Raw genomic sequence first — 60,569 nt, 5'->3', positions numbered from 1 at the left:
AATTTCTTTTATAAAGGAAGCAAGCAATCCAATTACACAAGCAGAAACACACATAATTCTTATTACAAGTAACATAATTACTTCCTAAAAAAAAGAATATATTAGGTAAGAAAAATCATATTTTTTATTTTGATATTTTTATTTTCTGACACTACCATAGCAATGAATGATTTCTTAACTAAACAAGTTTACCATTTATTCTTCAAGAATGATTTCAACTTGAACGTTGAGTGGATAGGGTGTGAAATGCTAGACTATAAGATGGTAACCGATTTTCTCTCCATTTTCTTCCTAAAAACTAATGGATTTTTTTTTTCAAAAATTCAACTAAGAATGGAAGAGAGGAAGAAAGAAACAGTAAAGTTTTGGAAGAGGAGGAGATAAGTGATAGCTGAAACTTTTTCAAGAAAAAAGTACATTCATTCATTTTCTTTCAATCTTTTCTTTTTTTATTAAAACTCTTGCATCAAAGGTTTAATCAAAATCAAACACATTTAAATCGATATTGACCATCCATATAGAGTTATGGAAGGATCAAACATGCTCCATAATCATTAAAATTAAAATTAAAAGATAAATAATTTAATTTTTTAATTATCATTTAGAGTTCTTGATAAAATAAAACTCTTTATTGAATAATAACTTTTATTTTATTATTATCTATCTTTATTTTAAAAAAATTAATAATAAATAAAAGAGTGATAGTCAAATATGGAGTCTCCTTTTATCAACATGGATGTCTAGATTCATTTTGCAAGAATTCTCCTAGCATTATTTAATTTAAGACAACTCTTGTCTTTAATTAAGATAAAAATATTTTATCTAGTCTAAATTGAAACAAATATGTTTTCTTGTCTAGATTAAGACAAAAAATATTTTTCTTGTCTTAAATTAAGACAAACATATTTTCTTGTCTAAATTTAGACAAACATGTTAAAGTTATCATTTTTGTGCACAATTTAATTAATCAAATAAAATATGCATTCCAACTTAAACAAGTTGAATTCTATGAAGTTAAGTGGGGAATATATTTGGACATAGATATTTCAAGCTCCAATAAACTTAGAATTATTTTTCATGTCATTAAAAATAATTCAAGCTTATTAACTATGAAATCACTCTACCATTGATTCATGATTGCACTATTAGATTAACTATAATTACAACAAACAATTCAATACTTGATATTAATTATTTGTTGTCCAACAACAAACCTTATATTGTGAACCCTCATAATCATTCAATGATAAAAAGTGAAATTACCGTTTTACCTTTTATGTCAAATTTATCCCCTAGTCTCAAATTTCATTCAATTAGTGATTCAGTACTTTAGATCTAATCTTTTGAGTATTTAGATGTGATGAGTAACTAATTCATCAATCCATTGTGCTCAGATTAATCACCAATCTTTCTAAAATTACTAGAAGTAATGTTAATTCTAAGATTGAAAAATTAAAAAAAAAAACCTAATTGCTTCAACTAAGTCCTGATTACCATGTTTTTAACATTGAATAGGTTTTTTTTAAAAAAAATTTAAATTCTAACCATTTGAGATTTTAAAAAAAAGAGAATAAATTGAATTTAAAATAATTTAAGATTTTTTCCAACTTTCGACTCTTCGAATTTTAGATTAAAGTTTGGATTGAAGATTTCGAATTAATCAACCAAAACAGAGCAATTTAAAGCACAAAGAGAAACTTTGAATGCAATTGAAGCTTCGTTCCCTCTTCATCAATCCCTTATAAATTTTAGATACTTGTTTTTTTTTGTTATGAACAAAAAATAAACGGGATATACAATTGTATGGATGTGTTTTTAATTTTAAGAAAGATTAGCTTAAATTTGGATATCAATGTTATTTAAAATGAAATTCTCTTATTTTTAACAATATCTAAAATTTTCCCCCATTTTCCATCATTGGAGGAAAAATGCTTCTTACAAACAATTATAAACTTTATTAATTATCAGTATTACCCTTTCATAAAAAAATAAATCACAAATTTTCCTCTAACCTGAACAAGGGCAAACTGGTAAATTCAGTACAGCATCCCACGTATTAATCCTCCCAGTCACACCAATATTTCCTTGGCATCACATCAATCGAACAAAACCCCAACAAGTGACGAAGCAACATCTCCTCTCCCCTCGAAAACAAAAATTTTCCCGAGGAAATTCCCGTATTTTCTATCCAGACAAACACCCTCTCTTTGCAAAAACCCTAGATGTCAACGTCAAGCCAACCCCAGTTCCGTTACACCCAGACGCCATCGAAGGTCCTCCACCTCCGAAATCTCCCGTGGGAGTGTACGGAAGAGGAACTCGTCGAGCTTTGTAAACCCTTTGGGAAGATCGTTAACACTAAGTGCAATGTCGGCGCCAATCGAAACCAAGCTTTTGTTGAATTCGTAAGCTTCTGAATCCATCATTTTTTTATTTTTCATTTTGTTATAATTTATAGAATTCTTTCTGTTAGGTTAAGTTTTATTAAATCTGATTGTTTGCTAATTTTGTTATCTTTCAAGTGTAAATTTCGATGGGCTAATTGCAAATTGGAAATTTTTGAGTTCTGGGTAATGGTTTATTTTCTTTGTTTGGCATAGTGAAAACCTGATTTTATTTTGCTTTTTTTTCGGTCATATTTGAATGTAAATTTGATGGGTTAATTGTAAAATTGAAAATTTTTAATCTATTTTTTATTGGGGGGTGGGGGTGGGGAGTGATGGTTTTGTTTGGCTGTGTTTGGTTTAGGTTAATTAGTCATGTGCACATGGTAAAATTCTTATTGTTTTTCGCTCTTGTTTGAAAATTTTAATTTTGGTGGGTGAATTGACAATTGGAAAATTTTGATTTCTTTTGGGGTGGTTTTATTATGTTCGGTCAAGGGTAATTGGTATAGGCAGTATGGGCTTATAATAAAAATAGGAGTTTTTGGCTCCAATTCTTTATTTGTTAATGTAAATTTCGATGGGTTAATTTCAAAATTGAAATTTAGATACTTTTCTAAACTGTGATCTGTGGTGGTTTTCTGTTAATAAAAGGTGTTATTTTTATTTGCAGGCTGACTTAAACCAGGCCATTTCTATGGTTTCATACTATGCTTCATCATCAGAGCCAGCACAAGTTCGTGGAAAAACTGTGTATATTCAATATTCAAACAGACATGAAATTGTCAACAACAAGAGCCCTGGAGATACCCCAGGAAATGTTTTGCTGGTTACCATTGAGGGTGTGGAAGCTAATGACGTTACCATTGAGACCATTCACTTGGTAAGTCCTTACTGTTGGTAGTATGAATTGGTCTGATTAAATCCTATCAGTTGTTGCAGATTCTCTATTACATTGCTGCTATAAGAATGGGTACTCTAAGAATGTTAAAGACTTTTTAAGCTTAGGGGCTTTTGACATTTGTAGTAGGAGATTGAAGTCTTGGACGATTCTTGATAAGGAGTATATTTGTATGATTAAATGAAGATATCTTGTATGTCTACTTCTAAAAGGGGCGTATTTTTAGTTGTGTCAAAATTGTTGTAATTTTTGTTGTCAAGGAGCATATCCTTTTAGGAATGGCCAACTTTTATATAGAGAATTGAAGAAATGTTATCCGTTCAACAGATTGATGTAGTATAAATATTCTAAAACTCAAACACTCAAGAAATAATCTGAATTCTCAACCAAATTCTCAAATATCAATATCAAATACGCAAATATGTAGTTAATAAACATAAATCCAAGCCCATCTGAAACTAAAACAATTTAGGTATTTATAACTAAACCTAAAACCCTAACAAAACGCAAAATGCCAAATATAACCATAAAGCCCAAATACTTGAAAAAGAAGTAAAATTCTAGTTATTATAAAATTATCTAAATAATCTAAAATAGCCTAAATTTATGTAAAGATCACAATCTAAACCATATTTTTAGGGCTTTAGAGTTATATTTGGCATTTTGCGTGTCATATGGTTTTAGCTTTAGTTATAAATACCTACGTATTTTAGTTTCAAGTATGCTTGGATTTATGAGTTATTGATATTATTTGGATATGTTAGTATATGGTATGGCATTGATAGTCAAAATTTGGTTGAGATTTTAGATTATTTCTTGAGTGTCTTGAGCTTTAGGATATTTGTTCTACATCCTGGATTGATTGAGAATGTGGTCTAATTAGGTACAGATGCCTGAAGTTAAAGGTACCATATGGTGAAACTATTAGTTTTTTTTTTTTTTTTAATCTACTCTTGTGTCATATCTTGTATGACTGATGAGGGATATTTGATGTTCTTAAACCCTTGTTTTTAAGATAGTTTTCAATTAAAGGCCATTTCTTATAGATCTGAAATGAATTAAACTGTTATCTGTTCTTGTTCTTTTACATATATAGAGATAGCAGTGTTTTGATTGAAATCAGTTGAATCACAGATGGTGATGCCTCTTATTTAGATTCTTTTGTTGGAGACAGTTTGGAAATATTGTCATGTACGTCATACTCCTTTCTAAGGTCTATCTTGAGGCATGTGTGCACAGGTGTCATTCTGCACTTATTTCTCATCCATTTGGATTTGCTAACAAAGATTTTTCCTATTATACCAATGTTTGTGATGGTTCCCAATGTTTTTATTTATTTATTTTTATTTGTGATTTGTGATCATATCTGATTGAATTTTGTTTCAGGTATTTTCTGCATTTGGTTTTGTTCACAAAATTGCTACTTTCGAAAAGGCTGCAGGATTCCAGGTGAGATGTCAAAGTGGATTTGGATCTTTGGAGGTTGTGTCAATTATCATGCTTATTTTTATGATGAATGTTGGCAGGCTTTAATCCAATTCACTGATGCTGAAACTGCATCTTCAGCAAGGAATGCCTTGGATGGGAGAAGTATTCCAAGGTGTGTACTGCTCCCTTGCCTGCCTCCTTTTTCTCATTTCACACGTGCCCTTTCACATGCAAACTCTTCTTCTCATCTCTCTAGCATCAATTAATTCTCTTCTTCATATTGACTATATATATAGTTTGGGAACTGCTTAATGACGTGTTTGTCTTGTAATGTTTTTATGATTTTTTGAATTTAGGTACTTGCTTCCAGAACATGTTACTTCTTGTCACCTGCGAATCTCATATTCTGCACACACAGATCTGAATATCAAGTTTCAGTCTCATCGGAGCAGGTAAAAGTGGACCCAAAATACCAAATTATTTGCTATTTGAAGTGCATCAATGTTTGGTCATTTTCATTCCTTATATCTTAAATAATATTCCTGCTAAATATATATTTTAGCATCTGATATTTTGCTAATAATGTGTGTGCTTCTTGTCATCTAGGGTGTTAGTGAAGCCTGGTAGTGAGCACACAGATGTGTTGTCATGGCCGCTTAGTAATTTTCTTAATCTTTTGACCATAGTTTCATACAGTTGCGAAGTATAGTTGGAGTTGTTTATATGTTGATTGTGGAATTGCCACTTTGGTGGTACCACGAGTGAGAACCTCCCCCTTTTCTGCATTCAAATGAAACAACTCTTTCTTTCATACAAATAACTTTTTAGTAATTGACTGGAAAATCCTGTAACATGCTAGTAGTGTAATATTGATCTGATTTCAGGTTTGAATATTGCTTTTATGGATCCTTCTGCCAACCGTTTTGTGTTTGCAAATTATTTAATCTATTAGTTGAGAAATTACTCATTGTAGAATGTCAGTTGTTTCATAGTATTTTGAAGTCGGAATAATTGTCTCTTTTATGGGTTTGTTTATTTTATATAATGAGAGTGGGTGAGTATATTGCAAATTGGCATGAGAAGCTAGTTGATTGTGGGGGAAAGGGCAATGTTTACGTAAATTTAATTTTATTGATCTAATTCTCATTGTCATTATTTGCATTTGGATGGAACTTCATAAAATGTGATTGTAGTTACTTCTATTTGAACATTTATGGAATTGTTGCATGGAAGCATTGGCCAAATTCAAGACCTTAGCAATCAGAGAGTTGGTTGTAATTAAGCTAGAGTATTTGACTGACGTAGTTTTGAAAGTTTTTGAGATGCTCTTTTCTATAAATACTCTGAACCAACTGGATGCATATATGGCTTGATCTGCTATCACTGTGAAACTTGCTGTTGAACAGGATGGTTCTGGATTTGAACGCTTAATCTTGTATGTCATCTCTTATATTCATTTGTAGTAGCATTAATTTGTTACCGCTATATTTTATGTGTCCTGATTAAATGCAAATTTTTTTTCCAATATTGGGCTATAAATTTGTACTTTATGTTTTAATATTTATGTTAGACATTCTGATTTTGTTTGCACATTTATGTAGGGACTATACCAATCCATTCCTTCCTGTGAATCCTACTGCAATGGAGGGACTTATGCAGGTAGTCTTTTAATTTACAAACATTTGACCCATTTTTTAATGTTGAGTGTTAATGAATAAGCTGTAATTTGCAGCCTGTAGTTGGTCCAGATGGAAAAAAGCAAGAACCTCAGAGTAATGTGCTACTTGCTTCAATTGAAAATATGCAGTATGCTGTGACAGTTGATGTTCTTCACACGGTAGGACATTATTTTGCTACTTCATTGACATAAAAATACTGGTTCATTGCTTGAAACTTTCCTCATATTTTCTACTGGTTGCCTATTGTAGGTATTCTCTGCATTTGGCACGGTCCAAAAGATTGCAATATTTGAGAAGAATGGTGGAACACAGGCACTAATTCAGTATCCTGGTATGTATTCATCATATGAATTTTATATTATTTTTACGTCTTTGGTAATCCCTGCCTTCTTATATATTAATACGATATTTATGCTTCCATGCAAGGTGTGACTTGGAGAATTTAGTTCAAGTTCCCTTTTTTGGTCATTTCTTTCCCTGCTTCAAGAGCCTCACATCCATAGGTTACTTTGTAGAATGTCCATTTTCTGTTTTTGTTAATTTTATTTTGTTCTTAAGGTGAGCACCTAGGCACTAATGCAATGGTGCCAGACATAACAAGTGCACCTTGCTACCTCTTTGTGAAGGGACTTCGTTAAGATCAACATTTTGGGCACCTTGGCACTCTTTTTTAAAGATGAGATCCAATAGGCATACCTAACTGAAGTGTTCCTTTGTTTTGTTCAGTTCAATTTATTTACTTGTTTTTTTGTTTTGTGATCTGTTCTTTAATTTGAAGAATGATGAGAAGAATATATGTCATTCTGTAAGAATAAAAAATTTCCCACTCATACAGAAGCTGCTATTATGAGCCTGGTAAGTGGGACCATGAGCAAAAAGCAAATCAGATCTAATAAACTATGTACTTTTGTGTTTGATGCAAATATTTGTTCCTTTTTCTTGTTTTTCATTTGAAAGTGTGTCTGTGTCTATATTATATGTGTAATTATTGTATCTTTCTCTTGGTTTGGCTTTGTTTCCTTTTCTTGAGAAATTTGTTCCATTTCTTTGATTTTTCCCTACCTGCTCTTCCCCAAGATTTGAACTTGATAACCCCAAGTTGGAAGTCTCAAGGCCTATGCGTGTCCATTGGGGACTGTTGGACATCTATCTTACTACCTGCAACTTAATTTTTTTTGCAATATATGTTCTATTTTGATAGAGAGGCATTTTGATAGATTTTACTGATGTAGATGTTGTTACATTCAGATGTCACAACCGCGGCTGTCGCCAAAGAAGCCTTAGAGGGACACTGCATATATGATGGTGGCTATTGTAAGCTTCATCTATCATACTCTCGTCATACTGATCTCAATGTAAAGGTATAAATATGTGCTTTTGAGTTAATGTTCATGAGAAAAAAAGTGGAAAAAATAAATTAAAGACGTCGTTAGAAGATAAAGGGGATTCGTACTTGATCGAAAAAAGATTTGGTCCTTAAAATGTATGCTTCTTGACACTTTGATTACCACCCTTACCTGCTAAATTAGTTCTATTATTTGTCTTGGCAGGCATGCAGTGTGACTCTGATTATTTCTTTTGTTGCCTCAGGCTTACAGTGATAAAAGTAGAGATTACACAATCTCAGACCCAAGTTTGCTTGCAGCACAAGTTCCTGGTCTGCCTGCTGCTCCAAATGTTTGGCAGAATCCTCAGGCAGCTCCATTGTACCCTGGGACTGACTATGCAGCTTCAGCCGCAATGCAGGCTCAACCGCCTCCTGGACAAGTTCCAGCTTGGGATCCAAATTTACAGGCTAGACCACCTTATGGATCAGTTCCTGGGACTGTTCCCAGTCAATCATATCAATCATCCTCAGTACCTACATATGTGAATGCTGCAACACCTTCTGGTTCATCACCCCTTTCGCAACCTGGTGTGTCTTTGATGAGAATGCCACAGCCTGGGGTCAATGTTAGACCAGGTGGTGCACCAGTGCCGGGTCAGCCTCCTTATTATGGTCAATGACCCATGTCTTTTCCCTTTGGCGAATTCAAATGAGCCACCGGTCTTTCCATCATATATTTCGGTTCAAGATTTGCCGTTTGGATCTTTTGGCTCGCAGATCTATGAGCTTTTATAATTAAATTTATAATTAACTTTTTATTGGTCTGGAAGTGTTTTGGTTTTTTTTCTTTTTCCTTTTCTTTGGGAAACCATCTCCATCACTGACGTAAAATGGAGCTTGCATTCACAATTAATTGGTAAATGAATGTAAAAGACATGCTTTCATGCTATGTTGGCCTGTAGCAACTTTTTGCCTTTAGATGCCTCTCTAAATTGATGTTTTGCTGCTTTTGATTTTTAAATGATGCTATTTGGGTCCCTCCAAGTCCCGCCATTTTCATTTGCCCTTTTCCTGTGCATTGTCTTTTAAGTTCAAATCTTATGGCAACAATTCTTACCAGAACATTACATGTTTGGTGATCCAATCTAGCCGGGTAAGCCATTCTCCTCTTGATAGACGCACTTGCGTCATTGTCTGGTGATAACCCAAAACTTGCCCCAATCCATTTTGAGTGTCTCATTTCATCTGCACAATAAATAGTCAAAAAATGATAAAAGACATGGAAGGATAGTTTAAATGTCGATTGAAGGGCAAGAAACCCAATTGCCTTGTATAATCAGCCGCCATGGCTGCCTTTTGTCTGGTGTGGCACCACTGTCATCTTGATTCAAGCCCGTCACCAGTCTTACCGATCAGCGCTATGTCCGTCATCTACAACTTGACCTGTTGAATGGCTAGTCAATTTTGGCTTAGAAACGTTGGAATGCAGACAGAACAAAGAATTTGACTACATAGTTAACTATCCCTCTTAAGTTTTACCTTTCCAATGATAACTTTTCCATTGCACCTCCAAATTCAGGTTAGAGCTGCACCACAGTTTTCTCTAATGGTATTTTAAGAAAAACTTGAAATGGTCACTCACTAATCACTATATTCTGTTGGCCTACAACGCTCCACAATTAAAACCAAGTGGCTGTCTAGAGGTCAATTTCTCTGTAGCCATGTGATAAGATATCCATGTGTATGTGTCACGGGCCACATGTCACGGGCACAGCCCAGACCCGCAAGAGCCCAAGATGGTGCCAGCCCTCCAAGACCCATGTAGGGTGCCAACCACCAAGACCCATGTAGGGATTTCCTCCCAAATGGCTTCTAGAAACCTTAGTTCCCTCCCAAATGGTTTTGGAGGGAAATCTTGGAAGAAATCCTTTGGAGGGAAAATTTTGGAGGGAAATTTTGGAGGGAAATGGTGGGAACCTTGTGCTATAAATAACCCCATCCTCCTTGTATAATTCCAACACACTTGTATCTATTCATTCAATACAAGCTTAGTTTTTCTCTCTAACATTCTCTCCCATTTTTCCTCCTCGTTTATGCAAGCTTGCTTGCAGGCTTAAAGTCATTGTGTGGTGTTGAGTGCTTGTGGGCGATGCTGATGAACACTAAGGCTGACTTGGTTCTATGTCGAGAATAGGGTTGAGTTCAAGGCCACACGGAATGTGTAGTATCGCTCCGTGACATATGGCCACTGATTTACTGCCATATTGGCACAATCACTCCCACATATAGCTCCAGTACTTGATTGGGCTTACAAACATAAAAGGCTATATTCAGCTAGCATTTTCTTGTTAGGACTAGGGAGAATGTGATGCCAGACGGAAACCGACTGTCACTCACTATTTTGCCCCAGAAAATGTGGGCAAGAGGCAGCCTAGAAGCAACTTTTCTATTTTAAAAAAAAAGACCATCAAATTGACTCTCAGTTTAATTCAGGCACCGACATGTAAGTGCTAGTTAACATTAATCTTTTATGACTTCATGATGTCGGCACTTTTTTAAAACCCATATAGAAAAGATCATGTCTGCTTCGGGATCCATTTCTACTATCCCTCTATGCCTTGGTTTGATGCAATCGGGACATTAATGTTAGTCTCATCTCATGCTCCGGTTCTTCTTTATTATATTTTTAATTTGTTTAAGCCTGAGAGAGTTTGATCCCAACAATTGTGATAATGCGCTGCATTATATATGTCATAATATTGCGTTTTTCTCAATCTTTTTATACAAGAAATGGCAACTGTCTCTCAATCTTTTTTTGTACTGAGCTCAAGATTTTGCTCTACTACAAGGTTATTAGCTGCATTATGGGTCATTTAAATATTAGAAAACAAAAAAAAAAAGGACTGGAACCTACTCAACTCTGCATCATCTTAATTCGTTTGGGTAGTTCAGTACACAATGGACTCCCCTGTAGTCCATGTCAAATTCAGACTCACTTTCTCTTGCTTCAGTTTCTGCAGGAGACCGCTTTCCGTCTGTCAATTTAACGTGTTTGCCTCTTGGGTGATTGTCACTTTTATTGTGCAGTCCACCCCTGAGTTTTCCAGGAAGAAAAGTCGTTTTACTCACCCTGTTGAATTTGCTCCCTTCCGCATATCCTACATATCATTCCTGCAGAAATTGCTGCTTCTTTTGATGTTGGCTGGTGACCAGACCACATGCAAGAAACCAAAAGGGACATGACCTTAGTGTGAGATCCTGATGCCTGAGTATACATTTACCACACAGTGTTAGCTTCCTTTCTGTTTTTTGCTCTTCCCCTACTGATTACTAGCTCAACCATTTTAAGACAAAACCTGTATTTACCAGACAATCTGTTAGCTAGCTTCTTCACTCACGATCAAATACCAGCAGCATGCATTTAAACAAGGGAAACAAAATGTGTTATGAAAACAATCGAACTTTGATTTCACCGTGTGGCCTCCCAATCCATCATACATAACTGATGTCTGCTAGCTTGCTTAAGGTCAGCTTCAAAATGGCTTGAACAAATTATGCTGTCCAATCTAAACTGTTGATCTGCAAACATGTAATTCATATTGCACTCTACACAGACACTCAAATTGATGTTTAGTAGCTATTTATTGTTGATAGATAATTGAGGGGAAGAGGTGACCTCTGATTATCAACTCTTATCAAACATTTCGAGTATAGACTGGTCTAAACACTAAACACGCCGGTCTGCCATAACTGGTATGATGTACCCCTTGTGTCTAGCCTAAAGTCTTAAAGGATAGCGTCATCTTGAGTTTCCTTTGAGCATATGCTCTTGACATGGGTCCATGAAACACTGCAACGTGGATCTTAATGCTTCTAATGACATGTGAGATGATAACTGTGCAGACGATTTTGTCTTGGTTCAATAATGGTTGTTTAGGTATCTTCACCTAAAGTATGTCTTCATTTAAGCCATTCAAGAACTCGTAAACTTCAAAAATATATTAAAGAAAAAGAAAAAAAAGAGAGAAAGGACATACCCCTAATTTTTGTTCACGGTGACACAGATGGTTGTGGAGATGTCGTGCGTTAATTGTTAGCTTAGGTCGCTATCGATATGAACTCGAGTCATCATTTGCTTCCACATGCCTACCGAAAGAGAAATGAATGAGCACATGTATCTATGTGTACCATGTACTTAAAAGCCTCTATCAATGTCTATATCATGCCCCCCTTGTGCTGCATGCACCCCTGTTAATTGGTGATAAGGCACTATCATTGTCCATAACTGCTACTATTTTTCATTGCTCCAACCACAATGACAATTACATATATCACAAATTCAAGGTAAAGTCCATCTTAATTCCAACACAAAGCAAAAATTAAGAAGAAAACCTTTGTATAGTCTTCTTTTGTTCATAAGCCTATCTACATTTCCCTGCATGATAATGAAGGAAAAGAAAAAATAAAAGGCGTGGGGGGTGGTTCCAGATTTAACTGTTTCACTCACTATTTTCAACTTGTTATTGGGAATTTTAGTTCAATTACTGAGTTAAAGTGACGGTCCTTGTTCTGAATCAAAGCATTGAACCCACCTTGGGATATGCTAGGTTTTCAAATTGATACTGTCTCCTATGTCATAAAGTTCATTAATGCATAGTGACCTCTTCTCTGAATGATTGAATTCTTATGTTGGCATTTTACTATACATAGCACAAACTCTGTATTCAATTTTGTTTTAACTAAAGGGTATTTTCACTAGAGGCTGCTATCCTATCTTTGAAAGATGGTTCATTCATTTCTTGTAAGCTGTCTGTTTAGTCTCTTTCTGATATTAGTTTCTCAACAAGTATGCATTCTTATGATCATGCTTAGAAACTGCAGTTGGTTTACTTTTTCATTTTTTTTAAATAAAAGACTCATATGTTCAGATTTTTGTTAGATTAATATAAATAACAAAGGTGAACCATAATTAAAAGAGAAATAGGAAAAATAAGAAGTAGTCATTTGGTGCAAGTCATATGAGGCCCTAATTGAACAATAGTTGCCATTTCTGTGGGAACTTTACCACCTAAAAAGGTTAGTGCTTCATTCCTTCATTCAATCAAATCTAGCTCCCCATGCTAGTCTGGTCCAAGTGACGATGAAAATTTGAGTACATATTATCATACCATGCTTTTGGCATAAAATTAAGTTTCTATATCAGTATAAAGGTAAAGAAGAAGTTACCGGTTTATTCAAGGCAGAGAGGAGGGAAGAGATCTTGTCCCCATGCCCAAAGTTGCTCTATCTATAATGGATTGAAGCAAAATTCAACCGAAGCCAGGCTCTATTAATTAGGAAAGTGACAATGCTGCTGAACCAAAGCCTGAGTAGCTTGGCTATCCTTGGCAACCGAACCCTATGAATTATCTTTCTTGCTGGACTTCACTTGAAATTCTAGGCATAGTGATTGCTTAATAACAGTGACAAATGATAACGCAAATTCCCAGTTAGAAATTCTGCAGCTTTGGAAAGGTCCAGATGTAAATATATTTTGACCAACCCATCATATAAAGGTTAATCACAATTCCAATCCACAGGTTTTGATATTTATGAATCCTTTGTTTCTTCTGGATTTTTCATGTTTTTACTTTCTTCTCCTTTCAGTTCTTTACTATTATTTGATGCCTAGATATTTTAAAGCCGGCCCCACTTTCAGATTCTTCCTGCATACATTCACACAACCACAGGATCAAGTCAATCATAATGAATTATGCTACTTAATAAGCTCATGCAGCATTTGTTTCTATGATTTTGTAATTTTTTATATTCCATTAATCTCAATGAACCCATGACATAATCTTTATTTAATTATTTATCAATTTTTTCCACTTAAAGTATGCAAATCTTGTTTGCGATTGATAGGATTTAGACACTTAAAAAACCAGAACTTTATCGATGAAATATCGATAGGTTTTTTTTTTTGAATGGCAAGTGATCATATAACAAAGCCAATTAAGGCAATACAAAGAAGCTGCCAAGGACAGTTCAGAAGATTAATTTACAGAAAAGCCACAACAATAAAAAGGAAAAAAATCAACATAAACTCAGAAATTTACGAATTCAACAAAGTGAACTAATGGGATGAACAAAATAGAGACTAAACACCTTCATTTTTCAAAACAGGATTAGAACAAAGTTGAAAAACGATTAAACATGATAGTCCCAGCTTTTGCAAGCCCGTCAAGCAGAGTGTTTGCCTCTCTGTTAATGTGAGTGAAGGTAAGATCCTTGGAGCTTGTTTTGAACGCTTCAATACAGTTGGATAAAAGCTTCATACGCCACGAAACATAGTTATGGTCCGATGCCCAAGTGATGGCTTTCTTGGAGTCGCTTTCAACATAGAGAGTGCTGGAGGCCCAAGGTGAAGAAAAGAAGAAGGAGAGGCCCTCTTTGATAGCAAGAAACTCAACGTAGTTGGAGTCCTCGATGCCAATGGGAGTAGAGAAAACCCCTTTAATGAAACCTTCATGATCACTAATGGCACCCCTAATACTTGCAGGCCTTGGGTGAACACAGCTAAGCCCCCAAAGGCTACAATTGTGCATCCAGATGTTCCAAGCTACTGAACAAGTGAAGACGAGATGAGAAGAGGTCTCAGGTTTAGTATTGCAAAAGGTACACTAGGAAGCATTAATATCAAGCAAACCCCTTTTGAAGAGTTCATACTTGACAACGACTTTTCCAAGGAGGACTTGCCATGTGAAGACTTTAATTTTTTAGGGGGCATGTCCCTTCCAAAGCTACCTCCAATGAGGCTGGGGAGCCCAGATGTTCGACTGGCAATGGTTGACAAAAGATGAAGGTGTGTAAGTATCGCTAGTCAATTTTTTCCAAATGGCTTTGTCTAGGGCAGAATGGTGGGCTGGATTGATTTGATGACATCCAAGAAATTACTCCACTGACTAAGTTCCCAATTAAATGGGTTACGCCTTAGCTGAATGTTCCACCTCTAACAATTCCTTTCCCATAAATCGAAGTCAGCGACGACTCCTATTTTATTAATAGCAAGTGTGAAAATTCTTGAAAACCTTAGCGAAAAAGAATGGTCTTCAAGCCAAGGGTCAGTCCAGAAGTGAATGATTTTCCCACTGCTGAGCATGAAGCCAAGGTTAGAGATCACTTGGTCATGGAAGGCATCATCATTAGCAAGAGGGCGAGCTATGTTTCTCCATAAGGTTGATGATTTGCATGAAGGGGCAGTAGGGAAAAGAGCTTGCGAGTTGAGATTGTTCTTAACGGTAATGACATTTCTCCATAGGTTGTGGGGCTCATTAGCATATCGCCAAAACCATTTATTGAGTAATGTTCGATTTTTTAAACCCAAATCAATAATGACAAGGCCCCCACAACATTTGGGTCTAGTGACCAAAGGCCATTGGATGTAATGGATTTTCTTTTTATCTTCACATCCTGACCAAAGGAAGTCTCTTTGAATTTGTTTCAAGTTTGTTCTTTACACCAACAGGCATTTTGAGAATGGAAAAATAATAAAAGGGAAGGTTCTTGAGAACTGACTTGATAAGGGTGAGTCTACCACCCATTGAAAGATGACACCCCTTCCAAGAAGCCAAACGAGCATGAAATCGCTCAATAATGGGATTCCATAAGGATACTGAATTAGCTGCAGCACCGAGGGAAGTCCAAGGTAATTTGTTGGAAGTTTTATCAATTTTACATTCGAGGGAGGTGGCCCAATGTTGAAGGTCTTGTTGGGGTACATTGATGCCGATGAGACTACTCTTGGAGAAGTTGATTTGGATCCTTGAAATAGCTTGAAAACCCTTCAAGATTCTGCTCACATTTTTGAGAAAGTCAAGTCCCGGTTTGCAAAAGATAAGCATGTCATCGGCAGATTAGAGGTGAGTGATAGTAGGGATGCTGTCATGAATAAAAAGACCCTCTAAAAGGTTACAAGAAACTACTTTGACATACATGATGTTAAGTGATTCCACCACAATATTGAAAAGCATGGGGGAAAGGGGATAACCTTGTCTTAAGCCTTGTTGCATCTTAAATTGGGAAGTGGGAGAGCCATTGATGAGAACTGAAATAGAAGCAGTGGAGATGCAATAGTGGATCCAAGAACACCACCGATCACCAAAGCCCATGAGCTTCATAATATGAGGTAACAAGTCCTATTCGACGCAATCAAAAGCCTTATCAAAATCAACCTTGAAAAGAGTACCATTTTGCTTCCTTTTCTTGATTGAATCAAAGAGCTCATTAGCGATGAGCGAGCAATCCAGGATTTGTCTTCCTTTGATAAAAGTAAATTGTGAATTTCCTATGATAGATCCCATAATTGGTTTTAATCTGTTAGAGAAGACTTTAGCAAGAATTTTATAAGAACTGCTAACGAGGCTTATTGGTCGAAATTGGGATAAGTTGTTAGCTCCATGGCATTTTGGGACAAGGGTGATGAATGATGAGTTGATATTCCTATTGAAAACACCATTAGAATAGAAATGTTCAAAAAGTTGAGGATGCTACCTTTGATTGATGGCCATAATTTCTTATAAAAATCAATGTTGAAGCCATCGGGATCAGGTGCCTTATTTCCATCACAGTCTTGAATGGCATTCCAAACCTCCTCTTCTATGAAAAGAAGCTCTAAAGAAATCCTTTGAGAGTCATTGATTTGTTGAAAGGGGCAATCAAAGGTTTTGAGCTTAAGAGTAGTGCCTTTAGCATACAATTTCTTGAAATGCTGGATCACTTCTTTATGGATGTCTTTGGGGTTATCCAGATTAGTTTCGTTGGCTGAAATTTGACGAATAAGGGTTTTCCTTCTATGATTGGAGGCTGAAAGGTGAAAATATTTTTTATTTTAATCGCCAAGTAGAGTCCACTTAAGTTTGGATTTTTGGAACCACGCCCGTTCTTGTCTTTTGTATATTTCTCAGAGTTTGGTGTGGGATGTAGAAAGGGAGTTTTTTTCTTAGGTGGATAGAGTTCTAGTTTTTGTCACTTTTTCAATTTCATTAATTTTATTCTCTAGAAGGCTAATTTGATTAGTATCTTGCCTATGGTGATTTGATTGACACTTTTTGATGACGTTTTTTAGAGCTTTGTGCTGGTCAAAAAGCACTGGTCTAACATTGTCACTGTGGGCGATGCTAGACCAAGAACTATTAATGAAGGAAGTGAATTCTTTGTCTTCAAACCAGTAGGCAAATAATCTAAAAGGCTTGGGGCCCCAAGATTCCTTGTTAGTCTCAAGACTAATTGGGTTGTAATCAGAGAGGGATCTTAAAAGGCATTTTTGGATAATCGAGGGACAAAGAAGAAAAAGCTCACTACTCACCAAGAATCTATCCAGTCTATAGTTAATGAGGGGGTCTTTATTATCAAACCAAGTATAAAGTCCACCAACCATAGGAAAATCCATAAGAGACATGTTATTGATGAAAGAAACAAAGGTTTCCATGCCTTGAACATCCAGATTACCCCTTGACTTTTCATCTAAAGCTTTGAAGATTTTGAAATCACCAACAATACACTAAGGAGAAGAGGAGTTGTTTTTCAAGTTGATTAACTTAGCCCATAAGGCAGCACGCTAGACAGCATCGTTAGGCCCATAAAGATTAATTAAAGTGCAGTGAGTATTCAAAGGAAGGATTAAACCAGAGAGAATAATGTACCTTTGTGAGATCATGGAGTTGTTTGACCATAAGCAAATTAAACCCCTTACCGTTCTAATTAACGGTGACCAACTACTACTATAATTACTGATTTTTCAAAGAGAGTCAAGAAGTTTGCTATTCACATCTTGTTTCTTAGTCTCTTGAAGGAAGATAATTTCTGATTTGAGGCTTGAGACTACTATTGAACCGCTCTTTTTTTGACCGGATGGCCAAGCCCTCTGATGTTCCATGAAAGGATGCAAACCATGGGAAAAGGAATAAAAAGACACCATAGTTTGAAAGCCTCAATTTCACTGCCCCATAACACGGTTGGTCATTTTGGTGTCCTTGCCAATTTCTGTCAATTGTTTAATAGCCTCATCTTTATCTAATTCAAAACTAAGACCAATTTAAGAGCAAACCTACCACGTGTGGGCTACTTCGCTAACATCAGATAGTTCTTCAATATTCTTACCTTTGTCAGAGGTGGAGATTACTGAATCGATATTGAGGAGTTTTGCACATAAAGGATCATTGAACAAGTCTGTAAGGTCTTTCCTTTTGTGTTTTTTCTTGCCTTCTTTCCTCAATTTTGGTTGCCTTTTTGACTTTGATCTAACATATCTATCCATAGACGAAGGTTTCTTTAGCTTAGAGGGAAGGTGGAAGATGGCTCTTTTCTCCTTTAGCTTTTTTGTTTTAGTTTTGGACTTTACTGAAATTGGCTCTGTTCATGATGAATCGATAGGTGTTGATGGCTTTGACTGAGGAGATTGAGTGACTTTTCCTTTGGAGTGTGAAGCATGTTGGGTTTTAAGGCTGCAGGCTTTGGGAAGTTTTGAGATAAGGTTTTTTCAGATGACGAGCTAGATGAGGTGGGATTAGCTTTGTTTAGGGTTGAGCTTTGATGTACACATTTGGTGTTTGGGTGTGGGTAAGAGAGGAGGAATGACTTGGGCTGATATTTGTGTTTGCGTGGGCTGGGTTTAACAAGGTTGGGGTGTAGGTTTGTAGGGTGTTTTGTTTTTTTGGGCTTTTATGGGGTTGGGCTTGGGTTAGTGATGGGGGGGTTGAGTGGTGATTAGATAATTGAGGGCTTTTGCCTTCGGTTTAGTTGTGGGCAAGCTTACTGTTGGATGGGTAAATTTGTGTTGTAGATTGAGAGCTTTAATCTTTATTGGTTGGGGTGTTTGGTCTTCAAAAGTGAATGGGCAGTCTTTGTCAGGATCTTTTCTGGGTTCATTGCTCGATGCTAATTGCATGGGCTGTCCCATCTCTTAGATTGGTTAAGATATTTGGCGTGGCTATTTGGAGAAGGCACAGTGGTTGGCATTTGGTGGTGGCACCCCTTAGTTAGAGGGGAAGAGGCGGAGTAGAAAGGTTCCTTTTTGACAAGTTCTGTGAACAATGCCAGCTGGCACATTTTTTAGTTGATCAAACAGCTCGCAGAGTGAGGAATGAGAGCTTCCTTTTTGACAAAAAAGAAGAGCCTGGCCATGTCTAATCTTCTTCTTTCTGTGGTGTTGTCATCAGTTAAGATGAAAGACCCCCAAAATCTCCCCTATTTCTCTAAAAATGGCATCAGACCAGAGGTTGAGTGAAAGATTCTTGACTCTTAATCATATAAAACATTTGTCTTGAGGAAAGTGTTCCTCCTATGGAACCATTTTTTTAAACCATAAATCAAGCTAGACTTTACTAGTGCATGCCTCAAAATCCTTTGATGAAAAGAAAGTGACAAGCACTAAGTTTCCTCCTAAGGGCCTAACAACACACGAGTATCCCTTTGAGATGAAGATATCTTGGAGGATGCTATGATCCGCATAATGGATGAGGGTACCGACTACACTTCTCTTTAGCCCATTGGTATCATCTGGGGTAGCTTTAATGATGTAATGGTTTTGTTTTTGTTGGGTTGGTTTAGCGTGGGTTGTTGGCTATGGATTAGTATTACAGGCAAGAACTTCTTTATAGGTTCTGCCATCCCTAAGGGAATTGGGAAATCACTTTCTTGTTGGTCGACTTTGGGGCACTAAGAGTGGGTGTTGAGTTACTGATGGTTTGACTGGTAGCGACCTCTTGTGATCCCACCCATAAGTTGCTTTCTTGACGGAGATGGGATAGCCACCAAAAATGATACCATTTGCATGCTTGATGGCACTGTCCATTTCCCATTTGTCACGGTAGCGAACAAAAGCAAAAGTAGTTGGTAAATTTTCGTTTGATTGGAAAGAGATGAAGACATCTCTAACTTGGCCATAGCAAGAGAAAGCATCCCTTAGGCCAGCTTTAGAGATCTTGCGGCTAAGGTTAGCAATGAAAATGGTGAGCAGGTTGGATCCCTAATCTTGCTGTGGTGGGTTTTTTATTGAAGGCGAGTTGGATGGCTGTGTTTTAGAGGGATAGTTAAAGGTTATGAAGGGTGGGTGCGGTAGAGGCTGGGGGGCCCAATGGGTGGCGTAAAGGTAGGGTAAGGTGGTGCCACTTTTATGGTAGGCGACTGGGCGGTGGAACTTTGGTAGAGGTCCTAAAGGGAGCTGTATTTTTTTTGGTATTAATACCGATAGGTTATGTGCTAAGTATTATCGACAGAACATGATGGAAAACACTGATAGAATCTGTTCTGTCAACAATATAATAGTGTGCAATATTGTAAGATAACGTCAAGTTTACTGATGGGTAATTTCCATCGATAATAACATTATTGATAGATGTTACCAACCACATTACTGACGGATTATTTGGCCGGTGATGTGATTAAGTTTCTGATGGAATCAGTGACAAAAATTCTGTTAGTGAGACAATTGGAATGATTAATAAGTATACTGATGAAATCACCAACGAAATTTTTGTCGACATTTAATTTTTAATTATTGATGAAATTTTTCGTCGATAATATTACATTATCCCGAACCCTATTATTTCCCCCATTTATTCCTTCTCTCTTCTTCCTCAACTCTCTATCTTTTAGCCTCCCTTGCCTCTTGCCCCACCTTAACAACTTCCTCCTCACTGGACCCACGTTGATGGTCTACGTATCCCTACAGTGGTTGATTCCTCCTCCCCCCTTCAATCGATGCCTTTAGTTTCTTCTCTCCTTCAATTGTTGCTTCTCGTCCAACCCACTTCCCATTGAAGGTCATTGATCGACCTTCGATTTCAGCTACCCCAAGAGGTCAGTTTTCTATCGGTTTAACCTCTGCATTATTACTTGTTTTAGGTTTAAGCTTTCGGTTTAGGGATTAGGGTTTTATATTTTTTATGGCTGTGCGTATTTGGTTGTGTTATCACTGTCTTCTAATGAAAAATCAAAAACTAATTGTTAGGTGTTAGTTTTGTTGGGTTATTTGTGATGTTAATTGACCATTTTCTTTGCAAACAATGTGTTATTTATAATTTATGGAAAATGGAAATGATGTGCTATTTGTGAACAAGAAAAAAAAAGAAAACAAAAATATAGAATGAGTAAATTTGTATATTATTTGTTCAAGGAAATTAATATTGATTTTATGATTGCTCTATGTGGGAATAATTTGTTCAAGCAAGATGAAACTTGACGGCAATGCATTGCTTGAGAAAAATATGAAATAGATCACCTAGATTGTATAAGTAAAATTATTTAACTTAATTAAGGTTTAGGGTAATTAAGTAAATTATTAAATGAGTAAATTTAATAAAATTTAAAATTAATTAAACTAATTAAGGTTGGATTAAGATAATTAAAGAATTTAACTAATCAAATGAAAAAAAGTTTTAATAAGTTATTTAGTAAAGAATTAAATTAGTAATATTAGCTAATTGAAAAAATATTTAAATTAATTAAGGCTTTAATGAGTGAATTAAATAATTTAGTTAATTAAGTAATGGAATATGTTATATAACTAAATAAGAAATTAATTGAATGAGTAATATTATATAATATTTTATTTATTTAAATTAGGGTTTAGGGTTTATAATATTTTGTTTATTTAAATTAGGGTTTAGGGTTTATAATATTTTATTTATTTAAATTAGGGTTTAGGGTTTATAATATTTTATTTACTTAAATTAGCGTTTAGGGTTTATAATATTTTATTTATTTAAATTAGGGTTTAGGGTTTAGGGAATTAGTTAAATAATTTAAGTGAATAAAAATAATAATGTATTAGTAATTAATCAATAAATTAAATTAGTAAATTTAGAAAAATTTAAAATTATTTAACTTAATTAAGGTTTAGGGTAATTAAGTAATTAATTAAATGATTAAATTTAATAAAATTTAAAATTAGTTAAATTAATTTAGGTTGTGTCAGGGTAATTAAAGAATTTAACTAATCAAATAAAAAATGTTTTAATTAGTTATTTAGAAATGAATTAAATCAGTAATATTAGTTAATTTTAAAAAATATTTAAATTAATTAAAGGTTTAATGAGTGAATTAAATAATTTAGTTAATTAAGTAATGGTACGTGTTATATAAGTAAATAAGAAATTAATAAATGAGTAACATTATACACTATTTTGTTTATTTAAATTAGGGTTTAGGGTTTAGGGAATTAATTAAATAATTTAAGTAAATAAAAATAATCATGTATTAGCAATTAATAATAAATTAAATTAGTAAATTTAGAAAAAATTAAAATTACCTAACTTAATTAAGGTTTAGGGTAATTAAACAAATAATTAAATGAGTAAATATAATAAATTTTAAAATTAGTTATATTAATTAAGGTTATGTTAGGGTAATTAAAGAATTTAACTAATCAAATGAAAAAATTTTGTAATTAGTTATTTACAAATGAATTAAATTAGTAATATAAGTTAATTTAAAAATATTTAAATTAATTAAGTTTTAGATTAAATTAATTAAATATTTTTAAATAATTTAAATTAAGTAAAATTTTAATAAAGTAATATGTTGGTAAACCCTAAAATTTTTATAATTCTAGTATTTAAGTTGGATTTTATTTTCGATTGATGTTTGTGTTAATATCTAGTAACGAATGACATTATATGCTTGTTATAATATTTTTTCTCACAATAGAACAAAATAGGAGTTTGATGTATTATTGAGTGGATTGAAGTGGATTTTAAGACAGAATTTGTGAATAACATAGATATTGAATTTATTTCATTTGTGTTCAATCAACCAAGATATGTGATTGAGAATAACATCGAATGTCCTTACTTTTCGTTGTACGAATAGTAAGTTTTTGGTTGCTGAAAAGGTTTGAGAACACTTATTTCATAAAAAAGTTAATTGGTGTGAACGCAATATGGGATGCACATGGTGAATCATTCCATGTTAGCCAATCATTGGCACATTTTGTTGGTAAGCAGAACAAAATAGTTAATGAAATTAAAGTAAAAAATTTGTATGTTTAAATGGTTATGGATACTTTACGACCAAAGTTTTAGTTCAATGATGAGACTTGAGATGAACCGGTATTTCTTGAAGATCCAAATCTGAACATTGCATCCTTTTTTTTTTGTTATTAAATAATGCTGATGCAGCTTTGTTGGTCGGAGGCAATAAGCATACAAAATTGTCAGCTATGTCTTAATTATTGAGTGTGAAGTCAGAGTTTAACATAAGTGAGGCATGTTTTAATCGTTTGATGCATCTAATGAAAAAATGTTGCCATCAAATGAATCATAAGCAGAAAAATTTTAGAGAATGAAGACACACCTGAAAGAACTTGGACTCGGTTATCAAAAAATACACGCATATAAGAATAATTGCATGTTATTTTATAACTAATATTTCAAGTTGTCTTATTGTCCATGTTGTGGTCATCATTGGTATATATCAAATAAATCAAGAGAAGGAAAAAAGAAACTTTTTTAAAGATTTTACGATACTTTCCATTAATATCAAGATTGCAAAGGCTATATATGTCAACTAAAATTGTAGAACACATGACATGGCATGCCACACACTAATTTAATGATGGAGTGCTTAGGCATTCTGTTGATGGTATGGCTTGGTAACATTTTAATCACACCTATCAGTATTTTTCCTTTGAGCCTTGTAATGTTAGACTTGGTTTATGTTCAAATGGTTTCAGTCTATTCAAGTTGATAGTGAAATTGTATCCTGTTTGGCCAGTAATGCTCACTATCTATAACTTACCTTTATAGATATGGATGAAGTAATTGTACATCTTTCTTAGTATGGTCATCCTGAGGAGGATAAGTCTCGGATAGAACATTGACATGTTCCTTTGACCTTTGATAGATGAGTTAAAAGTTCTATGAGACGAAGATGGTCACGTACGATGCCTTTACTAGTCAAAATTTTATTCTATGAGCATCACTTTTATGGACCATTAATGACTTCCTTACACATGGTATGTTGTTTGGGTGGAACACTCATGGACGTTTATCATGTCCATATTACATGGAACATGAAAAAAGCTTGTTCTTGGAGTATGGGAAGAAGCTTTGTTTTTTCTATTACCATCGACAGTTCTTGTCGATGAATCATCTTTTTCATAGCCAAAGAGATAAATTTAAGAAATGTACTAAATGAGACTCCTTAATTCCTCTGTTATCCAATGTTGAGATCTTGGAACGATTGGAGTCAATTCCAAATATCATGTGTAGGATAAAGGTGGGCAACCAAAAGCTACAGGGTTTTGGTCAAACCCATAATTAGGCTAAGAAAAGCATATTTTGAGAGTTACCGTATTGTCAGACAAATCTCATTCGTCACAACCTGAATGTGATGCATATTGAGCGTAACATATTTGAAAATATATTCAATATGCTGATGGATCGTTCAAGAAAGACAAAAAATAATATCAACGCTCATCATGATTTAGAGGTGTGTTACAGGCAGTTGAAATTGCACTTAATTGAAAATAGTAATAAACTTTTTAAATGAAAAGCCTTATGCACTTTGACTAAGGAGTAACAGAAGTGTGTGCTTGGGTGAAACAGTTACAATTACCAGATGGCTTCACCTTTAACATAGCAAAGTGTGTGAATGAGCAAGAATGCCAATTTTGTGGGATGAAAAGTAATGATTTTCATGTTTTCATGCAACGTTTGCTCCCAATTGCCTTATGTGATATGGTTTCTCAAGTTATGTGGAGTACAAGCATTGAGATCTCACATATCTTTCATCATTTATGTGCAACCAAACTACATATTGAGCATATCAATGCATGGGAAGGAAAAATTGTGGAAACCATATGCAAATTAAAAAAGATTTTACCTTTCGATTTTTTCAACTCCATAGAGCATTTGTCTATCCACTTGCCATAAGAAGGTAAGGTTGGAGGATCGATCCATTATCGATGGATGTATCCATTTGAGAGGTAATGTATTCCATACATGTAATTAAAACTTTTAAGTTATTTGACGATTAGAATATGAAAACGAATGTTGATTTTTAGGTTTTTACATCATTTGAAAAAAACGAGGTGAAAAATCGAGCATCCATGGAAGGATCCATTTATGAAGCATATATCATGGATGAAATATCATTGCTTTGTTCAATGTACTTTGAACCTACAATCCCAATAAAAATGAATCGAGTCCCACGGAATGACGATGGTGAAGAGGTTAATGCAATCAATAATCTGTCAATTTTCACCTATCTTAGTTGACCTTAAAGTCAATTTGAGAAACATCGATACTTAGAGGAGGATGAGTTCTATGTTGCCACACTATATGTAAAGAACTGCGAGGAGATATTACCGTACATTGAGTAAGTATAAGTTTTATCAATAATTTAGAAAATATGAGTGAAAAATGGTATTAATTCGTGAGTTATGTTTTTCCTATCTATAGGATGTTCGACGATATTGTTAAAAGAGAATAGTACGGTATTTTTAAGAAGGAATTGGAAAAAGTCTTTGACAAATCATTTTGCAATTGGTTTAAACAATATGTAAGTTATATTTAATAAGTCAATTTGATTTTGTTAATTTAATACTTCAAATAATTGAAAGCCTTGTAACTTTTTCTTATGTTCGCCAACATGCAAGTCAAATTGATTCTTGTGTTGTCGATATCTCTCAAGGTTATTAAGTCAATGGATACAAGTTTCACACATTAGAGTATGGTCACAATCGTAAAACAATGAACAATGGTGTGCGCATCAAGGGAAGTTGTTATAATGACTGCGATCATGACTCTTACGGATTATTGGTTGATATAGTTGAGTTATAATACTTTAGTGTCAACAATCGAGTCATGTTGGTTAAATGCCATTGGCTTGATATCGACAAAGGTCTTTGATTCTTGCTAGCAATGAGCCTTTAGTTTCAGTCGAAAAAGCAACTCAAGTGTACTACACTCTGTATCCTTTACACGAAAAAAATTTACGTGATTGACGGGACAATGTTTAGAACGAAAGCTTGAAGTCAATTTCTCATTACGGATAATGACTAAAGTGATGGGAAAATGATCGACCTTAACAAAAGGTTGTATCAAAAAGATGAAGTTTCCTTCAATTCATGATTTGATCATACTTCAATCAACCTTGACAATAATATAATTCTTGTTACTGATGAATATGAAGAGGTGAATGCGTTTGTGGATGTTGAACATAATGAAAAAGATGATGAAGTTGAAGGAGAATACGACTAGATGGAGGAAGAATTAGACAAACAAAATGAAAATGATATCAATACTGATGAAGATGAGAACAAAGAAAATGAGTTCCCTTGTTCGGATGATGATTGATGGATGTTTTTTGCTTTTGTAAAAAAAATGTACGAATTTATTTTTTACATCTGGACATTAAAACTTTATAAAGGTCATTCATTATATATATCATGTCGTATATTTATTTATTCATAGTTAAATTAAATATATATGTATAATATTCTTTTAATAGTTATACTAACAACTGTACATTTCTTTATTATTGGATAGACATGGTTAAGTTGAAAAAGAAAATGAAGGAAGGCATTCAAGGATAGGCCAGTGGCACTAGCCCTTTGTCTACTCAACCTCCTCTGCTGCCTCCTACCCCTAGACCACGGATTCCCACTCCAATGGTAGATACTCAGATACATTCACAAGTACCGATGGCTAGTCCGACTACTCTAGTTGGAACCCCCACTTCTGACGATGCTATTGTGTGCAACAGCATGTTGTAGGCTAGAAGTGGAGGGTCGAGTCTTAGCTTGCCCATTTCCACTCATTCAAACTGATGTATATTTCTACATCCTCTTAGAATAAGGTAGATTCCTCTACTCCAATTTATATTATTAATTATATGCATTCAATTTAGTTAATTAATTTATGTGTTTTATAAACAATAAGTTTATTTTGTAATACTTTTAAGCAGACTGAAGTTACTCTTGTAATATTGCAGATTATTAGGAGTAACGTTAGTAGACCTTGGCCGACATTGAGGTAACTTTCTCAAGAGCATCAGGATAACATGTGGCGTAAATTCGAGTTATCGTAAATTTGAGGTAACATGTGGCGTATTAGTGTATAACTGTCATAATTTCCCATACTAATATATATTTTTCTTGGATGTAAGAATCTTTCACATGAGCTGTTAAAACTGCAACAGAGCTCCAATCCATATGGGAAAAGATTTGCAAAGACCGTTACAAGGATCTCTTAATAGATGAGCATGATAAGACCAAAAAGGATACGAGTGGCCCTGACATTGATCTTCTATTGACAAAAGGTAAGCCGTGATCGTGGATCACTACTGAAGTATGGGACCAGTTAGTTGATAATGTATAGTCCAAGCTCAAGTGGCAGTCACGCTTATATAAGGCCAAGCAAAACTACATAATAGAAAAGGACAGCAATGTAGCAAAACATACAAGTGGTTCTTTACCTTTCACCCTACACGAGAAGATGATGGTACGTGGTTTTATTGTAGTACTATAAAAATTATTCACTTTAATAATACAATTTTTTAAGTTGTTAACAATTCTTTATGTTTTTTATTCTTATTGTCCTTTTTTATAATTACAGTTCAAGGAAAAGCAATGACAAGTGATGTTCTCTGAGCTTTTCGAGCGCATTCACAAGCTGTAAAAAGGTAATGGAGAATTTATGGACAATAGTTCTAAGACTGTCTGTGTAAGTAATACGCGTATATATATATATATATATATATAGTTGTTGCTTACCTATTAAATAACTTAATACTTTTAATTGCTTTTCTATTTGTAAGAATCATGTACTTTAGCTTTATTGTAGAAGTACAGTGAGGAGTTGTTAACCCTACCGGAGTTTGATCCTAAGGCATACACCAAGGCCATTGGAGGGCCCAACAGTACTCTGACTCATGTCAATGGATTTGGCACTAGAGTCCCTGTTTCAAGACTTCTAACTCCAACTGCAATGTTTGAGTCTGCTTGTGGTGCTGACATTGCATGAGCTTTTTCGCCTCCTACACTTGAGCCTAAAGGATATCAACAATTAGTTAGTAACATCAGCATCTTGCTGAAGTCGGTGGGCAGAATTAATAACTTATTCGAGGTCATTGCAGCGAGGTTACCACCTTCAAACACCTTTGGGTTTTCCTCATCACAACAGTCGAGTTTGTCACATCCACCATAACAACAGCCACCCCTACCCCCACCCCCTTAGTGAGCTTTGTATTAGATACATATTTGGATTATTATCAAATGTTTACATTGGATTTTTTTATTAATTATGATTTGTATTACATTTTCATATTTTTTATGCATATATATTTGCTATAGGTTTACTTTATCAATAACAGCATCATATAATAAATTTATTAAGAACAAAAAAAAATTTATTTTCTAAAATAAAATCGGTTCTGTAGTTATTATCGATGGAATTATCAATAAAATTGATCCATTACCAACAAAGTTAATCAGTTATCAATGGAATTATTGACGGAATTCATCCATTACCAACAGAGTTCATAGAAAATACCAAGAGATTCTAAACCATTACTGATGGATACAGCTTGTGAGCTTCAAAGCCGATTCTATTGATTATTAGTCGGTCATCTGTTGAGGATTACCGAAGAAAATTACCTATGAAATTCCCCCCATAATTGATAAAAGACCAATTGACGGATCCAAGCCCTTGCCGATAGAATATTTCATCACTGACAAATTTACCATTATCAACCACAGTATTTTTGATCGAATACTAATAAAAATTTTTGTCGATCTTTCCAGCGGTAATGAAATTGTCAACAGAATCCAAACTATTACCAACGAAAATTTCCGTCAGTAATGCCTTTTGTTTTTTGTAATGAGGGCTTATGGCTCTAACATTGTTTAGTTAAAAGTAAATTTAAATATACTAACTTAACATGGATGATTTGACACGTAAAATTTATAATTTTTGCATTAAAATTATATTTTTAATGATAAAAATAATATTACAAATATATAATATTTTCTAATACATTTATCTCTAAACTATGAGGATAATTTTGTAATAGATTCTAAAATAAGTATAGTAGTAATTTTATATTTAGAAGCAAGTAAATTAAATAGCATTAAGACTCTTTAGATATCAACAATTAACTCACATTCAAAACCTTAGGAAATAATTGGTGCAATACATAATATGCTTGTAAAGCAATTGGTTTAAGTATAATTCAAATGTCAAAGTATAAAAAATATCTATTTAAAATTAAGAACAACATATCAAAAAATCAAAATGAATAAAAGAATATTACTTCTCTTACTTTAAAAACTTCTAACCTTTTAATGTATTCAACTTATGATATAAGTTTCTCATTAATTTTAAAGAAAAAATATTTTAATTTTAAAAAAATTAAAATGCTACCCTTTCATGGATTTAAAATTTCTTATATACTCTGATAATTGCTTTATCAATATTTCAATTAAAAAGATTTCTCTGAAAATAGTATAACATTTATGTAAAGCGGTTTAAGATAAAATCCAAATTATAACAACAATAAGTATAAAAGATTTGAAGAGTCATAAGCCACTATCAAGTCAATCAAGTCATAGTAATCTGAATCTTCAAGACCAAGTAGTGTGATAAGTTTGATAATAGAAAATATGATACATAATATCTTGATAACTACCTCAACGAGAACCTAACATTTTGAAGATCAATATCATATGCATAGTCTCATGAGGCTATCTAGAAAACGGTTGATTTTGAGAAAAAGTGAATGGAGATATGTTATTTGTCTTGATTTGGTTTAGGTTAAAATTTTTGACAAAATATTTCGTATAGTTCATCAATTTTGGGGAGAAGAATCTCTCTTAATGCCTCAAACCAATTCCACTAGTGGGTGAACCATAACGAGAATTTATATTGATTTTTATATATGAGAAATACCAATTAGAAATGCTTGGTATGTTTATTATTGAAATGGAAAGTATTGAACTAGGCTTGCTGGTAGTCTTGATAATAGAAGAACATATAGTGATTTGTTCTCATTGTAAATTTGGTAGGAAATTTTTGGAGTGAATTTGAGTTTTCTCCTCAGTTCATGGGTACTTTCAAAATTTGAGCTATTGAGTGAGTAATGAATTTGGGGTCATTTTTTTCTGCATAGTGTTTAAACAATACAGAACCTGTTTGAATTAAAATATTTTTATAATATTGTTAAGGTTTTTGCAGATCCCATAGTTTGTAGTGCCATCCTTAAAAAGCTTTTCGGATTGCAACATTAGGGGATTTTTCATAAAATCCTTCTTCATTTATTAAAACTTTTTGGAAGGACTTTTTAGAAAAGTATTGAGTAGAACTTTTATATAAAGAGGACACCGTTTGTGATGTTGGTAAAATAGTTTAGAGAGGTTTAGGTTTGTGGAAAATAACGTCCTTCCCTTTTGAAGATTCTACTGTTGCAACAACAAGTTTGCTTAAAAGGAGTATCTTCTTTGATTTGGGAGGTAATTGCCAGAGTTACTTTTGGGGATTAAAAAAAGGCTAAGTTTATTTTCTAATTTGTGTGTCAAGCTCATTTGGCTCTTAGGCATCTTGGTAAATTTTGAGTATTTTTGAGGAGTTTTCTCCTTTTTGTTCATTTTTTAGAGTACAAATTTCGTACCATGATTTGAAATTCCAAGAGTTCCCCAAAATCAAATCTATAAGTCATTGACATTCCATAAATAATATCTACATTCCTTCCATGGATATTTGATCAAAACCAAGGAAAGAGAATACCCATCGAAAATCAATATGAAAATATTCAACTCTTGGATTTAGAGACAATAGAAAAACTCAAACACCAAAATATTCATTTATGGATATTCATTTTGGATTAGTACAAGTAGGAGCTAAACCGGTCACAAAAGAAGGACTGGATTCTTCCTTCCTTATAGCCCTCAAAGACAAAAAAAACATCTCTATTTCAATGACTCTTTGTTAGGAACAATAAGAACAAGTCTATGTAAAGGACCAATATACTTCAATTGTTTCCCTAATTTTATGGTGTCATTGAAAAATAGAATATCTTAAACTCTGTGACATTCAAAATCCAAACACATAATTGAAAAATGATGCCAAGGTCTGAACCACTGACCTTAGTTTACAGGTTATATTATAAGGTCATGTACTCAGTAATTAATACTAAGGCTTTAATCCACAAACCAAGAGAAAAAACTCTCTTAATCCAGATAGATATGTCCAAGGCTCATACTACCATATCTAGCACCATACACTAGCATGAAGTCCAACTTCTAAACAAATGGAGACTTGAAGGAGTTACGGATCCTATTCCCATCCAAAATACAGAATTAAAGCATGTAGCTCAATAGGGAGATGGGACACAAAACTAGTGTTTAACAGACCATCAAAAATGCCTCTAAGATAGTTTTTTGATCTAGGACAGGCCATTGCTTCTATTAGAAGTCTAAATATCCTGGGAGATGATTCGTCCACATCAGCCCATAGAACAGACTTTAGGATACTAGAGCCTGTCTCTTCCATACCATCTACCATTAGGACAAATTTACATGAGATAAACAATTCCTCAAGTATACCCCAACCAATATATAACGGGCAAGAATTTTGTCCAACTAACTCATCTAACATGTCTCCAACATATTCGTCAATGACCAATAATCTAAACATAACCACAACTGGAGGAAAAAATTTCGAAATTTTTGTATTAGAAAGAGAGTTTAAAATCAACAAAGAATGGTGTAGAAAGCATTTCTACTCTAACAAAAATAAACAAAAAAGAAAAAATTATTTAGAAACCTATAAAAATGAAAAGGATCAAATTCTACAAGAATATTACCATTTCATGGAAAACCATAAGATTCTAATAAAATTCTTTACATGGTTTGAAGAATATTACTTAGGATCAATAAACACTACAAAAAATATACTCAAATGGCAAGCAACTAGAAGAAAAATTGAATCTCAACATCCTCTTTTGACAGAAGTTCAACATTCTTACAAATATATATGAATAACAACAACTTCTTCAAGGATGACATCCTCAAACTTAGGAGAACAAGATTCCTCTAAAGACTTAAAAATGATAATTGAACAAAACAACTATACAAATCTAAATCTTCATACCATTGCAAAACAATTGAAAAATATAGAAACAATAATTGAAAACTAATCAAAATTCACTCAAACATAGACAATAAATACAAAACTCATTAAGGCCAAAGAACCAATTTTCAAACCTTTTGAAATTCCAAAAAAATTTCACCAATCGCATCAAAATTAATTTTTGAGAGAAATTCAAAATAGATTTGATGCCTTAGAAAGCCAAATAAGTTTTTATTCTTTTATTACGTTAAATCAAGATTATATTTTTATTTTAAATCAAACAAGCCTTATAACTAATAATTAATTAATTGTCATTAGTTAGAATATCACTTGTCATTTTATACTTATGTGGCATTGATGTGGTGCTGATGTGGAAAGAAAAAAATACCGCATGGTTATGTTATCATGCCATATCACCATGCCACGTTATCATTCATGATAACATTTTAGCATGTGATATGATATAAAATGACAAGTGACACTTTGACTAGATAAACTATTAATCGTAAAAGCTTACTTAACTTGAAATAAAAGCATAAAGGTTTATTTAATTCAAAAGAAAAATACAGGAGCTTAATTGAATGAAATAAAAGAATAAAGATTTATCTGAATTTTCATGAATAATTTAAGAAATTCTTTAGATATTAAACCAAAATAATTTTAACAACTATACCTAACAATTAAATTAAAAGTAACAAAAAAAAGTAAAGTTATGAAAAATAAGTAAGAAAAATATTACTCCATAACACAGATAAAGATAACATATCCTATATCATGCATACGTTGTTTCAAGTATATATCATAAACATAAAAATATATATATCTATTGATGGGATAGGAAACTTATTTTCATTTAAAATAGAAATTTATCCGTGATTGTCTTTAATTACAACAATTAAAGAAGATAAGTCTTTTAAACCGAATTCGTAAACATCACCACAACATACGTAGACAATCATAAAAGTCTATCCATGCGCACCTTGCTGTATAACGTTTGGCCGATACCTGAAAAGGGAGAGGCACACCATTAAGTCACAGGCTTGCCGCTTTATCTTTCAAACTCTGCCAAGAATCAGAAATTAATAGCCAAAATTCTCAACATTTTTAACGAAACTCTGGTCAATATGTCTGTCACTACAAAAAATAAAATAAAATAAAATAAAATCAGAAGCAAAAGAGGAGAAAGGAAAAAGCTAGTTGTGCTAGTAATATTTCAAAACCGCAGTACACTCTCGTCTCTATCCTTTGGCATGATAGACAAGGCAGTACAATTTTTTCCCCATCCAAAGCAAATCATGAAGAAGGTTAACGAGCTGTAATATCTCCATCCCCAAGTCCACTTCCATGAATATGATTTAGTAGCCATCATGCAAGGTCCATCCACATATACGTATTGTCAATTTTTTATTCTAATTGAAAATAGACTTTCAATTTTCTTTGCCATATTAGTATTAAAAGAAGATTTAATCATGTTTAGATCGATCAAAGATGTTTTAACTTTAAAAGTGTTCATGACTTGGTGACGGAGATATAACTTAATTGATAGCCACATCTCTCCTTCTTTAAAGAAGATTCAGAGTTCAAATTCTAGCGTGGTTTACGTGCAAAGTGAGAAAATTAGTTAATTTGGAAACTAGTAGTTTGTTTATGAATGAACATGTAGTGAAATGATGTGGAAACTTTTAACAAAGGATTCGAAACAAGTTGAGAGTGCAGAGTTAATGGCCCCAAAAATCTTCATAGGAGCAAAGTTTCACTCCTAGATGAAGCCAATTCAGTTTTTGTCATCCAATGTTGTTCGCCTACATGCTAGTGAGCTAATTAAGGATTTCAAGCAGAGAGCCAAATTCACCTGCACCCCACTTAGGATTCATGCCTTGTTTGTTCCCCTATGGCTGTAAACACTCCTCAAAACCACGCGGTTTGAGCCTTGAAAACCGCTTTTCTAGCCCCATAAAAACTGCATTTGTTTCCTCAAAATCAAGAGTCCCCAAAAGCCACAACGCAGTTGCTTGGTCCCAACAGCTCAATTGTTGTCAGGTTCAGTCAGGCAGGATGTTGACTGCCCTCTATTTATTCCCTTCAAACACCCCCTCTTCATTTCTACAAACAACTCCTTTCAAGGTTCATTTACTAGTCCCAATCTTCTTTTCCTTCCTCTTCCAGGGTTTTTTTTTTAAAAAACTTTAAAACAGCATAATGAAAAAAAAAAAAACAAAGGCTTTCTAGTAGTACTTAAATATGCTTGTACTCTTTGTTAGTCTTAGTACAATTTTTTCACATAATGTTGAGGGGTTTATGGAGTATGTTTTTTCATATGCAGGGCAATGGGGCTTTTGGGGTTTCCTCTAGTTGTATTGCTCTCAGTCCTCAACTTTGTTCATGGTTTTCCAAGGAATCATGCCCATCATGGGTACCTAGGACTCTGGATCAACGCTCATGCCACTTTCTACGGAGGTGGTGATGCTTCTGGAACAATGGGTACATTCCACATCACCTTTTCTGTTTATTCTTGTGATTGGCGTGTTATTCTTGGTAATCTACTTTACTTAATGCATTATATTCTGGTATTGCTATAGGTGGAGCTTGTGGTTATGGAAATCTATATAGCCAAGGTTATGGTATTAACACAGCAGCATTGAGCACTTCATTGTTTGACAATGGCTTGAGCTGTGGCGCCTGCTTTGAGCTCAGGTGTGTCAATGACCCACAATGGTGCCTGCCGGGCTCCATTGTGGTCACAGCCACCAACTTCTGCCCTCCAGGAGGCTGGTGTGACCCTCCTAATCACCACTTCGATCTCTCTCAGCCTATTTTCCAACACATTGCCCAATACAGAGCTGGTATTGTTCCAGTAATTTACAGAAGGTAACACAATTAACTAATTTTACCAAAAAGTTTCCACATTTTCTCTTATATTTCTAATGTGCTTAATAAGGTATAAAATTTTCTGTTTTGCAGGGTGAGGTGCAGGAGAAGTGGGGGTATCAGGTTCACAATTAATGGACATTCCTACTTCAATTTAGTACTGATCACCAATGTTGGAGGTGCTGGTGATGTTCATTCTGTATCCATTAAGGGTTCAAGGACCAGATGGCAGCCAATGTCAAGAAACTGGGGCCAGAACTGGCAGAGCAATTCTTATCTTAATGGTCAAAGCCTCTCTTTTCTTGTTACAACCAGTGATGGCCGCAGTGTTGTCACTTACAATGTTGCTCCAGCCGGTTGGTCGTTTGGACAGACTTACACTGGAGGGCAGTTTAGGTTTTAAGTTTCAACAACCCCTAAGCGTACTATAACAGCCGTTGCTATAGTCTAAGATATTTGTCTGAACAAAAACTAATGTGAGTTAAAAAAGAATACTATATAGTAGAATAGTATGAGGGTGAATCTTGGGTCAAGATTGATTTTTGAAGAGCCCTTTCCTGTGTGGCATTATTGAGAGTTTTTGCAGTTCTATTGGCTTTGAATTGAAGCCTGGGGGTAACTGCTGTGGGAGAGAGAGAGTACTGTATTTAGAGGCATATTATTACTGAGATTCTGCCTAAAGGGCATTCTTACTATCCAGCTACTGCTACATCAAATGATGAATAGAAGGTGTTTTTTCAAGCCAAAAGGCACTTTTGCTTGCTTGTGAGAAGCCACTGTCTTTCTTGTTGTGTACTTTGAACAATTATCCAAAGTTAAAAGATTCAGCAATTTGTGAGGACAGAGAGATCTTAACTTTTCTTCACAGCTTAAGTATCATCATCATCATTATTGGTTCTGGCATATGCTGCACTAAAGCCAAAAAGTACATCTTTGGGTTATTATTAGACGAAAATGGTCGTCCCATTTTGCTGCACTTTCCCCTGCAACCTTATCAGCTTAAGTTCTTAATCGATTCCATAGATCCTTTTTCCATGACCTTATACACCTTTTTGCTAATGGCAGCAAGAGGCATGAGAAGTAGAACGCACATTTGCTAATTTATTTGATTTGAGCAAGGGGGATTCCAACACGTTTCTTCCAATATGGAATACATATATACCCATCACATGCACAAGTGATGCTCTCTTTAATCTGTTCAATATAATTGATATCTCAATCCCACTATAACAATTTGGCTGTGGGACATAAAATGGGCATAGATTTTTATTTTGTTACAAGTGATTTGAAGGTATTTCCAAGAGATATCCCAAAATTAATACACATCTAACACCCCACCTAATAATTGTGTGGGTGCCCTTTAAAGAATTCAAGCAGACGACATTTGGACAAGCAAACATGACTTTGTTTTGCCTTTTCAAAGCTCTGATAATTAGCATTCAACTGGAAATTAAACTTGTGAGGAACTGAAAAAGAAAAAGGCAGGCACCGACACATTACAATTTGAAGGATGGAATGGAAAGCAGATGCTCTTGTCCCAACCCAACAGGATGGCAATTAGCAAGATAATCGCCCTTTCTCTACATCACTGTTGTGTTTGTTCCCATTAAATCTTGCTATGAGGTTGAACAGTATTCCATTCACGTGCCAACTTGATTCCTTGCTGCAAGCCACATAATTAGGCAATTTACACTAAAAACCCAAGCCCCGATATGCGGAGATCCTAATTATTGTATAAATCAAGCATAAAACCCTTTCCCTAATGTGTCAAAACCGAGTCCCAACTGCCCTATCTCTAATGTCACAGCAGGAATCTATGTAACAATTTTCTTCTAGTACATTATCACTTCTCTTTAGTTGATACTTAATTAAGGCAAACATTTTATAATTATATTGAATGTGAAAATATCTATAAGTTTAAGTGCAAAATCTTTTGAATAATGGTTTTCCATGTTATCAAAGTACGTACATATGCAAATGAAATTGGCTTGGGGGGGTTGTAATATCTTGGTGCAAAAGTGAAAATGTGTTCTTGACGAATTGTCGGCAGATATTTTTGTCCCAAAAGAAAACAGAGGTTTGGGAAGCACGTGAAGGAGTACCACATTGTTTTTTCATACAATGACAAAAAGGTTTAAAGTAATTTCGTTGTGATGTACATGTTCCACCCACCCCATGCATGTTTTTGTAATCAACCTATTTCTTATCTGATAATTAAGCATCGAGGTGGCATCCTATTTAACTAATTCAGGCCCAGTTCACCATTACGTTTGCTTTTCTTTAATGTACCCCAATAACATTCACAAATATGAAATTTCTGAGATGGTTAATAATTAATGGTGCTCTTTGTCTAACGTAGGACGGATATTGGAATTCGAGACATATTGATTGAAGGATTGAAGGGGTGACAAAGGTAGCAATGTCAATGCGACAATGGCAATTTCCATATCCTTGTGGCGTGTCAAAGCGCAGTTTGCGCATTCTTTCCAGCTTTGATTCACCAATGGCTTATTTTGTGGATGAGGTGTGACATGCACCGAAAGGAGAAAGGGTAGGACCGCTGGCAGTTATTGAAGGAGCAGCCAGTGGACATTGGCTTGTGAACATGGTGTGAGCCAGGTTGGCTGAGTGGATATGGGAAAGTGGGTGATCTCTATATATATCTGGAAAATTAATTTTGCTAATGGTAATGGACCCGATGTCAGTGGCTCTTCATTTAAGCTTGTCCATCTCAATCAGTAGTTGAGACAAATGGATATGCCATTCAGGGATTAATTGAAGCCAATATGAAATTGAATTCCAAGTGACAAATGCAGCAGTGCAATGTTTTTTTTGGGATCCCATCATTTCGGGGCTCCCAGCTCCATGCTAAAAGCTATACACGTCCATCCAAATTGCTATCTTACAAATATTCAAGCAATCATATATACCTTGGAGTCAACTAGTCATCACAACTTTACTATCATAGTTCAAAATATTTGGTTTACGGGCGTATTCAATTGAAATCCTTTTAATTTTTATTAAAAGATAATATTTATAATAAAGATATATATTCTTAAAAACGTAACATATTAATGTCTTAATATGAAATTTTCTTTTAAATATTTTTAATTATCTAAAAATCCACTTATTTTCTTTTCTATCAGACAACCCTTATAAACTTTTACAACAGAAAGGTCAAGGAACTATCATTAAATCTTTCTAAATCAAAAAAGTTTGCAAAGAGCACCCCAACATCTAAATCTTGTTTATTTAAATTTGAATCCTTGCACTTAACCTAGCCTGGAGATCAAGATAGTTGAGAAGTGGGTTGAGCCAGGTAAGCTCTAGGTCTCTTAGACCCAGTTTTCTCATGGACCAATGTAAATATGCAGCCCAGAATCAGTTATGTTGTATATAATTCGCTCCAATTACTCAGTAGGCCTGGTCTTTGGTCCACAAATCAGCAGGATTGAGGCTAGGCTTGAAAATGTTTTTTGAACACAAACCCAATCTAAAATATTTTGTTGTATAAATATACCGTTTTTATCATAAATAAATACAAAATATTACTAAGATTGTTATAAAATTGTATTAAATTATTTTAATAAAAAGCACTAGTCATATAGAAAATTTCTTTTTCTTATTTCACTTTTTAAATAAGATAATAAATCTAAATTGAATTTACATCAAATAATTTGAAATGAATATAAAAACATTTTCAACAACCGAATTTTAAAATAGCAACAATGAAATGTATAAGATGGAAACTTCCATTGAAGTACAACATAGTGTACCAATATACTTGGCAACCAGTTGAGCTAAGATCTTACATATTACCAAACTCCAAAAGTGGAAGCTCTTTGTTGTCTTCACCACTATGCTTGAAGAACAAAATAAGATAAGTGCATTAGTATATACACTTCTCCATCACATTCTTTCTTGCCAACCAAACTTTCTATTCAAACCAGCATTTTGTCCAAAAGATGCCTCCACCTTTGGAAGTTCAACCTTGTGGTTGACTTTTCTACAATACCATACAAAATGATAAGTGAATCTAGCTATTCTTTCATCAGCAACACTTTAAGCCATCATTGAGCCTTGAAGCGATACAAATTTAGCTTTGAGATGTGTGTAGGATCATTTTGGGATCTTGAACCTGAAGTTTTAGGCTGCATTGAGTTTGCTATTTCAAGGCAAGTACAGGTTCAAGTTCTCTCAATAGCTATTAGTTTACTCGTAACATTATCTAAAGAACATTATGCTTTTGCCTAATACATTTTTTTTGCATGACAAAGTTCGATCATCATAGCAAGTTTTTTAAGGGGCTTTCATTTTAATTCTAAGCAACCAAGCTTTCTAACTTTTGCTTTTCTTAAGACCTTTTGCATATTTAATTGTGCAATGGATGATGATCTTAGAATTTTGAGATAGTTAAGAGATTGTTGAGTGTTAAAACAAAAAGAAGAAGATAATCACACACTTTCATCAACAAGGATAATGACTTTTATAACCTTACAAAAGATAATGCTCAAAAACAAATAAATGAAATTAAAAGAAATTAGATAGCATTACTTGGGATTGCCACACCACTAAATTTGTGGGTTGTCCCTTACATTTGCATTAACTACCAAAACATGGCCAACATGAAAATAGAATAAAGAAACCAAATAACCACCAAGTAAAAGACATGTAATTAGCACACGACACTAGTTTTCCAAATTGAAAACTAACTTTTCACATTAAGGAGTATGTTAAGTTTCATGCTTTCATCACATGTGCTTCTCCATAAACTCTCTTTTACTTTGTTGTATTGGTTATTTAATATGCACTTTAGTTGTCTTCACATATCAATACCTATAGGCTTGCATGCCTCAAGCTAATTTTCATCTCAGCACCTGTTTACTATTGTTTACAAGTGTTATGTTTGCATGTAGTGTATATAAAGCATGTAATGAAGCTTTAACTATATGTGAAATATCTTCTTTTTTCTTATGAATACTTGACCTTTGTTTTCTCCAATTCTTCTTACAATAACGAAGGCTATTGTTGTAGTCTCATAATGTCTCTTGCTTAATTGCATAACATGGTATCAAAGCTTATGCTCGATTCTTGTAGGATCCTATAAGCTTTACTTATTCTCAAAGACCTTAGAAAAACTCACTAACATTCACCACAAAAATATGATTACTCTAACCCTTACCATCACACATCAACCACCATCAGTATTTGATGGCACTAGCTACTCAGTATGGGCTATCAAGATGAAAGCCTATTTGAAAGGCTATAATATTTAGAATGTGGTTGAAAATGAAACTAAGGTATTACTATTAAAAAATAATGCATCTGCAGTTTAAGTTAAACAATATGAAGAAGACATTGCCAAATGCTATTGGGCTTTGTCATTCCTTCATTCTGCCATGTTTGAGATGATAGTCGGTAGGATAATGGGCTGTTAAATGGCCAAACAAGCTTCGGATGCACTCTAAGAAGAATTCCTTAGTATTACTAGAACTAGGTACATGTAAGCTCTCAATCCTAGGCAAAAGCTTGACTTGATGAGAATGAAGGATATTCAATCTATAAAAAAGTATGTTGATCAAGTCATGCGGCTTGTTAATCAAATCAGAATGTTAGGTGAGAAGTTACTTGAGGCTTGTGTCGTAGGAAAGATAGTAATCAACATACTTGAAAAATTCGAAGCTACTATAGCCTCCCTAAAGCAATCAAAAAAATCTCCTCAACTTACTATTACTAAAATAGTAAGTGCATTTTAGGCGACTGAGTAAAAGAGGACACATGACTGAGTACAAGTGTCGAAAATGCCTTGTCATCCAAACTTAAAGGCAAAGTCAGCTTTCACAGTAACAACAAGAATAATGCAAGGGACAAGGATACAAAGCCATCTCATGCAAGTCAGACTACTTACAAAAAGAGTAAGTTTAAGTTTTGTACCTTTTGTAAGAAAAAAAAAATTCATTTAGAAGAAAACTATTGGTTTGGCATTGATGCAAAGTGCAAGACATGCAGTGAATTGGGACACGTCAAGAAAGTTTGTAAGAATAAGCAAACTGCACTAGATAAACCAGCAATTGAGACTGAAAAAGAAAAAGTGGTAAAAGAAACCTTAGTCATGGCACTGACTAAAGCTACTATTGTTTATACGAGTTAGTGGTTATTGGACAATGTTGCATCGAACCATATGACTTCTAATCCAGAGCTGTTTATTGAATTGAATTCACAGCATCGATCTTATGTTCAGATAGGAAACAGGGACGTTCTACTTGTAACAGGGAAAGGCTCGGTTTCCATTCAAACTTCATTTAATGTAAGGTACATTCTTAAGGTTTTTCTTGTGCTTGAAATATCTCAAAATCTATTAAGTGTGGGGCAAATGGTAGATGTTGAATATGCTTAAATGTTTTAAAACAAATCCTACACAAATTATAACCCTTTTGGAGAGTTTTGTATGAATGTTCCGATGAGAAGAAAATGTTTTCAAATTAATTGGAATGATGTTTGCATGTAAGCAACTTCTATTGTTGACGAGCCAAACACATTTAATGATCTTCTAGTTATTGGAAGAGATGATACTGCCTTAGATAAATTCAAAAAGGAAATGTAAAAAGAATTTGATAGTAACTAGGTTGTTAATGTATATGACTCCAAGAGCATCTCAAGCGATGTATTCACTATTACAAATGGTGTCTTCTTATCGAGTTTTTACAAGTAAACTCTTATAGCCCAATCCTCTGCTAAAGCAAAATATATTGCAATAGTAGCAACATTTAACCAACCAATTTTGTTAAAGAAAATGTTCTTAGATCTATAATTTCCTCAAAAAAAAATCCCACAGTTTTCATGGTTGACAATAAGTTTACTATAAAAATCATCAAGAACTTGGTATTCCATGACAAAATGAAACATATCCATGTCAAATTCCATGTTATCATGAATGTCAAGATAAGAAGGGAGATTAATGTTTAGTACCATTGTTCAGAATTGCAAATAGTTAATGTTATGACTAAAACTTTACCAAGTCGAGATATGAATTATTGAGGAACAAATTAAGTGTGAACAACGCAAGCATTAAGGAGAAGTGTTAAGTTCAATGCATGCTTTCATCACATGTGCTTCTCCATAAATTCTCTTTTCCTTTATTGTATTGGTTATATAATATGCAATTTAGTTATCCTCACATACTAGTACTTGTAGGCTTGCATGCCTTAAGCTAATTTCCATCTTAACACTTGTTTGTTGTTGCTTACAAGTGTTATGTTTGCATGCTATGTATATAAAGCTTGTAATTAAACTTTAACTATACATGAAATATCAACTTTGTTCTTATCAATACTTGACCTTTGTTTTTGCCCATTCTTTTTACAATAACAGAGATTGCTGTTACAAGTTCATAATGTCTTTGGCTAAACAGTATAACAAAGTATTGCAAGTAAGGGCTAACTCCATCAGATGTAACTCTAAAAGAGTTTATATCTAATTGTCATGTTCTTGAGAGCTTGAGTATTGATAGTTGCTATATATTACTTAATTTTAAGACTTCATGGTGTGAAAGCATGCGGCTTAAACACCTTGTGTTTCGTTGGTTACTTGGGATATGTTTGAAGCTAGAAGTTAATGTGCCATGTTTATCATCACTTAAATACTTTGGAGATTTAATGAAGATTTCTTTGAGCACTTTGCCTTCCATCATCATTGAAGCCACACTTTTTCATTTAGCATAAACACAAGATGAGGAAGATTTTGAGTACATTAGAATATTGGTGGGAAATCTTGCCCATGTAAAGCAACTTGGTGTTAATATTTGGTTTCTTTAAGTATTTATTTCTTTGTATTCTCATTACTGTGTTTATTAAATTTGATTAGTGTAGTTAAAGTTTGTCTCATGCCTTTCCCTTTTTTCTTGGGTTTCCTTTTGGAATGGCAAGTTTGTTGCTAAAGAACACAAAAGGAACAGTGATGGATGGACTAATCTTCAAAATCTTGGTTTGTTCCATTGCAAAAAAGTGTCATCCTATTAGATTTTTAAAGTTAATGAAATAATTTTTTGAAAGATTGAAAATGATGAACCGGAGAACAAATTGAAGAAGAAACTCAGTGAAGAAAAGAGAGAATAATACTCACAACGGTTATATAGCTGGTTTAAATACAAGCACAAATACAAATGAAACTAATTGATGGACCCACATAGTTGTCTAATACGTTGCAAAAACAGAAGGAAATAAGTCATGTGGCCATTACAAGAAACGAGCCAAACAACCAGCAGAATAAAAAGAAGAAATGAACAGAATAAAAATAGACACGTGCATAGCACGTTGATCAGCTAAATAAAAGAAAGCATGTGACAACCACATGATTGTCACTTTACCAAATAATTTTAAAAGCTTCGTGCCAAGATGCGAATCAATCTTCCTTATTCAAAACACTTCCTAGAAGTTGAGTTTGTAGACTCCCAACTTCAACCTTAGTAACTCAAACTTATCTTTGCTGAGTCTTTTAGTAAAGATGTCTACTTATCTTTGCTGAGTCTTTTAGTAAAGATGTCTGACAACTGGTCATTGGTGCTATAATGCTTTACTTAAAGCTCATTGTTTTTATAGCTTCCTTGATAACATGGTATTTGACTCGTATGTGTTTGGTTTTACCATGCTGAACAAGATTTTTAGCCATAACAATGGCTAATTGATTATTAACCTAGAGAACACTTGTATATGATTCTCCAAACTTCAAATGAGTGATAACTTTTTCTGAGCCAAAGAGCTTGGTTTGTTGCTGAAGCAATTGCTACATACTCCATTTTTGCTGAAGACTAAGCTACAATTTCTTGCTTTTCGAATTCCAGTTAAGCACAGCACTTCCAAAAGAAAAATCAAAGCCACAAGTGTTTTTGGAATCTTCAAAGCTCATTGCCCAATCACTATTAAGAAAACGTTTAAGCTCTTTGCTTCCAATCTTGTGAAACTTTAGGCCATAACTAAGAATCATTTTAATATATGTAAGAACGTTTTTTGCTATAGTTAAATGAATCTCATAAGGAGCTTGTAAAAATCGAGAAAGTGTGCTAGTAACATTCATAATATCAAGCCTTAATGCTGAAAGATACAAAAGACAAGTAATAATCTTTCTATACTAAGTAACTTCTGCTTCTACACCTTCATCCTCCTTGCTGAAGCTATTACCAGCAACCAGTGGAGTTGTAACTGGTTTACAGCTCTCCATTCTAAATTTTTTTAGTAATTCAGTGGAATATTTCTTTTGATGCAACAGAACACTGTTTGTTTTTTATGTTAGAACACCAAACTGAAAAACTTAGAAATTGGCTTCAAGGCGTGTATCAATGCCACTGTCCTTAAGGTTTTATTCGCCCCTACTTGTAGTGTGCAAAAGAGTTACCGGCGTATAAACCTCGATGATACAATGAAACCTAGTGATTGATGGCGTTTTACACTGACGAAATCAATCCACTGAGCACTCACCGGAGTATAACAAGATTATCAAACTTCTATAATATTTTTTCTGCAGGAAAATAGTATAGAAGAAAACTTGGAAGATGTTTGAGGAGGAAGAAGACGAGATATTACTGTTTTTCTGATGTTCATTAGATAAAGAGGGTCATCTTTTATAGGCATAGATGCCTGTTCTCAACAAACACTATTTGTGTCTGTTTCAAAGAGTTGCTCATGTTGGTCTTTTCCAACAGACGTAACTCTTTTCTTATTTTATAGTGTCTATTGATTTAATTTTCAACAGACACAACCCTTCTTTTAATTTTCAACAGTCACAACTTTCCTTCTATTTCGATATGAAATCATATTTGTATTTGAAAATGTCCAACAATTTATTGAATTTGCAAACCAAAGAAATAAGACATTTTCCCTAAATCATTCATATCAAATTTAGCTTTCAATTTATTCTTGAGCTCAATCAAAACAACACCATCTGGTCTTGTGATTAACAGAACATCAACATAAAGAGAAATAATGAGTTACACTTTACCTTCAAAGCTTTAAACATAAAGGGTAGGCTCACTTTCACTGCGTATGAATTCTTCACTTCTTAGAAAGTTATCAATCTTCCCATATCAAGCTCTTGGAGCCTATTCAAGTCCATATAATGCCTTCACCAACTTGCAAATTTTATTTTATTTGCCTAGTTCAGCAAAGACTTTTAGTTACTTTATATAAATGTTTAGATTAATAACACCATTTAAAAAAGCTGATTTTATATCTAAGTGCCAAATCAACCTTTTTTTCCTTTAACTGCAAGTGCCATCAGTAGTCTAATTGTATCATGTTTGGCTATTAGTGCAAAAGTCCCAAACAAGTCGACTCCATCTACTTGAGAGAACCCCTTCACAACCAACCTTGCCTTAAACTTATTAATTGAACCATCGAAATTAAGTTTTGTCTTATAAACCCACTTAACTCTTATAACTTTTATATTTTATGGCCTATTAACCAAGATCCAAGTGTTGTGCTTGTTGATCATCATGATTTCTGCTTCCATTGCCTACTTTTAATGTTTATCAGATGTTGTTTCAGCGTAACAATTTGGTTCAGTGGTTGCAATGTGATATCTTTCATAAATATCTTATAGAGATCTAGTTCCTTTGACAGAAGCTTTATCAACATTCTCATCAGATTCATATTCTAGCTCATAATTTGCAAAAGTATTAGTAATAATACATTTATCAATGTTGTTTTCAATTTCATTGGTTTCCCAATTCCATTTCATTTTTTCATCAAACCTTACATCCTTACTTATAAGAAATTTATTGGTCTTTATATCAAGCATTCTATATCACTTAGAGACTTCACTGTAGCCAAGAAGAATTGTAACTAGTGACTTTTCATCAAGTTTGCTTCTCTTGGCATTAAGTATCTTTGTATAGCAAACAAAACGAAAAACTTTGAAATGAGTTGCTGAAGGTTTAATACCAAATCATGCTTCATATGTGGTCTTGTTTGTAAGAGCTTTAGTCTGAGCTAAATTTAAGATAAGAGGCAATATTAGCACCTTTTACCTATAGGAACTTTGGTAAGCTCATTTCAAATAGTAAGTAACAGGTCATTTCCATTACTGTTCTATTTTTCCTTTCTAAAACCTTATTCTGATGGGGACTATAAGTCACCGTGTCTTGACGAACAATACCAAATTGACTTAAATACTTCTCAAACTCATTAACACTACATTCAATTCCATTGTTACTCCTTAAAACCTTAATAGTTAAGTTGGCTTGATTTTCAACAAGAGCTTTATACTTCACAAAAGCATTCACTGCTTCAGATTTATGGTTCAGAAAGTAAATCCAACTAAAACATGTTAAATCATTAATAAACAATAAGTAAAACTTACTTCTATTCAAAGACAAGGTTTTCATAGGGCCACCAATGTCTGTATGAACTCACTCTAATTTTTGTGATGCTTTCCATATTCTTGTTTTGGGAACTGCTGTTCTACTTTGTTTCCCAAACTAAAAGATGATGCATACATGATTAGACTTTGAAATTTCAGGAAGGCCATCAACCAAATTATGTAAAGCCATCTGTGTTAGATAATAATGGTTTACATGACTATATCTCTTTTATCGGAGTTCATTGTCAGTTGAGATACACTTATAAGTAACATACTTAACCTTAACTAGTTAAAAAAGAAACACTTGTTTTTCATTTTTATTGTGAATAACTCCTTTCCAATAGGATCTTTTATCTTATAGGCCTTGTTTTTAAATGTTAGGTCATAGTTATCATCCATAACTATCCCACACTCAAAAAAGTTTGACATACCTCTAGTGCATAGTATACTTTTGAGATTGATTTCAAGCCATCAAGTGTTTGAACTCCCACTGTCCCAACCCCATAAATCAGTAAGAAGTCATCATTACCAATCTTTATTTAGGTCCTAAACGTACCATCAAATACAAGAAAGTTTTCTTTGTTGTCAGTTAAGTGGTTCAAGCATCCACTATTTAGTAACTAGGTGTCCTTTTTTTCATCATTTTCAACCTACTTTGCCATAAACAAAACCTTTTTTTCAGCTTGGTCATTTTGCTCAGCAACAGTAGCCCTTTCTTCCAACCTACCATCTCCATTCTTACAAACTTGCTCTACACAACCTTGCTAGTTACAAGCTCTAGATTTACATGTGGCCTATACCAGCAAAACTTTTTAGTATGATTTGTCTTCTTGTAGTATGAGCTAGGTGGAAAGGTTCTTTTTTGATTACCTTGCTTCTTCTTAATGTTTTTCTTACCCTTAGCTTTTCTTTCATCCCCTAACTTTTTATTGTTTCCACTACTTGAACATTTATCTAAATTCCAAGCCATCAAAGCACCCTCAACATAACCATCTTACCTCAATACCCTTCTCTATTATTGAACCTATAAAGCATTCACAAGCTCATTCATTGAAATTGAACTTAACTTTTTAGAATCTTCCAAAGATGAGATTTTGGATTCATATTTCTCTTAAAGACTTACTAAACACTTGTTCTCTATCCTCTTTTTTGAAAAATTTTCAATAAGCAACCTTAAATAATTCACAATTTTGTGAATGTTGTTTGAGCAATCTTGAACAGTCTCATCATCACCCATTTTCAAAATCTCAAACTTTCTCCAAAGGTTCAAAACCTGAAGTTTTCTAGTCCTGTCATTCCCATAAAATTCTTCTTTTATCTTATCCCAAGTTTCCTTAAGTGATTTGCAATTCAAGATTCTAGTAAATATAGAATCTGAAATTATAGAATGAAGAATTGAAAAGTTGTTTCAATTGAGCAATAATCGGATTAATGTCTCTCCAAATAAGGGGATCACCTCCAACATCAACGATCTCGCACAACTCATAGGCTCTTAGATAAGCCTCCATCTTAATCACCCATATCTGATAATTTTGCCTTGAGAAAATAGGGAGAGCAATAATACTCAAACTTGAAGAAGCCATTAGAACAATAGCTAAAACCAAAGAGTTTGAAGCCAAAGCAAAACAAGAAAACAACACCCAAGAAACCTTCTCTACAGTCCCTCAAGATTCATTTAAACTCTCATATCATATTAGATTTTAAAGTAAATGAAATAATTTTTTAAAGGATTGAAAATGGTGAAGCAGAGAAAAAATTAAACAAGAAACTCAGTGAAGAAAGAAGGGAATAATTTTGATAACGGCTATAGAGCTAGTTTAAATATTGACATAAATACAAAGGAAACTAACTAATGGACTCCACACAGTTGTCTGATACATTGCAAAAAAGAAAGGACATTGGCTGCTTGGCCATTACAAGAAACAAGGTTATTAACCAGTAGAATAAACGGAAGAAATGAACAAAATAAAAATAGAACATGAGCATAGCAAGCTCATCAACTAAGTAAAGAAAGCATGTGACAACCATATGATTGTCACTTTACTAAATAATTTTAAAAGTTTCACGCCAAGATGCAAATCAATCTTCCATCTTCAACACATCTTATTGCTCTTCTTACCTTCTTGGGACATTACCTTTATTTGAAGAAGATAGAAATAGATGTCATTGTTCTTCAAATAAAGGACATTACCTTCTTGGGACATTACCTTCTTCCAATTTGGATTTTACCTTTTTGATTGCCTATAGATTAAGTTCTCATAAATGTCGTTGTTCTGGGTAGATTTGCAGTATAAAGCTCAATATTGGGAAAGGTTTGATGATCATATTCAAGCTTATGCTTTGGAACAATCGTTTATTGAGTTGAACAATGAAGAAGGGGAACTAATAGTTGAATTTCTGCATAATCCCAAGATAGTTGTGGCACATCACTTCTTTGGCTATAAAAGTGAGAATGAATTTGTGAAATGCCTGCTGCAGAAGGCAGTTGCTCTCAAGATACTATCTTTAACTTATGAAAGGCTCAAATTTGATTTTGAATTGAGTGATGAAGATGTCACTTGCAGTAAAGAGCTGGTTCAAGAGGAGATTTGCAGCTTCCCTGGATCTTCCTCCCATGCTTATATCCTATTTCACTAATAGCTCAGAACCTGAGAAGGTTAGCCTTCACCTTATGCTTAAACTCTTGGGAGACTCTTTGGTTTGCCTCTGCATGATCTTTTTCTTAGCACTACAACAAAATTGAATTATAATCACACTTCTTTAGGTAACATATTTTATTATAAAGTGAAATCTTAAAAAGTGCAGCTATTTAAACTTTTAATTTCACTTTTTTCACATTTAGTAGCAATATAAAAAAGTGTAACATTTGCTTGTGTATGTAATTTCTATAATTACATTTTATTCATAATGTATCTAAAAATTTATATAGTGAAGTTGAATCTTAAAAATTGTTCTAAAAAGTATTAAAGAAAGTGCTATTAAAAATATTTTTAATAAAATATTTTAAAAATATGTTGTTTTAAGTCAAATTTGTTGTAGTTTAGCTTTCTTATGATTGTGTTAGACTAAAGGGCTAAGATGAGATTCTCTCCCTATCAATTTAATTCATCAATTTCATTCTATAACCCTTAGATCTGATCTTAGTTTTGTTTCATAATCACAGAAGTAATTCAGTATGCTCACTTTACTGGGTTGATCCTTTTGTATTTATTGTTTGAGTTCTAGTGGCAGCATGTTTATTGATTCCATTAGAATAGTTTAGTCTCAACTTAATAATCCAAAATCTATCATTTCTTCACATCCTCTTTTGGGATGTGCATAACACTTATCAGTGACACGTGAACAATGTTGCTATTCTGGTAGACCTAGAATTTATAAAGAAATATAACACTGATCTACTACACTACTATGTCACAATAAAGAAGAATTCAGCTTCCTTTTTGCACCAGCACAGTTGTTGCCTGCTGAATGGCTTTCTTTGTTCATTAACATTACTTGGAATATACACGTAAAAGTGCTTATTGTTGAAGGAAAGAATGTTTGTGCATGGCTTGTGGATTGGGTGTTGGTTATCTTCCTAGCTATGTGCTTATCATTTATCAACATAACTCCCTTAACTTTCTGAAAGCTAGATTTAGTCTTCAGGTTTTGCTCTCTACCAGTACTGGCAAAATTAATTTCCACCTAGCCACGAAAATTATAGTGGAAATATTAAATAAATGGAGTTCAAAGTAGGAATGCTGGATTTCATGGTCAATTAGACTTTTATAGCAGTTGCTTGAACAATCACATTGAAAACACTTTTGGAAGGAAGACCCCTCTCCTAATTTCATACAACCTTATCTAAATTGTGGCTGTGAGAATCAAGGTTACTTGAGAAGGGACAAGAGACAGGCCACATGTAGTTAGTGATTTAGAGCAGGAACCATATAAAAGCCTAAAAAACCAAGGCTTAAATCTACACGAGGAGAAAACACTTATTTCAAAGAAGTGTGGCATGATCCTGCCCTATTTACTGCATTAAATGATTAAAAAAAATAATTGGAGAAGTAACAAAAAGTCTAGAACTTAAAGCCAAGGGAGTCAAAAAGTGAAGGTCGACCTTTAAAGGCAAGACAACTACTCATAGGCTCAACTGAGTGACTGATATTTTTACGGCCCCTTATACAACTGATGTTAGCCTATAACATCTAGGTAACTACGACTTTATAATAATTCATGCATCCGATATAACCAGCTTTGAGTTTCACAGTTATCAGAAATTTTATTAAGATTATGAGAAAGCAATGATTGAATGTTGCAATATTCCGATCTCAGCTCTTGGTAAAATTGACATAGGTGGGTGAAAAGCAGTATGAGATACTGCAGATATGGTTTAAATTTGACTGATATATAGTTATATATTAACCGTAATGCCATTTTCATTTCTTTGGCAAATTAAATAAAGCTTTCTCTTAACACTTGGCATCAGCCAGCGGGGTCTAACTTGGAAAGGACATTACACTAATTAAGGTTGCCTTAATGCACATAAATTTAACTTAGTAGAAAGGGATTGATGTTGACAGTCTTTTGATTTGATTTCTTCCCTGTGTAGTACATGTAATATTATTTTGATGGACAATTCTGTTATTGAAGATTATGCATATGAGAGGTTTCCCACTTAAAACGTTTTCTTTCTAAGAAAAAGAAATGGTGCCTTACTTGTACATACTTTATATATATATATATATAGACACACACACCATCAATTTCTGTACCAGTTGCTTTGGCAATGTAGCTTCCCATCTTAGGGCATCAAAATCTCTAGGCTCACTGCATCAAGTTACATAAAGGTGAGGGGTGATACTGCAATTGAAGTCAACAAGGGCGTGTGGCTGCTGCTATCATACCTGGAGAAAGAATGCTAAGAGAAAAGAAGTGGACTTGTATTATTTTTAATTGGGGTGGAAAAGTTTTGTGGGTGTAAATTAGAATGCCTGGTCACCGGTTGCAAGTGAAAATACTCAATGGTTTAATTGTGTCCAAGAGAATTTGAGCCAAATCAGGCAGTGAAGTTGCCTTGAGAATATGGTTTACCGTTTTGACTGTATTGGAAGGGTTGCATTAAATATGGGGTAATTAACACTAAATGATCATGACTAGGTCAAGAAGCAAACTTGTTCTTCCTCCCCGTCATTCCTTGTTCCTTTGTTTATTCTTTTGATTTCCCCCTGGAACGCATGGTTAATGCACTGTAAAGATTTTTGCACCTTTATAATTTTACCCCATCTGAAATTTGCAGTGTTATTCTTTTTCAAGTAAACATTGCTATGACAAAGTAACTTCTATTTCTTTAAAATACTTAATAAAAGAAAACTTTTATCAAACATCATTTCTTGGGAAAAGATATAATCAGCAATTAAGTTGTATCTTTGTCATTATTTTGAAGATTTATTCATCTTGTGTTAAATTTGTGGCACTAACAAGTATTGAGAGGCTTTTTTGATTTTTTTTTTCCCCTAGAAATAGTCATATGACACTGACAATGACATTGAGATAAAATATTTCCGACCCCATCCTGAAGCTTGAGTTTTTGTCTAGGTATATATACAAAAATTTTGAAATTCTTCGAGGGATTCGGTAGTTAAACTCAGAAACATGAAAGATTTTGGCAATTAATACAACCTGAGGGTGTTTTGGGAGTTACTGTAACCAAAAGGAAACAGGTGAAGCTGGTGGGTCCAAACTGACTTTGGAGATTAATGCATGAGCTGGTACTGTTACCATTATTGAAAACTCATATAGTGTTTCATGCAATGGTACTTCTGTTATGCAGATCCAAAAAACATTATAAAACAAAACAAGAAGAAGAGCTTAGTTAAAGGCCTTGGGTGCTGGGTCTATCTGAGGTAGTTAAATGAATAAAATCTCCTAGTGTTAGAGCAGAGGTCTGGATCAAAGTTATGTATCTAACAGTGATTAAGATGGAGAGAGCTCCGAGTTATCTATTACTGGCTTTTTGGGTGAGTGAAGATATAGCCAGGGAAGTGGCGTTTTGTTTTGAAGGCTAGTTTCTCCTTATTTCTTTGCCATTTGAATTAAAGGTGAATAGGAGGGACCTTTTGCAAGGGCAGGAGAGTAACCTTCCCATAGGCCAGCAGTGCCCCTTGTTTTCTTAAGCTATAGAGAATCCAAGAATTGAGAAAAAGAAAAAAAAAGGAAGCTCGGGGCTCTTTGACTGAGAGAGTTCACGCGTGAGATGAGGATGAGGTGGCATAGCCCACAAATGAGTAAGTGATACAAGGGAACAAAAGAATAACAAATGATGAGCAATTCAAACACCAGGCATCTAAGATTTATTCATTCACGCAGTAGTAATTCTGTGAGTTTGGTTCCATTGCAGCAGCAGAAACAAGGCAGATAGGGTGAAAAGTCGAGAACCCCGCTAAACCGTTCGCCCGCCGCCCGCCTTTCATATTTTATATTTGCAAATCAAATTATGGTAGCAAAAATGGGTTTGTACACAGGACGGTATTTATACACAAAAATGTATTCATTGGTATCTAACAGTACAAGCCGAAGGGTATCCTAAATCCAAAGAAGAAAGAGACTCGAAATTGAATTAATTAATTTGAACCATCTACAAAAATAAATGTAACACTTGTTAGATCAAGTTTTTGTACTGTCAAATTAAAGGGTTGCAACTCAAAATGTTAATATTCTACTTGTGCAATAATAACTGATAAATGAATTTTCTATTTATTAAGCTTCAAAGTCCCACAACATTATAATCAAAGTGCGTGCAGTTTTCCATTGTTGAATGAGTTAAGTAGATCACTGTGCTCCACGCTCTTTGAAGTGACGTAGAAATCTGTCCTTTCACAGAAAGAGTCAAACTAGGGGTCGGGTTTCTGTCAGAGAAGTGAAACTCCTACAACAGAAGATGAGTAGTCGTTTGGATTTTCTGTTAGAACGAAAACAAAAGCCTTTTTTTTTTTGTTCTGCTAACTAGCAGCGATCTCTCTATTTCTCCCTTTTTATTTATTTATTTCGTGCATCTCTCTCGGTCTCACTTGTTTCCTTTGCAAATATCTCTCTCTTCCCTTGTTTGTTTTTATCTGTACTTTATTTTTACCATTTTGGGATATGAAGACGACCGTGCAGCAGTTCCACAACAGCTCCTGTTGTCACCAAGAAAATAATGGCTTGTCCAATTGCAACAGCATATATTCACCTTCCAGCTCATCAATGGAGGTGTTAAAACACATGGATTCTCTTTCTATTAGTCCAACCTATCATGTTTACTCTTCACAAAATATATGTTACTGTGGTGATAATATTCCTGTGAAGGGTCACATGGGGATTTCATGTGTGATCTACTGTCCTTGTAGCTTGGAAGCGGATGCCCGAAACTGTGAGGTAGGTGGTCATTTTTCTAAGGGCTCTGAATCCATTGATGAGTTTGGAGAAAACAATGCTGCAGTTTCCATGGAGGATATAAGGAGAAGAATCTGTATGAATGAAGATAACCCTGGTGATTGTTTTCTCAGTGGGAAGGATGTTGGGCAGTCTAAGGTTTGTGCTAGAGGGCATTGGAAACCTGCCGAGGACTCTAAACTCAAGGAACTTGTTGCACTTTATGGACCTCAAAACTGGAATCTTATAGCTGAGAAGTTGCAAGGAAGAACAGGTAAAATCTGTTAAAGAAATTCTTGCAAAGTTCTGTTCCTTTTATGCATTTTTTCCCCTCCATGATGAAAATACATATGAAGCTTGTGCTTGAATAATGACAAATTAACATGTAAAACCTTTAATTAATTTGAAGGTAAAAGTTGTAGATTGAGGTGGTTTAATCAACTTGACCCAAGGATCAACAAAAAGGCTTTTAGTGAAGAGGAAGAAGAAAGGCTGATGACAGCTCATAAAGCATATGGTAACAAATGGGCGATGATTGCTAGGCTTTTCCCCGGGAGAACTGATAATGCTGTCAAAAACCAATGGCATGTTATAATGGCAAGGAAATACAGGGAGCAGGCTAGTGCCTATAGAAGGAGAAAGCTAAGTCAAGCTATTCAAAGAAAGATGGAAGAAAATGGGAACCTTAACTGCAGAGAGGCGGCTAATGGCAACAACACAAACTCCCCTAAAAACCCATCTGTTGGGTCTAACGGCTTTTACAACAAGACTTCAAGGAAAGGAGCTGCAACCTGTGTTAGAGATTTGTTTCTTGGGTCTAAGAGCCACAACTCTTTTTCTCCTGGGGAAGGAGCTTGTAGAAATCGGACACCCTTAGATTTCTTTTCTGGTTTGTCCTTTTGGTCCCTACTTTATGTCATTTCACAACCTTTATACATTTACTTTTGTGCTTCCTTTCATTGGCTACTTTAAGCTAAATTTACAAATCTTTCATGAAGTTTCTCTTCTACGTTTAGTCATCCTAGTGTAAGATTAACAGAACTGTTGCATTTACAAGTTCATATATTACTAATCATTAGTGAAGTTCAACTTTAAGCACTTATTTATTTTCCAAAGAAGACCATCTTCAATTTCTTGGTCTTTCGTTAAAAAAAAAAAAAACTTCTTTTTGCTGCATTTGATTATTGATTTTTGGTTTTTTTTTTGTGAAAGGGTAAATTGTGTGTTTTTGCAGATTACATCAGGCCAGAAAGCTTCAGATGGAATAGTAGGCAATGGAATATGCTCCAAGACGAAACAACCTTGACTGCTTCCTATCCATATTCTCATCCTTCACAGATGTTAATGCAGCAATCAAGTAACCATCAGCGATCTGGTTTCTCAGACTCCATAGCGTCAGTATCTCAGGTCACAGTCACTGAAACATCATCATCATCACCATCAGCTGCAGAGAAGGCAGCAGCAAGCCATTTGGAGACTACCGCATCACCACCACCCTTTATAGATTTTCTTGGAGTAGGAGCTTCATGAAGAACAAGGCTTTCCAAACCTAGTAAATGGATTTAGAACTAAAAAGAGTGTCCAAAGAATAGCTGAGACGTCATTGCAGGGCAAAGAGAAGGGATTATTTTCTAGATTAATCAGGATTCAGAACAGCCCTTATTATCATCAGCATCTCTGTCCTTGTAACTATTCCCACAAAATCCAACAGTTGAACCAGTGAACTAGTACTCTTTTTCAGTCTAGCAGTATTCCTGTTTCTTTCTTTCTTTCTTTCTTTATTTCAATTTCTTCTTTTTTTAAGAAGGAAAGAATTAATGTAGAAATTATGGTTATCCATGGAAACTAAAATGAAAAAGAAAAAGAAAAACTGAACGATTTAGAGAGTACACTTCCATGTTGCTGTACATGTTTACCTTTTAGTAAAAGGAAACTTAAAAAAATTGAAGCAAGTTCAATATGGAAAAGAAGGTTTGGGGTCCTTTTCCTGTGGGGCAAAGAAAGTGACAAAAGGTTCAGTGATGTGCTAATGCTGGAGAGAGCAGTAACAGAGAGTGTGTTATTGGAATGGAACAACTGTGGGAATAATAAGTTACAAAATAGAACAGAACAAAACATGGGTACTTTTCAAACATAAGATTTTCATGGGCCTGCAGAATTCAGGCGTAGATATTTCTTACTTGTCACAACCATCTTACATTTGCATGATTCTCTTCAAGAGATATATGCTTATGCCTTTACCTACGTCCAAATCTGTGCAACATTATCTCATTAAATTTTGCCTCTCTTGCCTGCCTGGCTCTTCACAAACACATTTAGTGCTTGCAACTTTTTGGTGTGGCTATGATTACCGATATATGTTCAGCCTGGATTTCTCCCACAACCTGCATGTTATCTCAAGACATTTTTTGTTCATTCCCCTTTGTCTAATAAAGCTAAAGCATATGAAGAAGGCCTAGGGATACCCCAGCTGCTGTGTCGATCTTGTGGTTTCCTTTGGATACTGTTAACTTGTTCCCAATTATAGCCGGAGGACTTAGGCCTCTTCAAACGATGACACCAACTTTACTTTTGGTGAACACTGAAAGGCTATTAATTAAATTAAGAAGTTATAAATGTTAGAACACTGAACTAGATAATGTAAAAATTAGCTTCAATGAATATATCAATGTTACTGTCTTTAAAGTGTTATTCGTTTTACTTATATGCAAAAGAGTCGCCGGTGTATAAATCTTGATGATACAATAAATCTTAATAATTGACTGCATTTTGAATTGACAAAATCAATCCACTGAACACTCATCGGAGTATAACAAGATCAAACATCTATAACATTTTTCTGCAGCAAAATAATATAAAAAAAACTTGAAAAATGTTTGAGAAAGGAAGGAAAGATTTTTTCTGTTTACCGATATACTTCTGTTGTCTAAAGAATGGTCCTTAGATGCCTATTCCCAATAGACACAATTTATATCTCTTTCAAACAATCACACATGTCTATTTCAAATAGACATAACTCTTGATTTTTCTCAAAAGACGTGACTCTTTTTTTTTTCTATTTTCAACTGACATAATTTTTTCAATATGATTTTTCAACAAACGTTTTATTTGAAAATGTTCCAACAGATATAAATGCAACACATGCATGCTAACAAAAATAACTAGAAATCTTTTTCCTAAAGTTAAAAGAAATGCCAAATTACTTAAATTAATACATAGTGATGTGTGTAATATGCATAGTACATCTACATTAGCTGGAAAGAAATATTTTGTCATATTCATTGATGATTTCTCTAGATATTGTTAAGCATATTTGTTGCATTCTAAAAATGAAGTACTTGATAAATTTAAGGCTTATAAATCCGAAGTTGAATTACAATGTGAATCTTTTATCGAATGTTTACAATCGGATAGAGGTGAAAAATATTAAAGTCCAAGTTATTTTACCTCCATTGAGATAATCCAACATATTTCAGCACCTTACACACCATAACATAAATGGCATAGCAGAAAGAAAAAATAGGGTATTGACCAAAATGGTAAACGCTATGTTATCATATTTAGGTCTTGGAAAAAGTTTTTGGGAATAAGCTTTGTTAACAGCTTGTCACATATTAAATAGAGTTCTTAAAAAAGAAACTAAAATGACCCTATATGAGCAATGGAAAAAATGAAAATCATATATTAGTTATATAAAGGTTTGGGGATGTAGAGTTGTAGTTAAAGTTTCGAAACCCAAAAGAAAGAAATTGGGTGAAAAAGGAATAGAATGCATATTCATAGGATATGTACAACATAATAAAGCATATAGGTTCATGGTAATTGAACCAACTGATTCAATTCCAGTCAATGCTATTATTGAATCAAGAGATGCAATATTTGTTAAAAATATATTCAAATTTGTTTCAAGACAATTACAACTACTACAATCAATTCAATCAAAAGTCATTCCATTGGAACAAAATAATTATGAATCTAGATTCCTTATTGTTTTAATTTGGAATCGGACCCTATTTCACATGACAAAGCAATAAAGTCTCAAGATTTTGCATTTTGGAAGGAAGTAATTAATGATGAGATGGACTTAATAATGCCAAATAATACTTGAATTTTGGTTGATCTTCCACCAAGTTCCAAACCAATAAGTTGTAAATGGATTTTCAAAATGAAAATAAAAGTGGATGGAACCATAGACAAGTTTAAAGCAAGATTACTAGCTAAGGGCTTTACACAAGAGTAAGAGATTGACTACTTTGATATTTTTCCTCTTGCTACAAGTAGATTTCTAATTTTTCTTGCATCAATTTATAAGTTGGTAATTCATTAAATGGATGTCAAAACAACAATTTTAAATGGTGAATTAGAAGGGAAAGTCTACACAGAACAACCAGAAGGTTTATTGTTTCAGGACAAGAACATAAAGTTTATAAACTTGTCAAATCATTGTATAGGCTTAAACAAGCACCAAAGCAATGGCATAAAAACTCTAATGAAATTGTTTTAGCGAATGGCTCTAACATAAATGTGTCTATCAAGTGCATATATAGCAAATTTCAAAATGGTAAAGGTGTTATAATTTGCTTATATGTGGATGATATGTTAATTTTGGGTACAGATTAGGAACAAATCGAGGAGACAAAGAAGTTTTTATCAAATAACTTTGCAAATAAAGATATGGGTGTAGCAGATGTCATTTTAGGAATTAAAATATTTCGAAATGAAAATAACATAACTTTATCTCAATTGCACTAAATTGAACAAGTGCTTAGAAGGTTTGATCTTAATAATTATACACAGCATCTACACCCATGGATCTTCAAATTAATTTAGTATCTAATGCTGGTTGGGCTGTTGATCAATTACAACATGCAAGACTAATAGGTTGGTTGATGTATGCAATGATATGTACAAAGCCAGATATAGTATTTGTTGTTGGAAAGTTAAATAGATATACAAGTAATATAGGTACTTTGTATTGGTAAGTCATAAATCAAGTACTAAGATACTTAAAAAAAACAATCAATTATGGACTTTGCTATAATGGATATCCATAAGTATTAGAAGGATATTCGAATGCTAGTTAGATTACAAGTTTAAAAGATCATTCTTCCACAAGTGGATGGATCTTTATGCCTGGTGGGGATGCCATTTCTTGAAGATCTAAAAAGCAAATGTGTATAAAAGATTTTTTCATGACAGTCGAGTTTATTACATTGGCTGTTATCACCAAGGAAGTCGAATGGCTAAGAAATTTACTCTATGGAAGTCTAGACATAATGGATTAAGACATACCTATATTTGACAATTAATTTCTAATAAAGTGGTCATTGTAACTTTTGTGAGGTCTAGTGAAAACTTAGTGGATTTTTTAACAAAAAGTCTTGCTAAAGATCTTGTAAATAAGACCTCAAAGGGGATAGGGTTCAAGCTCATAAATTAAAAGTCACCCATGATGAAAACTCGACTCAACGCTTGGTATAACATCAAATCTAGAGTTCAATGAGACAAAGTACATCATTTGTATGTGACTACTAGTACTATGATATAATATATTATATTCCATCCCAAATAAAGTGTTAGGTACTCGTAATGGTAAGGAAATGATGAGTTATATACTTTTAATAGATCCATAACATAAATTTGTTAGAATGTTTTAGTTACAGGGGCATTCTTAATAGGATTTATGTGAGTATGAAGCGAGGTCACTTTTAAAAGTTCAAGGCCTTGGCTCTAACAACATTCATGAAAAGAAGATACAGACGTATGGCCATAAAAGTATCACCAGATACTGTGCATTCATAGTGTTGAAATCGTTGTGTGAGATGTGTTTCGTTAACCAAATGGAATAGCAAGTTCAAAACATAGTCTACCATGCAATTTTAATTAACTTTAACATATTTTCACTAAGTGAAGGTTCAATTGAAAGACACCTTCATTTATGCAAACAATTTCCTAGATTATTGAAAATTTGGATTAATTTGAAAATGAAAGGATTGTTGGAACATTTTCAAATAAAATGTTTGTTGAAAAATGACATTGGAAAAATTATATATGTTAGAAATAAGGAAAAAAAAAGGAGTCACCTATGTTAGGAAAAACCAAGAGCTATGTCTATTTGAAATAAACAGGTGTGATCGTTTGAAAGCGACACACACTGTGTCTGTAAGGAATAAGCATCTAAGCCTATAAAAAGGACCATCTTTTAGACAACAAAAGTACATCAGTAAACAAAAAAATATTTCCTTCCTTTCTCAAACATTCTCTAAGTTTTCTTCTATATTATTTTGCTGTAAAAAAATATTATAGAAATTTGATAATTTTGTTATATTCCGGTGAGTGCTTAGTGGATTGATTTTATTAGTGCAAAACATTGTCAATCATTAAGCTTCATTATATCTTTGAGGTTTATATGCTGGTAACTTTTTTGCACACCATAACTAAAGACAAATAGAACCTTAAGGACAATAACATTGATACATGCCTTGAAGCTAATTTCTAAATTTTTCAATTTGGTGTTCAAACAATCAAAATAGTAAAAATCTTTCCTTTCTTTCTTAAACATTCTCCAAGTTTTCTTCTATATTATTTTACTGTAAAAATATATTATAGAAGTTTGATAATCTTGTTATACTCCGATTAGTGCTCAGTGGATTGATATCGTAATACCAAACGCCATCAATCACTAGGCTTCGTTGTATTTTCAAAGTTTATATGCCGATAACTCTTTTACACATTAAAAGTAGAGGTGAATAAAATCTTAAAGACAATGGTATTGATACACGCCTTGAAGCTAATTTTTAAATTTTCTAGTTTAATGTTCAAACAATCTTAAGGTTTTATTTCCGTTTCAACAATGGCTACTGCAAGTGGAATACTAAGAGAATTTGCTTCTAACTTTGTGAAATTGGACCGATTTGATGGTGGCAACTTTCTAAGATGGAAAAAGAAGATTCATTTCTTACTATCAACCTTAAGGTTGTCTATGTCTTGATTACACCTAGACTAGAAGAATGAGAAAATGAGTCTATTGTTGCAACCAAGAAGAGGCAAAAATGGGATAATGCCGATTATATGTGCAAAGGTCACATTTTTAATGGTTTGGCTTATGGCTTATTTGACACATACCAG

At 33.9% G+C, this 60,569-nt stretch overlaps 4 protein-coding genes across 7 annotated transcripts; all 4 read left to right on the top strand.

Annotated features, from left to right (window-relative positions):
• The first annotated feature begins 2,100 nt into the window (after window positions 1-2,100).
• PTB1 (polypyrimidine tract-binding protein 1) lies at window positions 2,101-8,668 on the top strand. 3 transcript variants are annotated; one of them, XM_021441920.2, is made up of 10 exons: window positions 2,101-2,405; window positions 3,058-3,267; window positions 4,672-4,734; window positions 4,812-4,885; window positions 5,070-5,165; window positions 6,315-6,372; window positions 6,446-6,550; window positions 6,642-6,723; window positions 7,641-7,753; window positions 7,983-8,668. In XM_021441920.2, the coding sequence occupies exons 1-10, from the start codon at window positions 2,223-2,225 to the stop codon at window positions 8,397-8,399; spliced, it is 1,401 nt and encodes a 466-aa protein (XP_021297595.1). In that variant the 5' UTR covers window positions 2,101-2,222; the 3' UTR covers window positions 8,400-8,668. The 3 variants fall into 3 exon arrangements, with proteins under 3 accessions (XP_021297595.1, XP_021297596.1, XP_021297597.1); XM_021441921.2 differs by lacking the exon at window positions 2,101-2,405 and adding an exon at window positions 4,420-4,524 and having other exon boundaries at window positions 3,127-3,267; XM_021441922.2 differs by lacking the exon at window positions 2,101-2,405 and adding an exon at window positions 4,460-4,524 and having other exon boundaries at window positions 3,184-3,267.
• Window positions 8,669-33,806: 25,138 nt separating this feature from the next.
• LOC110426612 (expansin-A5-like) lies at window positions 33,807-35,442 on the top strand. Of its 2 annotated transcripts, XM_021441861.2 has the most exons (4): window positions 33,807-33,950; window positions 34,150-34,307; window positions 34,406-34,694; window positions 34,788-35,442. In XM_021441861.2, exons 2-4 carry the CDS (start codon window positions 34,154-34,156, stop codon window positions 35,095-35,097), a joined length of 753 nt encoding a protein of 250 aa, XP_021297536.1. In that variant the 5' UTR covers window positions 33,807-33,950; window positions 34,150-34,153; the 3' UTR covers window positions 35,098-35,442. The 2 variants fall into 2 exon arrangements, with proteins under 2 accessions (XP_021297536.1, XP_021297537.1); XM_021441862.2 differs by lacking the exon at window positions 33,807-33,950 and having other exon boundaries at window positions 34,121-34,307.
• Window positions 35,443-42,349: 6,907 nt separating this feature from the next.
• LOC149526479 (uncharacterized) lies at window positions 42,350-48,683 on the top strand. The gene is made up of 2 exons (XM_089785371.1): window positions 42,350-42,409; window positions 48,336-48,683. Exons 1-2 carry the CDS (start codon window positions 42,350-42,352, stop codon window positions 48,681-48,683), a joined length of 408 nt encoding a protein of 135 aa, XP_089641497.1.
• Window positions 48,684-53,291: 4,608 nt separating this feature from the next.
• Window positions 53,292-55,103, top strand: MYB110 (myb domain protein 110). Its single transcript, XM_021442054.2, has 3 exons — window positions 53,292-53,715; window positions 53,851-54,330; window positions 54,676-55,103. Exons 1-3 carry the CDS (start codon window positions 53,292-53,294, stop codon window positions 54,969-54,971), a joined length of 1,200 nt encoding a protein of 399 aa, XP_021297729.2. The 3' UTR covers window positions 54,972-55,103.
• Window positions 55,104-60,569: the final 5,466 nt, after the last annotated feature.

Source organism: Theobroma umbraticum, unplaced genomic scaffold, assembly GCF_002168275.2.
Source record: "Theobroma umbraticum cultivar Fairchild unplaced genomic scaffold, ASM216827v3 scaffold_12.0, whole genome shotgun sequence".
NCBI classification, from domain to species: Eukaryota; Viridiplantae; Streptophyta; class Magnoliopsida; order Malvales; family Malvaceae; genus Theobroma; species Theobroma umbraticum.
This window is presented reverse-complemented; position numbering and strand designations above follow the sequence as displayed.

Excerpts from the sequence above, each read along its gene's own strand:
- LOC110426612 (XM_021441861.2), top strand. The coding sequence starts at position 34,154 with ATGGGGCTTTTGGGGTTTCCTCTAGTTGTATTGCTCTCAGTCCTCAAC. Across the intron at positions 34,308-34,405 it reads TGATGCTTCTGGAACAATGG|GTGGAGCTTGTGGTTATGGA; the intron begins GTACATTCCACA and ends GTATTGCTATAG. Across the intron at positions 34,695-34,787 it reads GTTCCAGTAATTTACAGAAG|GGTGAGGTGCAGGAGAAGTG; the intron begins GTAACACAATTA and ends TCTGTTTTGCAG.
- LOC149526479 (XM_089785371.1), top strand. The coding sequence starts at position 42,350 with ATGAAGATTTCTTTGAGCACTTTGCCTTCCATCATCATTGAAGCCACA. Across the intron at positions 42,410-48,335 it reads AAGCCACACTTTTTCATTTA|TATAAAGCTCAATATTGGGA; the intron begins GCATAAACACAA and ends GTAGATTTGCAG.
- PTB1 (XM_021441920.2), top strand. The coding sequence starts at position 2,223 with ATGTCAACGTCAAGCCAACCCCAGTTCCGTTACACCCAGACGCCATCG. Across the intron at positions 5,166-6,314 it reads TTTCAGTCTCATCGGAGCAG|GGACTATACCAATCCATTCC; the intron begins GTAAAAGTGGAC and ends ACATTTATGTAG. Across the intron at positions 6,724-7,640 it reads GGCACTAATTCAGTATCCTG|ATGTCACAACCGCGGCTGTC; the intron begins GTATGTATTCAT and ends TGTTACATTCAG.
- MYB110 (XM_021442054.2), top strand. The coding sequence starts at position 53,292 with ATGGATTCTCTTTCTATTAGTCCAACCTATCATGTTTACTCTTCACAA. Across the intron at positions 53,716-53,850 it reads GAAGTTGCAAGGAAGAACAG|GTAAAAGTTGTAGATTGAGG; the intron begins GTAAAATCTGTT and ends ATTAATTTGAAG. Across the intron at positions 54,331-54,675 it reads ACCCTTAGATTTCTTTTCTG|ATTACATCAGGCCAGAAAGC; the intron begins GTTTGTCCTTTT and ends GTGTTTTTGCAG.